Source organism: Oncorhynchus mykiss, chromosome 9 (genome assembly GCF_013265735.2).
Source record: "Oncorhynchus mykiss isolate Arlee chromosome 9, USDA_OmykA_1.1, whole genome shotgun sequence".
Taxonomy (NCBI): domain Eukaryota; kingdom Metazoa; phylum Chordata; class Actinopteri; order Salmoniformes; family Salmonidae; genus Oncorhynchus; species Oncorhynchus mykiss.
In genome coordinates, this window is record NC_048573.1 from 576,557 (window position 1) to 647,500 (window position 70,944).

The window sequence follows — 70,944 nt, forward strand, 5'->3', positions numbered from 1 at the left end:
CAGTTGGTATGGTTTACTATAAGCAGTTGATATGGTTTACTATAAGCAGTTGGTATGGTTTACTATAAGCAGTTGGTTTGGTTTACTATAAGCAGTTGGTATGGTTTACTATAAGCAGTTGATATGGTTTACTATAAGCAGTTGATATGGTTTAGTATAAGCAGTTGGTATGGTTTACTATAAGCAGTTGATATGGTTTACTATAAGCAGTTGGTATGGTTTACTATAAGCAGTTGGTATGGTTTACTATAAGCAGTTGGTATGGTTTACTATAAACAGTTGATATGGTTTACTACTATAAGCAGTTGGTATGGTTTACTATAAGCAGTTGGTATGGTTTACTATAAGCAGTTGATATGGTTTACTATAAACAGTTGATATGGTTTACTACTATAAGCAGTTGGTATGGTTTACTATAAGCAGTTGGTATGGTTTACTATAAGCAGTTGGTATGGTTTACTATAAGCAGTTGGTATGGTTTACTATAAGCAGTTGCTATGGTTTACTACTATAAGCAGTTGATATGGTTTACTACTATAAGCAGTTGATATGGTTTACTATAAGCAGTTGGTATGGTTTACTATAAGCAGTTGATATGGTTTACTATAAGCAGTTGGTATGGTTTACTACAAGCAGTTGATATGGTTTACTATAAGCAGTTGGTATGGTTTACTATAAGCAGTTGGTATGGTTTACTATAAGCAGTTGATATGGTTTACTATAAGCAGTTGATATGGTTTACTATAAGCAGTTGGTATGGTTTACTATAAGCAGTTGGTATGGTTTACTATAAGCAGTTGATATGGTTTACTATAAGCAGTTGATATGGTTTACTATAAGCAGTTGGTATGGTTTACTACTATAAGCAGTTGATATGGTTTACTACTATAAGCAGTTGATATGGTTTACTGTAAGCAGTTGGTATGGTTTACTATAAGCAGTTGATATGGTTTACTATAAGCAGTTGGTATGGTTTACTACAAGCAGTTGATATGGTTTACTATAAGCAGTTGGTATGGTTTACTATAAGCAGTTGGTATGGTTTACTATAAGCAGTTGATATGGTTTACTATAAGCAGTTGATATGGTTTACTATAAGCAGTTGGTATGGTTTACTATAAGCAGTTGATATGGTTTACTATAAGCAGTTGGTATGGTTTACTACAAGCAGTTGATATGGTTTACTATAAGCAGTTGGTATGGTTTACTATAAGCAGTTGGTATGGTTTACTATAAGCAGTTGATATGGTTTACTATAAGCAGTTGATATGGTTTACTATAAGCAGTTGGTATGGTTTACTATAAGCAGTTGGTATGGTTTACTATAAGCAGTTGGTATGGTTTACTATAAGCAGTTGATATGGTTTACTATAAGCAGTTGGTATGGTTTACTACTATAATCAGTTGGTATGGTTTACTATAAGCAGTTGATATGGTTTACTAGAAGCAGTTGGTATGGTTTACTACAAGCAGTTGATATGGTTTACTATAAGCAGTTGATATGGTTTACTATAAGCAGTTGGTATGGTTTACTAGAAGCAGTTGGTATGGTTTACTACAAGCAGTTGATATGGTTTACTACTGTAAGCAGTTGGTATGGTTTACTACAAGCAGTTGATATGGTTTACTACTGTAAGCAGTTGGTATGGTTTACTATAAGCAGTTGGTATGGTTTACTATAAGCTGTTGGTATGGTTTACTATAAGCAGTTGGTATGGTTTACTATAAGCAGTTGATATGGTTTACTATAAGCAGTTGGTATGGTTTACTATAAGCAGTTGGTATGGTTTACTATAAGCTGTTGGTATGGTTTACTATAAGCAGTTGATATGGTTTACTAGAAGCAGTTGATATGGTTTACTATAAGCAGTTGGTATGGTTTACTATAAGCAGTTGATATGGTTTACTATAAGCAGTTGGTATGGTTTACTATAAGCAGTTGGTATGGTTTACTATAAGCAGTTGATATGGTTTACTACTATAAGCAGGTAGTATGGTTTACTATAAGCAGTTGATATGGTATACTATAAGCAGTTGGTATGGTTTACTAAAAGCAGTTGATATGGTTTACTAGAAGCAGTTGATATGGTTTACTATAAGCAGTTGGTATGGTTTACTATAAGCAGTTGGTATGGTTTACTATAAGCAGTTGGTATGGTTTACTATAAGCTGTTGGTATGGTTTACTATAAGCAGTTGATATGGTTTACTAGAAGCAGTTGATATGGTTTACTATAAGCAGTTGGTATGGTTTACTATAAGCAGTTGATATGGTTTACTATAAGCAGTTGGTATGGTTTACTATAAGCAGTTGATATGGTTTACTATAAGCAGTTGGTATGGTTTACTATAAGCTGTTGGTATGGTTTACTATAAGCAGTTGGTATGGTTTACTATAAGCAGTTGGTATGGTTTACTAGAAGCAGTTGATATGGTTTACTAGAAGCAGTTGATATGGTTTACTATAAGCAGTTGGTATGGTTTACTAGAAGCAGTTGATATGGTTTACTAGAAGCAGTTGATATGGTTTACTATAAGCAGTTGGTATGGTTTACTATAAGCTGTTGGTATGGTTTACTATAAGCAGTTGGTATGGTTTACTATAAGCAGTTGGTATGGTTTACTAGAAGCAGTTGATATGGTTTACTAGAAGCAGTTGATATGGTTTACTATAAGCAGTTGGTATGGTTTACTAGAAGCAGTTGATATGGTTTACTAGAAGCAGTTGATATGGTTTACTATAAGCAGTTGGTATGGTTTACTATAAGCAGTTGGTATGGTTTACTAGAAGCAGTTGATATGGTTTACTAGAAGCAGTTGATATGGTTTACTATAAGCAGTTGGTATGGTTTACTATAAGCAGTTGATATGGTTTACTATAAGCAGTTGATATGGTTTACTATAAGCAGTTGATATGGTTTACTATAAGCAGTTGATATGGTTTACTATAAGCAGTTGGTATGGTTTACTATAAGCAGTTGGTATGGTTTACTATAAGCAGTTGGTATGGTTTACTATAAGCAGTTGATATGGTTTACTAGAAGCAGTTGATATGGTTTACTATAAGCAGTTGATATGGTTTACTATAAGCAGTTGGTATGGTTTACTATAAGCAGTTGGTATGGTTTACTATAAGCAGTTGGTATGGTTTACTATAAACGTGGTAAGTGTCCATAACGATACTTTATTTACATGAACACTAAACTACAAAATAACAACGTGAAATAACGAAACAAACAAAACAGTCCCGTGTGGCACAAACACTGACAAGGAAAAGAATCACCCATAACTCAAAAGTGAAACCAGGCTACCTAAGTATGGTTCTCAATCAGGGACAACGATTGACAGCTGCCTCTGATTGAGAACCATACCAGGCCAAACACAGAAATCCCAAATTATAGAAAAAGGAACATAGACTGTCCACCCAACTCACGCCCTGACCATACAAAAACCAAGACATAACAAAAGAACATAGACTACCCACCCAACTCACGCCCTGACCATACTAAAACAAAGACAACAAAAGAACATAGACTGTCCACCCAACTCACGCCCTGACCATACAAAAACAAAGACATAACAAAAGAACATAGACTACCCACCCAACTCACGCCCTGACCATACAAAAACAAAGACAACAAAAGAACATAGACTACCCACCCAACTCACGCCCTGACCATACTAAAACAAAGACAACAAAAGAACATAGACTACCCACCCAACTCACGCCCTGACCATACTAAAACCAAGACAACAAAAGAACATAGACTACCCATCCAACTCACGCCCTGACCATACTAAAACAAAGACATAACAAAAGAACATAGACTACCCATCCAACTCACGCCCTGACCATACTAAAACCAAGACAACAAAAGAACATAGACTACCCACCCCAACTCACGCCCTGACCATACAAAAACAAAGACATGACAAAAGAACATAGACTGTCCACCCAACTCACGCCCTGACCATACTAAAACCAAGACAACAAAAGAACATAGACTGTCCACCCAACTCACGCCCTGACCATACTAAAACCAAGACAACAAAAGAACATAGACTACCCACCCCAACTCACGCCCTGACCATACAAAAACAAAGACATGACAAAAGAACATAGACTGTCCACCCAACTCACGCCCTGACCATACTAAAACCAAGACAACAAAAGAACATAGACTGTCCACCCAACTCACGCCCTGACCATACTAAAACCAAGACAACAAAAGAACATAGACTACCCACCCAACTCACGCCCTGACCATACTAAAACAAAGACAACAAAAGAACATAGACTACCCACCCCAACTCACGCCCTGACCATACTAAAACAAAGACATAACAAAAGAACATAGACTGTCCACCCAACTCACGCCCTGACCATACTAAAACCAAGACAACAAAAGAACATAGACTACCCACCCAACTCACGCCCTGACCATACAAAAACAAAGACATAACAAAAGAACATAGACTACCCACCCAACTCACGCCCTGACCATACAAAAACAAAGACAACAAAAGAACATAGACTACCCACCCAACTCACGCCCTGACCATACTAAAACCAAGACATAACAAAAGAACATAGACTACCCACCCAACTCACGCCCTGACCATACAAAAACAAAGACAACAAAAGAACATAGACTACCCACCCAACTCACGCCCTGACCATACAAAAACAAAGACAACAAAAGAACATAGACTACCCACCCAACTCACGCCCTGACCATACTAAAACCAAGACATAACAAAAGAACATAGACTACCCACCCAACTCACGCCCTGACCATACAAAAACAAAGACAACAAAAGAACATAGACTACCCACCCAACTCACGCCCTGACCATACTAAAACCAAGACATAACAAAAGAACATAGACTACCCACCCAACTCACGCCCTGACCATACTAAAACAAAGACAACAAAAGAACATAGACTACCCACCCCAACTCACGCCCTGACCATACTAAAACCAAGACATAACAAAAGAACATAGACTGTCCACCCAACTCACGCCCTGACCATACTAAAACAAAGACAACAAAAGAACATAGACTACCCACCCAACTCACGCCCTGACCATACAAAAACAAAGACATAACAAAAGAACATAGACTACCCACCCAACTCACGCCCTGACCATACTAAAACCAAGACAACAAAAGAACATAGACTACCCACCCCAACTCACGCCCTGACCATACTAAAACCAAGACAACAAAATAACATAGACTACCCACCCAACTCACGCCCTGACCATACTAAAACAAAGACAACAAAAGAACATAGACTACCCATCCAACTCACGCCCTGACCATACTAAAACAAAGACAACAAAAGAACATAGACTGTCCATCCAACTCACGCCCTGACCATACTAAAACCAAGACAACAAAAGAACATAGACTACCCACCCAACTCACGCCCTGACCATACTAAAACCAAGACAACAAAAGAACATAGACTACCCACCCAACTCACGCCCTGACCATACTAAAACAAAGACATAACAAAAGAACATAGACTGTCCACCCAACTCACGCCCTGACCATACTAAAACCAAGACATAACAAAAGAACATAGACTACCCACCCAACTCACGCCCTGACCATACAAAAACAAAGACATAACAAAAGAACATAGACTACCCACCCAACTCACGCCCTGACCATACTAAAACAAAGACAACAAAAGAACATAGACTACCCACCCAACTCACGCCCTGACCATACAAAAACAAAGACATAACAAAAGAACATAGACTGTCCACCCAACTCACGCCCTGACCATACTAAAACCAAGACAACAAAAGAACATAGACTACCCACCCAACTCACGCCCTGACCATACTAAAACCAAGACAACAAAAGAACATAGACTACCCACCCAACTCACGCCCTGACCATACTAAAACAAAGACAACAAAAGAACATAGACTACCCATCCAACTCACGCCCTGACCATACTAAAACCAAGACAACAAAAGAACATAGACTACCCATCCAACTCACGCCCTGACCATACTAAAACCAAGACAACAAAAGAACATAGACTACCCATCCAACTCACGCCCTGACCATACTAAAACAAAGACATAACAAAATAACTAAGGTTAGAACATGACAAAGGAGGGGAGCCGACTTCGGCGGAAGTCGTGACAATAGTCTAAGAATTGAGCATATATGCTGTGATATACTTAGAATTAAATACAAATTAAATTAAAAAATGACTCTATTATTGCCTTTGAATTTATTTTTAAAATTCATTTTTAGAAACATGAGTTTGGCCACTCTGTGGCTTCAGGCTCATGCATGGTTTCTGGAGAGCCAGCCAGCAGCTGAGAATATCCTCTCCTCACTTGCAGAGGCACTGGGAAAGTTAAACACCCGTTTGGCCACTCTTGTCCTGCTGGGGAGAGATGCAGAGGCACTGGGGAAGTTAAACACCCGTTTGGCCACTCTTGTCCTGCTGGGGAGAGATGCAGAGGCACTGGGGAAGCTAAACACCCGTTTGGCAACTCTTGTCCTGCTGGGGAGAGATGCAGAGGCACTGGGTGGAAAAAAAATCTGCAAAATCTGGACTCCTACAAATCAGCAGGGCTAGACAATCTGGACTCTCTCTTTCTAAATTTATCCGCAATTGTTGCAGCCCCTATTACTAGCCTGTTCAACCTCTCTTTCATATCGTCCGAGATCCCTAAAGATTGGAAAGCTGCCGCGGTCATCCCCCTCTTCAAAGTGGGTGACACTCTAGACCCAAACTGTTACAGACCTATATCTATCCTACCCTACCTTTCTAAGGTCTTTGAAAGCCAAGTTAACAAACAGATCACTGACCATTTCGAATCCCCACCGTACTATGCAATCTAATTTCCGAGCTGGTCACGGGTGTACCTCAGCCACACTCAAGGTCCTAAACGACATCATAACCGCCATCGATAAAAGACAATACTGTGCAGCAGTATTCATCGACCTGGCCAAGGCTTTAGACTCTGTCAATCACGCATTCATATTGGCAGACTCAAATGCCTTGGTTTCTCAAATGACTGTCTCGCCTGGTTCACCAACTACTTCTCAGACAGAGTTCAGTGTGTCAAATCGGAGGGCCTCAACGCCATACAACACTCCTTCCGTGGCCTCCAACTGCTTTTAAATGCTAGTAAAACTAAGTGCATGCTCTTCAACCGATTGCTGCCCGCCCGACTAGCATCACTACTCTGGACGGTTCTGACCTAGAATATGTGGACAACTACAAATGCATCGATGTCTGGTTAGATTGTAAACTCTCCTTCCAGACTCACATTAAGCATCTCCCATCCAAAATTAAATCTAGAATAGGCTTCCTATTTTGCAAGAAAGCCTCCTTCACTCATGCTGCCAAATTGACTATCCTACCGATCCTTGACTTCGGCGATGTCATTTACACAATAGCCTCCAACACAGCAAATTGGATGCAGTCTATCACAGTGCCATCCATTTTGTCACCAAAGCCCCATACACTACCCACCACTGCGACCTCTATGCTCTCGTTGACTAGCCCTCGCTTCATATTCGTCGCCAAACCCACTGGCTCCAGGTCGTCTATAAGTCTTTACTAGGTAAAGCCCTGCCTTATCTCAGCTCACTGGTCACCATAGAAACTCCCACCCGTAGCACGTGTTCCAGCAGGTATATTTCACTGGTCATCCCCAAAGCCAATTCCAACTTTGGCCACCTTCCTTCCAGTTCTCTGCCGCCAATGACTGGAACGAATTGCAAAAATCACTGAAGCTGGAGACTCATATCTCCCTCACTAACTTTAAGCATCAGCTGTCAGAGCAGCTTACAGATCATTGCACCTATACACAGCCCGTCTGTAAATAGCCCACCCAACTACCTCATCCCCATAGTTTTTTTTCTGCTCCTTTGCACCCCAGTATGTCTACTTGCACATTCATCTTCTGCTCATCTATCACTCCAGTGTTTAATGCTAAATTGTGATTACTTCGCCACTATGGCCTATTTATTGCCTCACCTCCCTAATCTTACCTCACTTGCACACACTGTATATAGATTTTTCTATTGTATTATCGACTGTACGTTTGTTTATTCCATGTGTACCTCTGTGTTGTTGTTTGTGTCACACTGCTTTGCTTTATCTTGGCCAGGTCGCAGTTGTAAATTAAAACGTGTTCTCAACTAGAATACCTGGTTAAATAAAGGTTAAATAAAAAATAAAAATACAATTATTCACCTGCGGGGTCATCTGAGACCAGACAGCTGATGAAACTGAGGTGTATTTCTGTCTGTAATAAAGCCCTTTTTGTGGTGAAAACTAATTCTGATTGGCTGGGCCTGGCTCCCCTGTGGGTGGGCCTGGCTCCCAAGTGGGTGGGCCCATGCCCGCCCATGCCCACCTTGCTGAACCCCCAGTCATGTGAAATTCCATACATTAGGGCCTAATGAATTGACTGATTTCCTCATATAAACTGTAACTCAGTAAAATCGTTGAAATTGTTGCGTTTATATTTTTGTTAGGTATATATTTTTAAGAAATTGCCATTGCGGCCGAGGTGTAATTTAAAACTAGCCCAAACACCCTAAACCCGCGACCATTACATCTTCACCCCCGACATTGTCTTATAAGTAAACCAGAAAATCGCGAACATGGCAACCCGGCGTACGGGTCTATGCGGATACCAAAGATACGGAAGAAATAGTCGAGTTGGAGCACTTGTACGTAAGTAGCGCATCTCCTCACGTAGCTTGACAAAACAACGCAGTTTATGGAGTGCCTTTCTGAAATTATCGAACAAATTCTATCTTGATGTGTAAAATAGTAGCACAAACAGACATACTATTCTATTCTTATAGTATTTTGCTCTCCTTCCAATCATTAATTTCATACCCGGAACGAACGAGTTTTGGCAGACTTTTTATCGTCAGGCAGTAGAAGGGGCGTCTCTTTTGAGGTATTTCTGTAAGAAACAGGAAGAGAAAGGTGAACAGTTTTTGATTCTCGACTAATTCTCTTTATTAATAGTTATTTGTTAGTTATTTTCGAAGTTAGAGAATGCTAGTAACGACACAGATAGCGCAGTGTAACTAGATATCTTGAATGTTTAGCTACCTAGCCAACGTTAGCTCAATAGCAACATCACACACACTCGTTTATATTGTAGTTAGTTGCAAGGCGAATATTTAGTAAGGGAGAGTCCAAAAATAATGACAAAGATTGACGTAGTAATTCCTCGCTCTGTCTTGCAATTCATAATAGGGCTAGTTTCATGGTTAGCCATCACATGACTATAAAGGCAATATAAAGGATTCACAATGTCACCAGTTGTGGTCGAAGTGAACCCTGACCTTTAACCTCTGACCCCTGTATAGATGACGGTTCATAACCTGTACATCTTTGATCGTAACGGAAGCTGTTTGCACTATGGGGAGTGGAACCGCAAGAAACAGGCCGGCATCTCCAAGGAAGAGGTGAGACAGGAGGCATAACGTGACATACAGGCTTCATAACGCTTAATTCATGCTTCATAGTTTTTCATACCACCCACTAACCCATACATACCACCCATCTTCATAACCATCCATACTCGCTTCATAGTGTTTCGTATAGACTACATAGTGTTTCATACCACCCATACATACCACCCATCTTCATAACCTTCCATACAGGCTTCATAGTGTTTCGTATAGACTACATAGTGTTTCATACCATCCACCCACCCATACATACCACCCATCTTCATATCCACCCATACAAGTTTGTTTCATACAGACCTCATTATAACATAAGTGATACAATTGTCTAGACTGGTTTCTCTCTCCCTCATGTCTCTCTCTCTCTCCCAGGAGTTTAAGCTGATGTATGGGATGCTGTTCTCCATTAGATCCTTCTGCAGCAAGATGTCTCCCCTGGATATGTATCCTTCAGAGTGGATGGGTGGGTGGTATGTATGGGTGGTGTGGGTGGATGGCATGGATGGGTGGTGTGGGTGGTATGTATGGGTGGGTGGTATGGATGGGTGGTATGTATGGGTGGGTGGTATGGATGGGTGGGTGGTATGGATGGGTGGATGGATGGTATCGGTGGGTGGTATGGATGGGTGGATTGGTGTTGTTGGAGGTATGGGTGGGTGGTATGGATGGATGGGTGGTATGGATGGGTGGATGGATGGTATGGGTGGGTGGTATGGATGGGTGGATTGGTGTTGTTGGAGGTATGGGTGGGTGGTATGGATGGATGGGTGGTATGGGTGGGTGGGTGATATGGATGGGTGGTATGGATAGGTGGGTGGTATGGGTGGGTGGGTGGTATGGATGGGTGGGTGTTATGGATGGATGCGTGGTATGGGTGGGTGGGTGGTATGGATGGGTGGTATGTATGGGTGGGTGGTAAGGATGGATGGGTGGTATGGGTGGGTGGGTGGTATGGATGGGTGGGTGGTATGGATGGGTGGGTGTTATGGAGGGCTGGGTGGTATGGGTGGGTGGATGGATGGGTGGTATGTATGGGTGGGTGGTATGGATGGGTGGGTGGTATGGATGGGTGGGTGGTAAGGATGGGTGGGTGGGTGGTATGGATGGAAGGATGGATGGGTGGGTGGTATGGATGGGTGGGTGGTATGGATGGGTGGGTGTTATGGAGGGCTGGGTGGTATGGGTGGGTGGATGGATGGGTGGTATATATGGGTGGGTGGTATGGATGGGTGGGTGGTATGGATGGGTGGGTGGTAAGGATGGGTGGGTGGTATGGATGGGTGGGTGGTATGGATGGATGGATGGTATGGGTGGGTGGGTGGATGGGTGGTATGGGTGGGTGGTATGGATGGAAGGGTGGGTGGGTGGTATGGGTGGGTGGTATGGATGGGTGGTATGGATGGGTGGATGGGTGGTAGGGATGGGTGGTATGGATGGATGGATGGATGGATGGATGGATGGGTGGATGTATGGATGGATGGATGGGTGGGATGGGTGGGTGGTATGGATGGATGGGTGGGTGGTATGGATGGATGGGTGGGTGGTATGGATGGATGGATGGATGGCTGGGTGGGTGGTATGGGTGGATGGATGGGTGGGTGGTATGGATGGATGGGTGGGTGGTGTGGGTGGGTGGGTGGTATGGATGGGTGGGTGGTATGGATGTGTGGGTGGTATGGATGGATGGATGGATGGCTGGGTGGGTGGGTGGTATGGATGGATGGGTGGTATGGATGGGTATGGTATGTGTTAACATCAGTCTTGCGTGGTCATCCTCCTGAATCTTATATTCAACGATTGGAAGTCTTAAGATTTGCTCTGAGTAGTCGTATGAAGGTTTAGTAGCCTATGCAGCTTCCTTCACTGTTGTTTACCCTTAACCCCTCCACAGGAAGGATGGTTTCTTGACCTTTCAGACCAGCAAGTATAAACTGCACTACTATGAGACAGCTACTGGCATCAAGATCATAATGAACACAGACCTGGGAGTTCCCAACGCTAAAGATATACTGCACCAGATATACAGCACGGTAAGCATGGGGGGCGTAAGTAACCCAGTATCCCTCTCTCCCTCCCCCTCTCTTCTCTCCCTCTCTTTTCTCTCTCCCCCCTCTTCTCTCTCTCTTTCTCTCTCCCACTCTCACTGTATGTAGAGTACATAGTGAAGAATCCTCTGTGTGTTATAACCTCTGTCTGTCTCTCTCTTCCAGCTGTATGTAGTATTATAACCTCTGTATCTCTATTCCAGCTGTATGTAGTATTATAACCTCTGTCTGTGTCTCTATTCCAGCTGTATGTAGTATTATAACCTCTCTCTCTATTCCAGCTGTATGTAGTATTATAACCTCACTCGCTCTCTATTCCAGCTGTATGTAGTATTATAACCTCTGTCTCGCTCTCTATTCCAGCTGTATGTAGTATTATAACCTTGGTCTCTCTATTCCAGCTGTATGTAGTATTATAATCTCTGTCTCTATTCCAGCTGTATGTAGAGTACATAGTGAAGAATCCTTTGTGTGTTCTGGGGGAGCAGCTGTCCTCTGACCTCTTCTCTACTAGACTGGACCTCTACATCCGAGCCCTGCCCTTCTTCAGCCCCCGCGCTGCATAACACACACACACACAGTGAGGAGACAAACATGTACGCATCGCACACACACACACACACACAGAGGAGACAAACATGTACGCATCGCACACACACACACACAGAGGATACAAACATGTACGCATCGCACACACACACACAGAGGAGACAAACATGTACGCATCGCACACACACACACAGAGGAGACAAACATGTACGCATCGCACACACACACACAGAGGAGACAAACATGTACGCATCGCACACACACACACACACAGAGGAGACAAACATGTACGCATCGCACACACACACACAGAGGATACAAACATGTACGCATCGCACACACACACCGCACGCAAACCAAACGCGCACACATTTGGGGGTGGGGTTGTGAGGGGTGTAATCATGTATTTATTTGTTAGTAACAGAATGTTGGTTGTTGTATTAAATAGAACCATCTCAGTAAACCTGAACAACGTGATGACATGTTTCTGTTCTGTGAGGAGCACTTTCATCCTCCACTACGATGGACACACACACACACACACACACTAACCACACACACACACACTCTGAACACACACACACATACTAAACACACACACACCCACACTAAACACACACACACTCTGAACACACCCACACACACTCTGAACACACACACACACTAAACACACACACACACACACACACTCTGAACACTGTAAACTTTGTATTAGTTACAACCTTTTGATTACTCAGGTCAAAATCAGGTCATTGATTGGCTGATTAAGGGTGATAACACCGTCACTGTTGACCTCTGACCTTGGGGGTTCTGGGTAACAGGACGTGTTACCGTGGTGATCAGGGGGCGTATGATGGGATATCACTTTAATCCCCGGAATATATATCTGGCGGTCAGTGCCGTTTATGACGAGGGAGGACGATTTATTTATTCATAAGCATGGCCTTATTTACAACATATTTATTTATTTACAACAACACAGGACAAGATAAATATTTGAGGTGACAGTGACCCATTCAAAACCTCCTTTCACACTTGCCTGCATCTAGTTGATCTAGGGTGTAATCATTAGTCCAACAGTTGCAAACGAGTGTTTCTATTGGACAAATTCAGGCATGTTTATCCCCGTTTTGTTTCCGTTTGCTTCCGTTTAAGAAACGTAACAGAATCGTCTAAATGAATACACCCTTGATCACGTGTGAAACACAGTTCACTTTCATAGCAGCCACGTTGTATTCCTTCTCGCATCTATACGTTCTCCTCTCACCTTTTCCCTTCTCTTGTGGACTTCAATGCACAACACATCAGCCGTATGTGGCCAGGAGAAAAAATCTTTCCATGCCAAACCATGTCATAATTGCTACACACAGCCTATATAGTTGTCACCTTATTAGCCTTATTAGCTAAAGTAGCTAATAGAACTAACGCGTTAGTAAACCCGGTGGCAATAAATTAATAAAACCAAAAGCTTACCTTGACTTGGAAGGGTTCCAGTGTTGTGTTGGATAGTCATAGCCAGCTAGCTAACATAGCATCCCTCTGTTATAGTCAGCAAGCTAACATAGCATCCCTCTGTCATAGCCAGCTAGCTAACATAGCATCCCTCTGTCATAGCCAGCTAGCTAACATAGCATCCCTCTGTCATAGCCAGCTAGCTAACATAGCATCCCTCTGTCATAGCCAGCTAGCTAACATAACATCCCTCTGTCATAGCCAGCTAGCTAACATAACATCCCTCTGTTATAGCCAGCTAGCTAACATAGCATCCCTCTGTCATAGCCAGCTAGCTAACATAACATCCCTCTGTTATAGCCAGCTAGCTAACATAGCATCCCTCTGTTATAGCCAGCTAGCTAACATAACATCCCTCTGTTATAGCCAGCTAGCTAACATAGCATCCCTCTGTCATAGCCAGCTAGCTAACATAGCATCCCTCTGTCATAGCCAGCTAGCTAACATAGCATCCCTCTGTCATAGCCAGCTAGCTAACATAGCATCCCTCTGTCATAGCCAGCTAGCTAACATAACATCCCTCTGTTATAGCCAGCTAGCTAACATAGCATCCCTCTGTCATAGCCAGCTAGCTAACATAGCATCCCTCTGTTATAGCCAGCTAGCTAACATAACATCCCTCTGTTATAGCCAGCTAGCTAACATAACATCCCTCTGTCATAGCCAGCTAGCTATCATAACATCCCTCTGTTATAGCCAGCTAGCTAACATAGCATCCCTCTGTTATAGCCAGCTAGCTAACATAACATCCCTCTGAGTAGGCTAAGCTAGCTAGCTGCATGTGCTAGCTAAGTTAATGAAACTGAAAGTGGAAAAAAAATATTTTGTTCAAAACTGTTCAACTATTTAATTTCTCTGAGTCAACTATTCACCACATGTTATTCACTGCAGTACTAGCTAGCTGTAGCTGATGCTTTCAGTACTAGATTCATCATGTTATTCACTGCAGTGCTAGCTATCTGTAGCTGATGCTTTCAGTACTAGATTCATTCTCTGATCCTTTGATTGGGTGGACATGTCATGTTGCAAGAGCTCTGATAGGTTGGAGGACGTCCTCCGGAAGTTGTCATAATGACTGTGTAAGTCCATGGAAGGGGGTGAGAACCATGAGCCTCCTAGGAGCTGTCCTCCTGCTACACCATGGTGCTACCTTAGAGTGCTGTTGAGGCTACTGTAGACCTTCATTGCAAAACTGTTTTAATCAATTATTTGTTGGCATGAATATATTTAGTATAGTTTTATCTAAAAAGGATAACTTTTAATGTTTTACCATTTTTATGAAATTCACTGAGGATGGTCCTCCTCTTATTCCACATTTTGTTACGTTAGACTTATTCTAAAATTGATGAAATTACATGTTTTCCTAATCAATCGACACACAATACCCCAGAATGACAAAGCAAAAAGAGGTTTTTAGAATAATTTACATAAATATTCAGACTCTTTGATATGAGACTCGAAATTGAGCTTAGGTGCATCCTGTTTCCATTGATCATCCTTGTGATGTTTCTTCAACTTGGAGTCCACCTGTGATAAATTCAATTGATTGGACATGATTTGGAAAGGCAAACACCTGTCTGTCTATATAAGGTCCCACAGTTGACAGTGCATGTCAGAGCAAAAACCAAGCCATGAGGTCGAAGGAATTGTCCGTAGAGCTCCGAGACAGGATTGTGTCGAGTCAGATCTGGGGAAGGGTACCAAAAAAAAACGGTTGCAGCATTGAAGGTCCCCAAGAACACAGGGGGCTCCATCAATCTTAAATGGATTAAGTTTGGAACCACCAATACTCTTCCTAGAGCTGGCTGCTCGGCCAAACTCAGCAATCGGGGGAGAAGGGAGGTGGTCAGGGAGGTGACCAGGAACCCGATGGTCACTCTGACAAAGCTCCAGAGTTCATCTGGAGATGGTTGTCCTTCTGGAAGGTTCTCCCATCACCATAAAGGCCTTCCAACAGGACAACGACCCTAAGCACAAGACAACGTAATATTCTTGTATACATGCGGATGATAGTATTACGTACTATCATGGAAATTCAGTACTGAGAGAGACTTGGTCATTTCTTCAAACAATCATCTTTATTTAATATCAATTAATTATTGAAAATAATCAAATCGTCAACCCAACAGTTTTGACTGTTAGGCTGAGAACCCAATTGAAAATTAAAAACACATGTTATATAGGCCCTAAAAAATGCTTAGTCAGTCATTTCTAACCTTCCCATTAGCCACCTTGGTTATCTACACCCGGCTCAGTTTCCCAGATGCCAGGAAGATGAGACAATAAGGCATTGTTCTAAACCGTTCCAGGCTCTCTCTATCTGGGTCACACACACCACATCTTGTCTATGGAATGCCAGCTGTAGGTAATTATCACCAAGTCATTGTCAGCTCAAGCCATCTCCAGCAAAACCCATTTTTCCTTGCCCTTATGCCCAGACTAACTGCAGGAAGCTAGAGTGGAAACCTTCTCTTTACAGAAACACAGAATTAAACAGAACAGAAATGTCCTATTTGTTAAGTATTAATTATCAAACAAACCAGGTAAATATGTAATTTTTCTATCACAGCACACAGCCAAGACAATGCAAGAGTGGCTTGGGGACAAGTCTCTAAATGTCCTTGAGTGACCCAGCCAGAACCCGGACTTGAACCCGATCAAACATCTCTGGAGAGACCTGAAAATAGCTGTGCAGCGACACTCCCCTTCAACCTGACAGAGCTTGAGAGGATCTGCAGAGAAGAATGGGAGAAACTCACAAAATACAGGTGTGCCAAGCTTGTAGCGTCATACCCAAGAAGATTTGAGGCTGTAATCGCTGCCAAAGGTGCTTCAACAAAGTACTGAGTAAAGGGTCTGAATACTTATGTAAATGTGATATTTCCGTTTTCAATTTTTAATACATTAGCAAAAAATTCTAAAAAACAGTTTTTGCTTTGTCATTATGGGGTATCGTAATGTCATTATGGGGTATTGTGATGTCATTATGGGGTATTGTGATGTCATTATGGGCTATTGTGTGTAGATTGATGAGAGGGAAAAAAACAAATTTAAATCAATTTTAGAATAAGGTTGTAACGTAATAAAATGTGTAAAAAGTCAATGGGTCTGAATACTTTCTGAATGCATTGTATTTATATATACACTACCGGTCCAGCGTTTTACAACACTCTACTCATTCAAGGTTTTTTTTATTTTGACTATTTTCTACATTGTGGAGGCCAGGTCATCTGATGCAGTACTCCATCACTCAGCTTCTTGGTCAAAAAGTGCTTTTTCAATTCCTAATCAATCCACAGGGATTTAACTGTTTTTACAGTCATTTTCTTACTGGTGCTTATTGGTAACTGGAATAAGCAAGTTCATAAATGTGTCAAGTGCAGCGTCTGGTTGCTCATCATTAGACACCACAGACCAACACATATTATTTACATCAACAACATAGGAATCAATACAAAACTTATTGTATACTGTATATGCCGCCCAGCCTAGATGAAATCAAAGTGTGTTTGTCACGTGCGCTGAATACAGCAGGTGAGAACCTTACCATGAAATGTTTACTGCCCTTAACCAACAATGCAGTTCAATAAATAGTTAAGAAAATATTTACTAAATAAACTAAAGTAAAAAATCAAATAAAAAGTAACACAATAACAATACAGAGGCTAAAAACACAGGAGGTACCGGTACAGTCCTCTGACACCACCTAGTATATACAGGAGGTACCGGTACAGTCCTCTGACACCACCTAGTATATACAGGAGGTACCGGTACAGTCCTCTGACACCACCTAGTATATACAGGAGGTACCGGTACAGTCCTCTGACACCACCTAGTATATACAGGAGGTACCGGTACAGTCCTCTGACACCACCTAGTATATACAGGAGGTATCGGTACAGTCCTCTGACACCACCTAGTATATACAGGGGGTACCGGTACAGTCCTCTGACACCACCTAGTATATACAGGAGGTACCGGTACAGTCCTCTGACACCACCTAGTATATACAGGGGGTACCGGTACAGTCCTCTGACACCACCTAGTATATACAGGAGGTACCGGTACAGTCCTCTGACACCACCTAGTATATACAGGAGGTACCGGTACAGTCCTCTGACACCACCTAGTATATACAGGGGGTACCGGTACAGTCCTCTGACACCACCTAGTATATACAGGAGGTACCGGTACAGTCCTCTGACACCACCTAGTATATACAGGAGGTACCGGTACAGTCCTCTGACACCACCTAGTATATACAGGAGGTACCGGTACAGTCCTCTGACACCACCTAGTATATACAGGAGGTACCGGTACAGTCCTCTGACACCACCTAGTATATACAGGAGGTACCGGTACAGTCCTCTGACACCACCTAGTATATACAGGGGGTACCGGTACAGTCCTCTGACACCACCTAGTATATACAGGAGGTACCGGTACAGTCCTCTGACACCACCTAGTATATACAGGAGGTACCGGTACAGTCCTCTGACACCACCTAGTATATACAGGAGGTACCGGTACAGTCCTCTGACACCACCTAGTATATACAGGAGGTACCGGTACAGTCCTCTGACACCACCTAGTATATACAGGAGGTACCGGTACAGTCCTCTGACACCACCTAGTATATACAGGAGGTACCGGTACAGTCCTCTGACACCACCTAGTATATACAGGGGGTACCGGTACAGTCCTCTGACACCACCTAGTATATACAGGAGGTACCGGTACAGTCCTCTGACACCACCTAGTATATACAGGAGGTACCGGTACAGTCCTCTGACACCACCTAGTATATACAGGAGGTACCGGTACAGTCCTCTGACACCACCTAGTATATACAGGAGGTACCGGTACAGTCCTCTGACACCACCTAGTATATACAGGAGGTACCGGTACAGTCCTCTGACACCACCTAGTATATACAGGAGGTACCGGTACAGTCCTCTGACACCACCTAGTATATACAGGAGGTACCGGTACAGTCCTCTGACACCACCTAGTATATACAGGAGGTACCGGTACAGTCCTCTGACACCACCTAGTATATACAGGGGGTACCGGTACAGTCCTCTGACACCACCTAGTATATACAGGAGGTACCGGTACAGTCCTCTGACACCACCTAGTATATACAGGGGGTACCGGTACAGTCCTCTGACACCACCTAGTATATACAGGAGGTACCGGTACAGTCCTCTGACACCACCTAGTATATACAGGAGGTACCGGTACAGTCCTCTGACACCACCTAGTATATACAGGAGGTACCGGTACAGTCCTCTGACACCACCTAGTATATACAGGAGGTACCGGTACAGTCCTCTGACACCACCTAGTATATACAGGAGGTACCGGTACAGTCCTCTGACACCACCTAGTATATACAGGGGGTACCGGTACAGTCCTCTGACACCACCTAGTATATACAGGGGGTACCGGTACAGTCCTGACACCACCTAGTATATACAGGAGGTACCGGTACAGTCCTCTGACACCACCTAGTATATACAGGAGGTACCGATACAGTGGTAAGAAAAAGTATGTGAACCCTTTGGAATTACCTTGATTTCTGCATTAATTGGTCATACAATTTGATCTGATCATCTAAATCACATCAAGAGACAAACACAGTCTGCTTATACTAATAAATCACAAACAACGATACGTTTTCATGTCTTCATTGAACACACCGTGTAAACATTCACAGTGCAGGGTGGAAAAAGTATGTGGACCCTTATATTTAATAACTGGTTGACCCTCCTTTGGCAGTAATAACCTCAACCAAATGTTTTCTGTAGTTGCGGATCAGACCTGCACAATGGTCAGGAGGAATTTTGGACCAGTCCTCTTTACAAAACTGTTTCAGTTCAGCAATATTCTTGGGATGTCTGGTGTTAACTCCTCTCTCGAGGTCATGCCACAGCATCTCAATCGGGTTGGGGTCAGGACTCTAACTGGGCCACTCCAGAAGGCGTATTTTCTTCTGTTGAAGCCATTCTGTTGTCTTGTTGCATCACCCATCTTCTGTTGAGCTTCAATTGGCATACAGGTTCTCCTTACATTCTCCTGCAAAATGTCTTAATAAACTTTGGAATTTGTTTTTCAATCGATGATAGCAAGCTGTCCAGGCCTTGAGGCAGCAAAGCAGCCCTAAACCATGATGCTCCCTCCACCAGACTTTACAGTTGGGATGAGGTTTTGATGTTGCTGTGCCTTTTGTTTCTCTACAAATAGTGTTGAGTGTTCTTTGCAAACAACTCAACTCAAAATTTCTATATAATTGATATTTCTATAAGTCTTTAACTGACACTCTAGGATTCTTCTTAACCTCACTGAGCATTCTGCGCTGTGCTCTTGCAGTCATCTTTGCAGGACGGCCACTCCTAGGGAGAGTAGCAACAGTGCTGAACTTTCTCCATTTATAGACAATTTGTCTTACCGTGGACTGATGAACGTCGAGGCTTTTAGAGATACTTTGTAACCCTTTCCAGCTTTTTGTTCGAGGCATGGTTCACATCAGGAAATGCTTCTTGTGAATAGCAAATTCAAATGTGAGTGTTTTTTATTGGGCAGGGCAGCTCGAACCAACATCTCCAAACTCGTCTCATTGATTGGACTCCAGGTTAGCTGACTCTCGACTCCAATTAGCTTTTGGAGAAGTCATTAGCCTAGGGGTTCACATACTTTATCCAACCTACACTGTGAATGTTTAAATTATGTATTCAATATAGACAAGAAAAATACAATAATTTGTGTGTTATTAGTTTAAGCACACTGTGTTTGTCTGTTGTGACTTGATGAAGATCAGATACATTTTGATGACCAATTTATGCAGAAATCCAGGTAAATCCAGGTAAATCCAAAGGGTTCACATATTTTTTTCTTGCCACTGTAGTTCCTGGATGGCAGGAAGCTTGGCCCCAGTGATGTACTGGGCCGTGCGCACTACCCTCTGTAGTGCCTTATGGTCAGATGCTGAGCAGTTGTCGTACCAGGCGGTGATGCAACCGGTCTGGATGCTCTCGATGGTGCAGCTGTAGAACGTTTTGAGGATCTGGAGACCCATGGCAAATATTTTCAGTCTCCTGAAAGGAAAAAGGTTTTGTCGTGCCCTTTTTCACGACTTTCTTGATGTGTTTGGACCACGATAGCTTGTTAGTGATGTGGACACCAAGGACCTTGAAACTCTCGACCCGCTTCACTACAGCCCGTAGTGTTAATGGGGGCCTGTTCCTCCTTATCCTGTAGTCCACGATCAGCTCCTTCGTCTTTATCACTTTGATGGGGAGGTTGTTGTTCTGGCACAACACTGCCAGTTCTCTGACCTCCTCCCTGTCTCATTGTTGTCGGTGATCAGACCCACCATAGTTGTGTCGTCAACAAAGCACCCCTGAGGGGCTCTAGTATTGAGGATCAGCATGACAGTTTGGTTGTTACCTACCCTCACCACCTGAGGGCGGCCCGTCAGGAAGTCCAGGATCCAGTTGCAGAGGGAGGTGTTTAGTCCCAGGGTCCTTAGTTTAGTGATGAGCTTTGAGGGCACTATGGTGTTGAACGCTGAGCTGTATTCTCACATAGGTGTTCCTTTTGTCCAGGTGGGAAATGGCAGTGTGGAGTGCAATAGAAATGGCATCATCTGTTTAAAAAAACAAAAACATTATTTAACCAGGCAAGTCAGTTAAGAACAAATTCTTATTTACAATGATGTCCTGACTTGCCAAACCCGGTCGACACTGGGCCAATTGTGTGCCGCCCTATGGGACTCCCAATAGCGGTCAGTTGTGATACAGCCTGGATTCGAACCAGGGTCTGAGGTGGTGCCTCTAGCACCGAGATGCAGTGGCTTAGACTGCTGTGCCACTTGGGAGCCCCTGTTGGGGTGGATTTCGAATTGGAGTGGGTCTAGAGTTTTCGGGATGATGGTGTTGATGTGAGCCATGACCAGCCTTTCAAAGCACTCCATGGCTACCGACGTGAGTGCTACGGGGCGGTAATCATTTAGGCAGGTTACCTACGCTTCCTTGGGCACAGGGACTATGGTGGTCTCCTTGAAAAATGTAGGTATTACAGACTCGGTCAGGGAGAGGTTGAATATGTCAGTGAAGACACTTGCCAGTTGGTCCATGCATGCTCTTGCTTGGTAAGCTACTCTGGCTCCTCCTAGTGGATATAAACCACACAAGGCGACTTTCTATTCTGGGTGGAACGCAACAACGATGTGGACAAAAGTGAAAGCTGCCTCAATAAAACAGACTCCGCCCTTGCACATGCACGCACATCGGTTGACGGAGTGGAGCTTTTAGCCACCTATAATCTAAACAAGAATGTGGTCTGATCCTACTGCAACTTTAAGAAAGCGAGTTGGATCTGCTGGCAATTTATATCACAGAACCCAAGCACATGTGTGAAGGGAGAGACTCTTCTTCAAAAAAACTAATTAAAGGATCCATCGACCAATCGGTGTGCACCATCCATTTCCTTGGCATTGACTTTTAGCGCCACCCCAGAGATAAGCCCCTTAAAAGGTGTGCTGCTTCGAAGATCCACACGACACATTCCAATCCGATATCTTATTGAGGCGCAGAGTACGCTCCTTCCGTTTCACGGATACACAGAAAACCATAACAAGCTCACTTCCTCGTTACTCTCACCGATGCCACCGCATCCAATGCATACACGATTTTCATACACAATTCAAACGGATCTCCCAGGTAACAACATTGATTCAAAACCCTCACTCCGACCAAAATATAAACCGAATTTATATTGGATTTACTAGAGTCCACTACCACATTATTTATTTTGTGTCCTTAAATTCACCACCGAAAACCAATCCTTCTCATCTCCACTCGATACGCCATCTGTTTCAAACAGAACACCAGCTTCCGCAATCTTCCCGTCTGACTTTCTAAATCATCGGTGAAAGATGATGCTGAATTTCCCTCTTGAGAAGTATCAATAGATAGATAGCTCTACACAAATAACATATGTTCTGTTTAACTCGGGAAGTTGCGAAGTTTCCAATAGCACTTGAACGCGGCAGAACTTCAGATCCCGCCCTCTAACAAGATAAACCAATAACGTAGACTCCCAAGTCATTTCTCTAGTCCGTCGGAGTGTTTCGTCCCTGTTTACGTTTTGTACCGTGACAGCACCAAAGCCCGTCTTTTCTATCCACTGATTGGTTTGACAGGCGAGGTCTTTATCAAAGATATTCTAATGGTGCTAAGATACTCAACTGTCCCCTGTGACTCTTGTCTTGTAGTGTCCTATTTGATCATTCATTCTTGAAACAACTGGATGAAGAATAAATATTTGTTGTCGACAGATCTAATATATTTGATCTCTTAATTACATTGGAAGTTTATTTTCAACTACGAAGTTTTATTAAAACCCCAGCGTGCTCGTTCTCTGTCATCCACTTCGTCCTTCCCCATTGGTCCACCTACTTCCCCTTCGTCTGTGCGTGCGCGCCCCCGTGTGTCACCTTGCTCCATCGCTAGAGGTAAAGCGTCGACCAGAATCAGGGCCTTTACCGAGGGACTGTCGTCCGGTTTGAAAAGAGCCAAAGAGAAAATGGCGGAAGCTTCCAAACCGAAGACCTCTCCCAAGGCCATTAAGTTCCTCTTTGGGGGACTGGCAGGGTAGGTACCCGGGCTACAGGCCGCTCTCAGCGGTCACACTCACACAGCAGCCCCGCTGACAGCGGTGCTCGGTTACCGGTCAGGGGCACAGCATACTAAATTAGAGAGGGAGTTAGAAACCGAGAATAACATGTGTTTAGTAATGAATTAATGTAATCATTAAGTGATAAGCTCGTGTGTGTTTCCGGTGCATGTTGACAGCCCGGTAGATGTTACTATCCCAGCATAATGGCGTCAACCTTCGCACACACGCATTGACATTTGGGTCTGTCCACAGACGCACTGACCGCTAGTTAGGCCCAGACAACTGTATGTCGATGCCTCCGGTTACGTTCACGCTCTATGACCACCAACATAACCCCTAGCTGCGTGTTGCCGCTTTCCATGCTGTCTGTAGCTTGTGAGGTGTGGAAACACTGTTGCGTTTATGTCTTTTGTTTAGTTTCTTTTTGTGCTATTGCTCTGTCTGCGTACTACGTGTTACTAGTCTTTTGTTGCTCTGTCTGCGTACTACGTGTTACTAGTCTTATGTTGCTCTGTCTGCGTACTACGTGTTACGTGTCTTATGTTCGCTCATCCTTATAAAAATGAAGCCTACAGGGTGAGTTTATGTATCAGCCAGTTTCTGCAGAATAGTCCCAACATGAATAGGATGACTGTCTGAATGTGTCGCCTATCAGTCATGCACGTACTGTTCCAGTCTTATTAAATGTCAAGACCTCAAAGACAAAGAAATTCCCTCAGCCCCTTACCCTAATAAATACAAATACCCTCCCAGATATAGGCCTGTTAACCTACCCTGTTCTCTCAGAGAGAGAGACATGGGACCCTAGCCTGTTCTCTCAGAGAGAGAGACCTGGGACCCTAGCCTGTTCTCTCAGAGAGAGAGAGACCTGGGACCCTAGCCTGTTCTCTCAGAGAGAGAGAGAGACCTGGGACCCTAGCCTGTTCTCTCAGAGAGAGAGACCTGGGACCCTAGCCTGTTCTCTCAGAGAGAGAGACCTGGGACCCTAGCCTGTTCTCTCAGAGAGAGAGAGACATGGGACCCTAGCCTGTTCTCTCAGAGAGAGAGACCTGGGACCCTATCCTGTTCTCTCAGAGAGAGAGAGACATGGGACCCTAGCCTGTTCTCTCAGAGAGAGAGACCTGGGACCCTAGCCTGTTCTCTCAGAGAGAGAGACCTGGGACCCTAGCCTGTTCTCTCAGAGAGAGAGAGACCTGGGACCCTAGCCTGTTCTCTCAGAGAGAGAGAGACCTGGGACCCTAGCCTGTTCTCTCAGAGAGAGAGAGACCTGGGACCCTAGCCTGTTCTCTCAGAGAGAGAGAGACCTGGGACCCTAGCCTGTTCTCTCAGAGAGAGAGACCTGGGACCCTAGCCTGTCAAGTATAGCCTCTGATCTATCAAAAGGGTGTTTGAGGTAGAGTTTACACCAAGTGCGCTATCAGTGTAGAGAGGGTCATATTGGCTTTACTGCTAGTAGAGGAGGGTGCTATTCAGAATGGTCTCTTCTCAGTATAGTGGGAGTACCCGTACTGTAGTGGTGTGATGACAGTGGGTTGGCTGTATATGGTGATGTTGGTGTATTTCTGGCTGTGCTGTGGGCATAACACTGAAGGCCCTTATGTCTCCTCGCACGCATGCAGAGCTGATATCTGCTGTTCTACTCTGCTCTTCTCTGCTCTTCTTCTCTGCTTTTCTCTGCTCTTCTACTCTTAAATAGGGTTTGTTTGAAGTTGTCTTTGTTGTTGTAATATCACAAACGGATGTGGCAGTTTCACCGCAATGGATTCCAACTTGAAGACTACAGTGCCTTGCCAAAGTTTTCAGACCCCAATGCTTTCTTCACATTTTATTGTTTAACCAAGTGGATTAAATTGTAATTTTCCATCAACAATCTGCACAAAATGCTCTGTCAAAGTGGAATATTTTTTAAAGGATTGTTAAATAAAAAAATCAAGTTAAAATATAGTTGTTGTGTAAGTATTCAGCTCCATGAGTCAATACATGTTAGAATCACCTCTGGCCTCGATGACAGCTGTGAGTCTTTTTGAGTCTGAGAGCTGTGAGTCTTTTTGAGTCAGAGCTGTGAGTCTTTGAGTCAGAGCTGTGAGTCTTTTTGAGTCTGAGAGCTGTGAGTCTTTTTGAGTCTGAGAGCTGTGAGTCTTTGAGTCTGAGAGCTGTGAGTCTTTGAGTCTGAGAGCTGTGAGTCTTTTTGAGTCTGAGAGCTGTGAGTCTTTTTGAGTCTGAGAGCTGTGAGTCTTTTTGAGTCTGAGAGCTGAGTCTTTGAGTCTGAGAGCTGAGTCTTTTTGAGTCTAAGAGCTGTGAGTCTTTTTGAGTCAGAGCTGTGAGTCTTTTTGAGTCTGAGAGCTGTGAGTCTTTTTGAGTCTGAGAGCTGTGAGTCTTTTTGAGTCTGAGAGCTGTGAGTCTTTTTGAGTCAGAGCTGTGAGTCTTTTTGAGTCAGAGCTGTGAGTCTTTTTGAGTCTGAGAGCTGTGAGTCTTTTTGAGTCAGAGCTGTGAGTCTTTTTGAGTCAGAGCTGTGAGTCTTTTTGAGTCAGAGCTGTGAGTCTTTTTGAGTCAGAGCTGTGAGTCTTTTTGAGTCTGAGTGCTGTGAGTCTTCTTGAGTAAGTCTATAAGAGCTGTGAGTCTTTGAGTCTGAGAGCTATGTCTTTTTGAGTCAGTCTATAAGAGCTGTGAGTCTTTTTGAGTCAGTCTATAAGAGCTGTGAGTCTTTGAGTCAGAGCTGTGAGTCTTTTTGAGTCTGAGTGCTGTGAGCACTTCTTGAGTAATAAGTCTAAGAGCTGTGAGTCTTCTTGAGTAATAAGTCTATAAGAGCTTTTCACATCTGGATTGTACAAGACTGTATTTGATCCTTTAAAAATATATATATATATTCTTCAAGCTCTGTCAAGGTGTTGGGGATCATGGCTATACAGCAATTTTCAAATCTTTACAGATTTAAAAGCAGATTTAAGTCCAAACTGTAAGTCGGCCTCAGGAACATTTAATGTCGTCTTGGTTAGCAACTCCAGTGTATATTTGGCCTTTTGTTTTAGGTTATTGTTCAAATCCAGATAAAACGACGTCTGTCTGCAGTACCAGTCAATAGTCTGGACACACATACTCATTTATATACATACAGTGGGGCAAAAAAGTATTTAGTCAGCCACCAATTGTGCAAGTTCTCCCACTTAAAAAGATGAGAGACATGTCATTTTCATCATAGGTACACTTCAACTATGACAGAGAAAGTGAGAAAAAACATCCAGAAAATCACAGGATTTTTAATGAATTTATTTCCAAATTATGGTGGAAAATAAGTATTTGGTCAATAACAAACGTTTATCTCAATACTTTGTTATATACCCTTTGTTGGCAATGACAGAGGTCAAATGTTTTCTGTAAGTCTTCACAAGGTTTTCAGACTGTTGCTGGTATTTTGGCCCATTCCTCCATGCAGATCTCCTCTAGAGCAGTGATGTTTTGGGGCTGTTGCTGGGCATCACGGACTTTCAACTCCCTCCAAAGATTTTCTATGGGGTTGAGATCTGGAGACTGACTAGGCCACTCCAGGATCTTGAAATGCTTCTTACGAAGCCACTCCTTCGTTGCCCGGGCGGTGTGTTTGGGATCATTGTCATGCTGAAAGACCCAGCCACGTTTCATCTTCAATGCCCTTGCTGATGGAAGGAGATTTTCACTCAAAATCTCACAATACATGGCCCCATTCATTCTTTCCTTTACACGGATCAGTCGTCCTGGTCCCTTTGCAGAAAAACAGCCCCAAAGCATGATGTTTCCACCCCCATGCTTCACAGTAGGTATGGTGTTCTTTGGATGCAACTCAGCATTCTTTGTCCTCCAAACACGACGAGTAGAGTTTTTTTTTTTTACCAAAAAGTTATATTTTGGTTTCATCTGACCATATCACATTCTCCCAATCTTCTTCTGGATCATCCAAATGCTCTCTAGCAAACTTCAGACGGGCCTGAACATGTACTGGCTTAAGCAGGGGAACACGTCTGGCACTGCAGGATTTGAGTCCCTGGCGGCGTAGTGTGTTACTGATGGTAGGCTTTGTTACTTTGGTCCCAGCTCTCTGCAGGTCATTCACTAGGTCCCCCCGTGTGGTTCTGGGATTTTTGCTCACCGTTCTTGTGATAATTTTGACCCCACGGGTGAGATCTTGCGTGGAGCCCCAGATCGAGGGAGATTATCAGTGGTCTTGTATGTCTTCCATTTCCTAATAATTGCTCCCACAGTTGATTTCTTCAAACCAAGCTGCTTACCTATTGCAGATTCAGTCTTCCCAGCCTGGTGCAGGTCTACAATTTTGTTTCTGGTGTCCTTTGACAGCTCTTTGGTCTTGGCCATAGTGGAGTTTGGAGTGTGACTGTTTGAGGTTGTGGACAGGTGTCTTTTATACTGATAACAAGTTCAAACAGGTGCCATTAATACAGGTAACGAGTGGAGGACAGAGGAGCCTCTTAAAGAAGAAGTTACAGGTCTGTGAGAGCCAGACATCTTGCTTGTTTGTAGGTGACCAAATACTTATTTTCCACCATAATTTGCAAATAAATTCATAAAAAATGCTACAATGTGATTTTCTGGATTTTCTTTTCTTCATTTTGTCTGTCATAGTTGAAGTGTACCTATGATGAAAATTACAGGCCTCATCTTTTTAAGTGGGAGAACTTGCACAATTGGTGGCTGACTAAATACTTTTTTGCCCCACTATACATACATACATACATACATACAGTACCTGTCAATATACAACACATCTAGATAAAACATTGATCTATACAGCAATGGTCAGTAGTTTGGACACACCTACTCATTCAAGGGTTTTTATTTTTTGTTATTTTCTACATTGTAGAAGACATAAAAACTATGAGATAACAGATGGATTCTCTCTCTGTGTCCCTCCCCCCTTCTCCAGGATGGGAGCGACAGTGTTCGTCCAGCCTCTAGATCTAGTGAAGAACAGGATGCAGCTGAGTGGTCAGGGAGGAAAGGCCCGCGAATACAAGACCAGCTTCCATGCTCTGGCATCTATACTGAAGAATGAAGGACTAGGAGGCATCTACACTGGGTTAGTACTACTATGCTATTATATACTACTTACCATACTGTTACTATGCTATTATATTCAACTACTATACCATTACTGTACTACTAATACTACTTACCATACTGTTACTATGCTATTATATACTACTACTATACCATTACTGTACTACTAATACTACTTACCATACTGTTACTATGCTATTATATACTACTACTATACCATTACTGTACTACTAATACTACTTACCATACTGTTGCTATGCTGCTAATACTACTTAATACTTAGTATCTAGATCCTCTATGAGGCTGTGGAGGGATTCAGATTCTAAAAGTATCTAGATCCTCTATGAGGTCATGGAGGGATTCACATTCTAAAAGTATCTAGATCCTCTATGAGGTCATGGAGGGATTCACATTCTAAAAGTATGTAGATCCTCTATGAGGTCATGGAGGGATTCACATTCTAAAAGTATCTAGATCCTCTATGAGTCAGTGGAGGGATTCACATTGTGGATTTAAATGAAAACAACATGAATCATCGAGTACAATGACATCTGTTTTTAAACCCTGGATTTCTAATCCCTTGCTTATTGTTGGATCTGATTTTAATAGCTAACATTTCTGTGGTCATAATAAATAGATATGCTGATAGGGGACAACCTTGTTTTACTCCTCTTGACAGTTGAATACTTTCTGAGAAGTAGGCATTATTTACTATTTTACACCTGGGGTTTACTATACATAACTTTAACCCATTGTATAAGAGACTCTCCTAAATTGAAATATTCCAGGCATTTATATATAAATTCCAGTCATACTTGATCAAAAGCCTTTTCTAAATCAGCTATGAATACCAGGCCTGGTTTCCCAGATTTTTCATAGTGTTCTATTGTTTCCAGTACTTACTATCTCCAATAAATTATATTATCTCCAATGTATCGTCCATGTAAAAAAGCTGTCTGAATAATACCCAACAATACTTGTTTAATTCTATGCGCTATTTGTTTTACTATAATTTTTTGATCACTAGAGTGTAAAGGGCCTCCATGTTTTTTAATGATCTTTATATTTACCACTTAGATCCCGTTTCAGTAATAATGAAATCAGACCTTCTTGTTATCTGATAATTTACCATTTTTTGTTGGAGTGGTTCAAACATGCTAATAACGGTCCTCTGAGTAGATCAACAACCATTCAGCCCTGGAGATTTCCTAGTCACCCTCCCTCTCACCGTCCGTGGTCACCCTCCCTCCTTGCATCAAGAAGTTCCTTCCTCGCCTTCACCGGAGTCTTTATGTACAGCTGTTAATTTTCCATTATTGATAGAAAAAAATCCAGACAATTAGCTTCGTTTAGTGGAGATGGAGGAGACTGAAACGAAAACATATGCTTAAAGTACTTTGCTTCCTCTTTCAAAATATTGTTTAGGGAATTGTGGGTCAGTTAGGATCACCACTTTATTTTAAGAATGTGAAATGTCAGAATAATAGTAGAGAGAATGATTTATTTCAGCTTTTATTTCTTTCATCACATTCCCAGTGGGTCAGTAGTTTACATACACTCAATTCGTATTTGGTAGCATTGCCTTTTAAATTGTTTAACTTGGGTCAAACGTTTCGGGGAGCCTTCCACAAGCTTCCCACAATAAGTTGGGTGAATTTTTGCCCATTCCTCCTGACAAAGCTGGTGTAACTGAGTAAGGTTTGTTGGCCTCCTTGTTCACACATGCTTTTTCAGTTCTGCCCACACATTTTCTATAGAATTGAGGTGGCCACTCACAATACATTGATTTTGTTGTCCTTAAGCCATTTTGCCACAACTTTGGAAGTATGCTTGGGGTCATTATCCATTTGGAAGACCCATTTGCGACCAAGCTTTAAATTTCTGGCTGATGTCTTGAGATGTTGCTTCAATATATCCACATACATTTCCTTTCCTCATGATGCCATCTATTTTGTGAAGTGCACCAGTCCCTCCTGCAGCAAAGCACCCCCACAACATGATGCTGCCACCCCTGTGCTTCACGGTTGGAGTGGTGTTCTTCGTCTTGCAAGCATCCCCCTTTTTCCTCCAAACATGACGATGGTCATTATGGCCAAACAGTTCTAATTTTGTTTCATCAGACGAGAACATTTCTCCAAAAAGTATGATCTTTGTCTCCATGTGCAGTTGCAAACCGTAGTCTGGCTTTTTTATGGTGGTTTTGGAGCAGGTGCATCTTCCTTGCTGAGCGGCCTTTCAGCTTATGTCGATATAGGACTTAGTTTTACTGTGGATATAGATATTTTTGTACCTGTTTCCTCCAGCATCTTCACAAGGTTCTTTGCTGTTGTCCTGGGATTGATTTGCACTTTTCACATCAAAGTACATTCATCTCTAGGAGACAGAACACATCTCCTTCCTGAGCGGTATGAGGGCTGCGTAGTCCCATGGTGTTTATACTTGCCTACTATTGTTTGTACAGATGAACGTGGTACCATCAGGCGTTTGGCTGATTTCTTTTGATTTTCCCATGATGTCAAGCAAAGAGGCACTGAGTTTGAAGGTAGGCCTTGAAATACATCCACAGGTACACCTCCAATTGACTCAAATTATGTTAATTAGCCTAACAGAATCTTCTAAAGCCCTGACATTTTCTGGAATTTTCCAAGCTGTTTAAAGCCATAGTCAACTTAGTGTATGTAAACTTCTGACCCACTGGAATTGGGATAAAGTGAAATAATCTGTCTGTAAACAGTTTTTGGAAAAATTACTTGTCATGCACAAAGTAGGTGTCCTAACCGACTTGCCAAAACTATAGTTTGTTAACTTCACTAGGGTAGGGGACAGCATCTACTGGCCACTGATTGAAAGTTCTGTATCTCCCACATTTTTCAGAGTAAAAGCCTGAAACAATGTCTAAAGACTGTTGACATCTAGTGGAAGCCATATGGAATGCAATCTGGGTCATATCCCTTTATATGGTGGATAGACTTTCAATGGAAAAACATAATGGCACTTCCTGGATGGATTTCCCTCAGGTTTTTGCCTGCCATATCGGTTCTGTTATATTCACAGACGTTATTTGAACAGTTTTGGAAACTTTAGAGTTTTCTATCCAAACCTACTAATAATATGCATATCCTAGCTTCTGGGCCTGAGTAACAGGCAGTTTACTTTGGGCACGATTTTCATCCAGACGTCAAAATACTGCCTCCTAGCCCAAAGAGGTTTTAACAAGAATTTTGTGGAGTGGTTGAAAAACAAGTTTTAATGATTCCAACCTAAGTGTATGTAAACTACAGACTTCAAATGTATGTGTACTCTTCGTCCTTCATTTTCCTTTGTTTACATGGACACCTAATGGTGTTTTAGAGATGAGTATTGAATTTCATGGCTTCTAAAGGCACATTTTAAAAGTATCCCATACAATCAGGGGATCTCCTTTACCCAAATTATGTCTGGAAAAAGTCTGTTATAAATTCCTCTGTCCTAGTTCAAAACAAGTTATCATCCAATATTTCTATACTGTTACAATTCTACTAATAATTTTATGATAACACTACTCTACTATTATACTAATTCAGTCCACCAGGCTACCAACATGGTGTGGGTTAGGTATCTACATCATGTTGTTGTTTCCAGTCTGTCAGCAGGTCTGTTCCACCAGACTACCAACATGGTGTGGGTTAGGTATCTACATCATGTTGTTGTTTCCAGTCTGTCAGCAGGTCTGTTCCACCAGACTACCAACATGGTGTGGGTTAGGTATCTACATCATGTTGTTGTTTCCAGTCTGTCAGCAGGTCTGTTCCACCAGACTACCAACATGGTGTGGGTTAGGTATCTACATCATGTTGTTGTTTCCAGTCTGTCAGCAGGTCTGTTCCACCAGACTACCAACATGGTGTGGGTTAGCTATCTACATCATGTTGTTGTTTCCAGTCTGTCAGCAGGTCTGTTCCACCAGACTACCAACATGGTGTGGGTTAGGTATCTACATCATGTTGTTGTTTCCAGTCTGTCAGCAGGTCTGTTCCACCAGACTACCAACATGGTGTGGGTTAGGTATCTACATCATGTTGTTGTTTCCAGTCTGTCAGCAGGTCTGTTCCACCAGACTACCAACATGGTGTGGGTTAGCTATCTACATCATGTTGTTGTTTCCAGTCTGTCAGCAGGTCTGTTCCACCAGACTACCAACATGGTGTGGGTTAGGTATCTACATCATGTTGTTGTTTCCAGTCTGTCAGCAGGTCTGTTCCACCAGACTACCAACATGGTGTGGGTTAGGTATCTACATCATGTTGTTGTTTCCAGTCTGTCAGCAGGTCTGTTCCACCAGACTACCAACATGGTGTGGGTTAGCTATCTACATCATGTTGTTGTTTCCAGTCTGTCAGCAGGTCTGTTCCACCAGACTACCAACATGGTGTGGGTTAGCTATCTACATCATGTTGTTGTTTCCAGTCTGTCAGCAGGTCTGTTCCACCAGACTACCAACATGGTGTGGGTTAGGTATCTACATCATGTTGTTGTTTCCAGTCTGTCAGCAGGTCTGTTCCACCAGACTACCAACATGGTGTGGGTTAGGTATCTACATCATGTTGTTGTTTCCAGTCTGTCAGCAGGTCTACTCCGCCAGGCTACCTACACCACAACGAGGTTAGGTATCTACACAGTGTTGTTTGAGAAGATGACGGGACAGGACGGGACCCCGCCCAACTTCCTCATGAAGGCTCTGATTGGTATGACGGCTGGAGCAACCGGAGCCTTCGTAGGAACACCTGCTGAAGTCGCCTTGATCAGGATGACTGCTGACGGACGGTGAGAGGGTGGGAGGGAGGGTGACCGCTGATGGACGGTGAGAGGGAGGGTGGGAGGGAGGTTGACCGCTGATGGACGGTGAGAGGGAGGGTGACCGCTGATGGACGGTGAGAGGGAGGGTGGGAGGGAGGGTGACCACGGACGGTGAGACGGAGGGTGGGAGGGAGGGTGACCACGGACGGTGAGAGGGAGGGAGGGAGAGGGTGACCACGGACGGTGAGAGGGAGGGAGGGAGAGAGGGAGGGTGACCGCTGACGGACGGTGAGAGGGAGAGAGGGAGGGTGAACGCTGACGGACGGTGAGAGGGAGGGTGACCGCTGACGGATGGTGAGAGGGAGAGAGGGAGGGTGACCGCTGACGGACGGTGAGAGGGAGTGTGACCGCTGACGGACGGTGAGAGGGAGGGAGGGAGGGTGACCGCTGACGGACGGGGGGAGGGTGTGAGACAGAAGATGAACAGTGGTAACAGGAGTTAAATTATGTTTAATTGTGTAATTTCCCTCCCTCGCTCTCTTTCTCTCTCTCCCTCCCTCCCTCGCTCCCTCCCTCCCTCCCTCCCTCGCTCCCTCGCTCTCTCTCTCTCTCCCTCGCTCTCTCTCTCTCCCTCCCTCCCTCGCTCGCTCTCCCTCGCTCTCTCCCTCGCTCTCTCCCTCGCTCTCTCCCTCGCTCTCTCCCTCGCTCTCTCCCTCGCTCTCTCCCTCCCTCTCTCCCTCCCTCCCTCCCTCCCTCCCTCCCTCCCTCCCTCCCTCCCTCCCTCGCTCTCTCTCTCTCCCTCGCTCTCTCTCCCTCCCTCCCTCGCTCTCTCTCTCTCTCTCCCTCCCTCCCTCGCTCTCTCTCCCTCCCTCCCTCGCTCTCTCTCTCTCCCTCCCTCGCTCGCTCGCTCTCTCTCCCTCCCTCCCTCGCTCTCTCTCCCTCCCTCCCTCGCTCTCTTTCTCTCCCTCCCTCCCTCGCTCTCTTTCTCTCCCTCCCTCCCTCGCTCTCTTTCTCTCCCTCCCTCCCTCGCTCTCTTTCTCTCCCTCCCTCCCTCGCTCTCTTTCTCTCCCTCCCTCCCTCTCTCTCCCTCCCTCCCTCCCTCGCTCTCTTTCTCTCCCCCAGTCTCCCTGCAGACCAGAAGAGAGGGTATTCTAATGTGTTCAATGCTCTGGCCAGAATCACTAAAGAAGAGGGGGTCACCACACTATGGAGGGTAAGATACTATTACTACTATATAACTACTACTACTCTACTACTACTACTATAGAACTACTATACACCTACTACTATACTACAGCATCACTAAAGAGGGGGTCACCACACTATGGAGGGTAAGATACTATTACTACTATATTACTACTACTACTCTACTACTACTACTATAGAACTACTATACACCTACTACTATACTACAGCATCACTAAAGAGGGGGTCACCACACTATGGGGGGTAAGATACTATTACTACTATATTACTACTCTACTACTACTACTATAGAACTACTATACACCTACTACTATACTACAGCATCACTAAAGAGGGGGTCACCACACTATGGGGGGTAAGATACTATTACTACTATATTACTACTCTACTACTACTACTATAGAACTACTATACACCTACTACTATACTACAGCATCACTAAAGAGGGGGTCACCACACTATGGAGGGTAAGATACTATTACTACTATATTACTACTACTACTCTACTACTACTACTATAGAACTACTATACACCTACTACTATACTACAGCATCACTAAAGAGGGGGTCACCACACTATGGGGGGTAAGATACTATTACTACTATATTACTACTACTACTCTACTACTACTACTATAGAACTACTATACACCTACTACTATACTACAGCATCACTAAAGAGGGGGTCACTGCACTATGGGGGGTAAGATACTATTACTACTATATTACTACTACTACTCTACTACTACTACTATAGAACTACTATACACCTACACACCTACTATACTACAGCATCACTAAAGAGGGGGTCACCACACTATTTAAATTGTTTTATTTATTTCACCTTTATTTAACCAGGTAGGCTAGTTGAGAACAAGTTCTCATTTGCAACTGCGACCTGGCCAAGATAAGGCATAGCAGTGTGAACAGACAACACAGAGTTACACATGGAGTAAACAATTAACAAGTCAATAACACAGTAGAAAAAAGGGGAGTCTATATATACATTGTGTGCAAAAGGCATGAGAAGGTAGGCAAATAATTACAATTATGCAGATTAACACTGGAGTGATAAATGATCAGATGGTTATGTACAGGTAGAGATATTGGTGTGCAAAAGAGCAGAAAAATAAATAAATAAAAACAGTATGGGGATGAGGTAGGTGAAAATGGGTGGGCTATTTACCAATAGACTATGTACAGCTGCAGCGATCGGTTAGCTGCTCAGATAGCAGATGTTTGAAGTTGGTGAGGGAGATAAAAGTCTCCAACTTCAGCGATTTTTGCAATTCGTTCCAGTCACAGGCAGCAGAGAACTGGAACGAAAGGCGGCCAAATGAGGTGTTGGCTTTAGGGATGATCAGTGAGATACACCTGCTGGAGCGCGTGCTACCGATGGGTGTTGCCATCGTAACCAGTGAACTGAGATAAGGCGGAGCTTTACCTAGCATGGACTTGTAGATGACCTGGAGCCAGTGGGTCTGGCGACGAATATGTAGCGAGGGCCAGCCGACTAGAGCATACAAGTCGCAGTGGTGGGTGGTATAAGGTGCTTTAGTGACAAAACGGATGGCACTGTGATAAACTGCATCCAGTTTGCTGAGTAGAGTGTTGGAAGCAATTTTGTAGATGACATCGCCGAAGTCGAGGATCGGTAGGATAGTCAGTTTTACTAGGGTAAGTTTGGCGGCGTGAGTGAAGGAGGCTTTGTTGCGGAATAGAAAGCCGACTCTTGATTTGATTTTCGATTGGAGATGTTTGATATGGGTCTGGAAGGAGAGTTTAGAGTCTAGCCAGACACCTAGGTACTTATAGATGTCCACATATTCAAGGTCGGAACCATCCAGGGTGGTGATGCTGGTCAGGCGTGCGGGTGCAGGCAGCGAACGGTTGAAAAGCATGCATTTGGTTTTACTAGCGTTTAAGAGCAGTTGGAGGCCACGGAAGGAGTGCTGTATGGCATTGAAGCTCGTTTGGAGGTTAGATAGCACAGTGTCCAAGGACGGGCCGGAAGTATATAGAATGGTGTCGTCTGCGTAGAGGTGGATCAGGGAATCGCCCGCAGCATGAGAAACATCATTGATATATACAGAGAAAAGAGTCGGCCCGAGAATTGAACCCTGTGGCACCCCCATAGAGACTGCCAGAGGACCGGACAGCATGCCCTCCGATTTGACACACTGAACTCTGTCTGCAAAGTAATTGGTGAACCAGGCAAGGCAGTCATCCGAAAAACCGAGGCTACTGAGTCTGCCGATAAGAATACGGTGATTGACAGAGTCGAAAGCCTTGGCAAGGTCTATGAAGACGGCTGCACAGTACTGTCTTTTATCGATGGCGGTTATGATATCGTTTAGTACCTTGAGCGTGGCTGAGGTACACTCGTGACCGGCTCGGAAACCAGATTGCACAGCGGAGAAGGTACGGTGGGATTCAAGATGGTCAGTGACCTGTTTGTTGACTTGGCTTTCGAAGACCTTAGATAGGCAGGGCAGGATGGATATAGGTCTGTAACAGTTTGGGTCCAGGGTGTTGCCCCCTTTGAAGAGGGGGATGACTGCGGCAGCTTTCCAATCCTTGGGGATCTCAGACGATATGAAAGAGAGGTTGAACAGGCTGGTAATAGGGGTTGCGACAATGGCGGCGGATAGTTTCAGGAATAGAGGGTCCAGATTGTCAAGCCCAGCTGATTTGTACGGGTCCAGGTTTTGCAGCTCTTTCAGAACATCTGCTATCTGGATTTGGGTAAAGGAGAACCTGGAGAGGCTTGGGCGAGTAGCTGCGGGGGGGGGGGGGGAGCTGTTGGCCGAGGTTGGAGTAGCCAGGCGGAAGGCATGGCCAGCCGTTGAGAAATGCTTGTTGAAGTTTTCGATAATCATGGATTTATCGGTGGTGACCGTGTTACCTAGCCTCAGTGCAGTGGGCAGCTGGGAGGAGGTGCTCTTGTTCTCCATGGACTTCACAGTGTCCCAGAACTTTTTGGAGTTGGAGCAACAGGATGCAAACTTCTGCCTGAAGAAGTTGGCTTTAGCTTTCCTGACTGACTGTGTGTATTGGTTCCTGACTTCCCTGAACAGTTGCATATCGCAGGGACTATTCGATGTTAGTGCAGTCCGCCACAGGATGTTTTTGTGCTGGTCGAGGGCAGTCAGGTCTGGAGTGAACCCAGGACTGTATCTGTTCTTAGTTCTGCATTTTTTGAACGGAGCATGCTTATCTAAAATGGTGAGGAAGTTACTTTTAAAGAAAGACCAGGCATCCTCAACTGACGGGATGAGGTCAATGTCCTTCCAGGATACCCGGGCCAGGTCGATTAGAAAGGCCTGCTCACAGAAGTGTTTTAGGGAGCGTTGGGGGGGTATGGGGGGTAAGATACTATTACTACTATATTACTACTACTACTACTACACAACTACTCTACTACTACTGCTACGTCTACTACTATACTATAGCATCACTAAAGAGGGGGTCACTGCACTATGGAGGGTAAGATACTATTACTACTATATTACTACTACTACTCTACTACTACTATTATAGAACTACTATACACCTACTACTATACTACAGCATCACTAAAGAGGGGGTCACCACACTATGAAGGGTAAGATACTATTACTACTATATTACTACTACTACTACTACTATAGAACTACTATACACCTACTACTATACTACAGCATGACTAAAGAGGGGGTCACCACACTATGGAGGGTAAGATACTATTACTACTATATTACTACTACTACTCTACTACTACTACTATAGAACTACTATACACCTACTACTATACTACAGCATCACTAAAGAGGGGGTCACCACACTATGGGGGGTAAGATACTATTACTACTATATTACTACTACTACTCTACTACTACTACTATAGAACTACTATACACCTACTACTATACTACAGCATCACTAAAGAGGGGGTCACCACACTATGGGGGTAAGATACTATTACTACTATATTACTACTACTACTCTACTACTACTACTATAGAACTACTATACACCTACTACTATACTACAGCATCACTAAATAGGGGGTCACCACACTATGGGGGGTAAGATACTATTACTACTATATTACTACTACTACACAACTACTCTACTACTACTGCTACGTCTACTACTATACTACAGCATCACTAAAGAGGGGGTCACTGCACTATGGAGGGTAAGATACTATTACTACTATATTACTACTACTACTCTACTACTACTACTATAGAACTACTATACACCTACTACTATACTACAGCATCACTAAAGAGGGGGTCACCACACTATGGAGGGTAAGATACTATTACTACTATATTACTACTACTACTATAGAACTACTATACACCTACTACTATACTACAGCATCACTAAAGAGGGGGTCACCACACTATGGGGGGTAAGATACTATTACTACTATATTACTACTCTACTACTACTACTATACACCTACTACTATACTACAGCATCACTAAAGAGGGGGTCACTGCACTATGGAGGGTAAGATACTATTACAACACTACTACTATACTATTTCTACACTACTACTATACTATTTCTACACTACTAATCTACTATTTCTACACTACTACTATACTATTTCTACACTACTACTATACTATTTCTACACTACTACTAATATACCATTTCTATAAACTAATATACTATTTCTACACTACTACTATACTATTTCTACACTACTAATCTACTATTTCTACACTACTACTATACTATTTCTACACTACTACTATACTATTTCTACACTACTACTATACTATTTCTACACTACTACTATACTATTTCTACACTACTAATCTACTATTTCTACACTACTACTATACTATTTCTACACTACTACTATACTATTTCTACACTACTAATCTACTATTTCTACACTACTAATCTACTATTTCTACACTACTACTATACTATTTCTACACTACTAATCTACTATTTCTACACTACTACTATACTATTTCTATACTACTAATATACTATTTCTACACTACTACTATACTATTTCTACATGACTACTATACTATTTCTACATGACTACTATACTATTTCTATACTACTAATATACTATTTCTACACTACTACTATACTATTTCTACATGACTACTATACTATTTCTATACTACTAATATACTATTTCTACACTACTACTATACTATTTCTACACTACTACTATACTATTTCTACACTACTACTATACTATTTCTACACTACTACTATACTATTTCTACACTACTAATCTACTATTTCTACACTACTACTATACTATTTCTATACTACTAATATACTATTTCTACACTACTACTATACTATTTCTATACTACTAATATACTATTTCTACACTACTACTATACTATTTCTACATGACTACTATACTATTTCTACATGACTACTATACTATTTCTATACTACTAATATACTATTTCTACACTACTACTATACTATTTCTACACTACTACTATACTATTTCTACATGACTACTATACTATTTCTATACTACTAATATACTATTTCTACACTACTACTATACTATTTCTACATGACTACTATACTATTTCTATACTACTAATATACTATTTCTACACTACTACTATACTATTTCTACACTACTAATCTACTATTTCTACACTACTACTATACTATTTCTACACTACTACTATACTATTTCTATACTACTAATCTACTATTTCTACACTACTATACTATTTCTATACTACTAATGCATATACTACACTACTAATGAATACACTCTACTATTACTTTACTATTAATACATATACTATATTACTAATAAATATACTATTACTATACTACAAATGAATATACTCTCCGCCACTGCTACTATACTACCACCATACCACTGTTACTATACTACCACCATACCGCTGTCACTATACTACCACTGCTACTATACTACCACTATACCGCTGCTACTATACTACCACTATACCACTGTTACTATACTACCACTGCTACTATACTACTGCTATACCACTGCTACTATACTACAACTGCTACTATACTACAACTGCTACTATGCTACCACTGCTACTATGCTACCAATATACCACTGCCACTATACTACCACGGTTACTATTCTACCACTGCTACTATACTACCACTATGCCACTGTTACTATACTACCACTGTTACTATACTACCACTGTTACTATACTACCACTGTTACTATACTGCCACTGCTACTATACTACCGCTGTCACTATACTACCACTATACCACTGCTACTATACTACCGCTATACCACTGTTACTATACTGCCACTATGCCACTGTTACTATACTACCACTGCTACTATACTGCCACTATGCCACTGCTACTATACTACCACCACACCACTGTTACTGTACTACCACTGGTACAATACTACCACTATGCCACCACTATACCACTGCTACTCTACTACCACTGCTACTATACTACCACTATGCCACTGTTACTATACTACCACTGCTACTATACTATACTACCACTGCTACTGTACTACCACTATGCCACTGCTACTATACTACCACTATGCCACTGCTACTATACTACCACTATGCCACTGTTACTATACTACCACTGCTACTATACTACCGCTATACCACCGCCACTATACTACCACTGGTACAATACTACCACTATGCCACCACTATACCACTGCTACTCTACTACCACTGCTACTATACTACCACTAAGCCACTGTTACTATGCCACTGCTACTATACTACCACTATGCCACTGCTACTATACTACCACCATACCACTGCCACTATACTACCACTGCCACTATACTACCACTGGTACTATACTACCACTATGCCACTGCTACTATACTACCACGATGCCACTGCTACTATACTACCACTATACCACTGCTACTATACTACCACTATGCCACTGTTACTATACTACCACTGCTACTATACTACCACTATGCCGCTGTTACTATACTACCACTGCTAGTATACTGCCACCATACCACTGCTACTATACTACCACTGCTACTATACTACCACTGCTACTATACTACCACTATACCATTGCTACTATACTACCACTATACCACTGCTACTATACTACCACCATACCACTGCTACTATACTACCACTATACCACTGCTACGATACTACCACCATACCACTGCTACTATACTGCTACTATACTGCCACTGCTACTATACTACCACCATACCACTGCTACTATACTACCACCATACCACTGCTACTATACTGCCACTGCTACTATACTACCACTGCTACTATACTACCACTATACCATTGCTACTATACTACCACCATACCATTGCTACTATACTACCACCATACCACTGCTACTATACTACAACCATACCACTGCTACTATACTACCACTATACCACTGCTACTATACTACCACCATACCACTGCTACTATACTACCACCATACCATTGCTACTATACTACCACTATACCACTGCTACTATACTACCACTATACCACTGCTACTATACTACAACCATACCACTGCTACTATACTACCACTATACCACTGCTACTATACTACCACCATACCACTGCTACTATACTACCACCATACCACTGCTACTATACTACAACCATACCACTGCTACTATACTACCACCATACCATTGCTACTATACTACCACTATACCACTGCTACTATACTACAACCATACCACTGCTACTATACTACAACCATACCACTGCTACTATACTACCACCATACCACTGCTACTATACTACAACCATACCACTGCTACTATACTACCACCATACCACTGCTACTATACTACCACCATACCACTGCTACTATACTACCACTATACCACTGCTACTATACTACCACCATACCACTGCTACTATACTACCACCATACCACTGCTACTATACTACCACCATACCACTGCTACTATACTACCACCATACCACTGCTACTATACTACCACCATACCACTGCTACTATACTACCACCATACCACTGCTACTATACTACCACCATACCACTGCTACTATACTACCACTATACCACTGCTACTATACTACAACCATACCACTGCTACTATACTACCACTATACCACTGCTACTATACTACCACTATACCACTGCTACTATACTACCACCATACCACTGCTACTATACTACAACCATACCACTGCTACTATACTACCACTATACCACTGCTACTATACTACCACCATACCACTGCTACTATACTACAACCATACCACTGCTACTATACTACCACTATACCACTGCTACTATACTACCACTATACCACTGCTACTATACTACCACTATACCACTGCTACTATACTACAACCATACCACTGCTACTATACTACCACTATACCACTGCTACTATACTACCACTATACCACTGCTACTATACTACCACCATACCACTGCTACTATACTACAACCATACCACTGCTACTATACTACCACTATACCACTGCTACTATACTACCACCATACCACTGCTACTATACTACCACCATACCACTGCTACTATACTACCACCATACCACTGCTACTATACTACCACCATACCACTGCTACTATACTACCACCATACCACTGCTACTATACTACCACTATACCACTGCTACTATACTACCACTATACCACTGCTACTATACTACAACCATACCACTGCTACTATACTACCACTATACCACTGCTACTATACTACCACCATACCACTGCTACTATACTACCACCATACCACTGCTACTATACTACCACCATACCACTGCTACTATACTACCACCATACCACTGCTACTATACTACCACCATACCACTGCTACTATACTACCACTATACCACTGCTACTATACTACCACTATACCACTGCTACTATACTACCACCATACCACTGCTACTATACTACCACTATACCACTGCTACTATACTACCACCATACCACTGCTACTATACTACCACTATACCACTGCTATTATTTTCCAGTACAGACCTCTGAGAGACTGCTGAGCTTAACAAAAACAATAACCGTGTGTGTGTTCCTCCAGGGGTGTATTCCCACCATGGCCCGCGCTGTAGTGGTCAACGCTGCCCAGCTGGCCTCCTACTCTCAGAGCAAACAGGCTCTTATAGAGACAGGTAACCCCTAACCTCTAATTCTAACCCTCTTCCGAGTCCCCAACAACCGATGGTTTAGTTATATAGCAGGTTAGGAGAACTCCTTTCTCTTCTAAAATATGGATTAGGGTGTGTTCCCCTAGATGGGTTAAGGTGTGTTTCTCCTAGATGGGTTAGGGTGTGTTTCTCCTAGATGGGTTAGGGTGTGTTTCTCCTAGATGGGTTAGGGTGTGTTTCTCCTAGATGGGTTAGGGTGTGGTTCCCCTAGATGGGTTAGGGTGTGTTTCTCCTAGGTGGGTTAGGGTGTGTTTCTCCTAGGTGGGTTAGGGTGTGGTTTCTCCTAGGTGGGTTAGGGTGTGGTTCCCCTAGATGGGTTAGGGTGTAGTTCCCCTAGATGGGTTAGGGTGTGGTTCTCCTAGATGGGTTAGGGTGTGGTTCTCCTAGATGGGTTAGGGTGTGGTTCTCCTAGATGGGTTAGGGTGTGGTTCTCCTAGATGGGTTAGGGTGTGGTTCCCCTAGATGGGTTAGGGTGTGGTTCCCCTAGATGGGTTAGGGTGTGGTTCCTACAGCAATCCATTCATTTTGAATAACTTCTCTTCCCCCCCAGGGTATTTTGTGGACGGTATCTTCCTCCATTTCTGTGCCAGTATGATCAGTGGCCTGGTAACCACGGCAGCGTCCATGCCCGTCGACATCGTCAAGACCAGGATTCAGAACATGAGAATGATAGATGGAAAACCAGAGTTTAAGAATGGCCTGGTAAGTTATAACTACACTGAGTAAACATTAATTAAGAACAGCTGCTCTTTCCATGACAGACTGACCAGGTGAATCCAGGTGAAATCTATGATCCCTTATTGAGGCCACTTTTTTAAATCCACTTCAGTCAGTGTAGATGAAGGGGAGGAGACGGGGTTAAAGAAGGATTTTTATGGACATTAGATTGTGTGTGTGCCATTCAAAGGGTGAATGGGCAAGACAAAATATTTAACTGCCTTTGAACGGGGTATGGTAGTAGGTTCCAGGTTTGTGTCAAGAACTGCAGCGCTGCTGGGTTTTTCACGCTCAACAGTTTCCTGTCTGTATCAACAACGGTCCACCACCCAAAGGACATCCAGACAACTTGACACAACTGTGAGAAGCGTTGGAGTCAACGATGGGCCAGAACAAAAAGCCTGAACGACTTGGGTCACGTCTCTGGCCACCGACCCAATAGAACGAAAGACCAACTGGATGAAATAGTATGAATAAATTATTCAAAATAACGTTTCCAATGAAAACGTCCATTATTTGAATATGTTGGTAATATGTTGGTAACACACTGTAGAAAAGTGAAGCGGACTTTGTCTCGGGGCTAACAACATTGGCAATATATCCTCCAAACACCAACTTCTCGGGCATTATCACTTCATATATAAGATAATATATATTATTCATATTCAGCACCAGTCAAAAGTTTTGACACCTACTCATTCCATGGTTTTTATTTTGACTACTAGAATAATAGTGAAGACATAAAAACTATGAAATAACACACATGGAATCATGGTGTAACCAAAAAAGTATTAAACAAATCAAAATATATTTGAGATTCTTCAAAGTAGCCACCCTTTGCCTTGATGACAGCTTTGCACACACTTGGCATTCTCTCAACCAGCTTCACCTGGAATGCTTTTCCAACAGTCTTGAAGGAGTTCCCACATATGCTGAGCACTTGTTGGCTGCTTTTCCTTCACTCTGCAGTCCAACTCATTCCAAAGCATCTCAATTGGGTTGAGGTCGGGTGATTGTGGAGGCCAGGTCATCTGATGCAGCACTCCATCACTCTCCTTCTTGGTCATAAATCCCTTACACAGCTTGGAGGTGAGTTGGGTCATTGTCCTGTTGAAAAACAAATGATAGTCCCACTAAGAGCAAACCAGATGGGATGGTGTATCGCTACAGAATGCTGTGGTAGTCATGCAGGTTAAGTGTGCCTTGAATTCTAAATAAATCAATGTCACCAGCAAAGCACTATCACACCACCTCCTCCATGCTTCACAGTGGGAACCACACATGCGGAGATCATCTGTTCACCTACTCTGCATCGGAACCAAACATCTCAAATTTGGAATCATCAGACCAAAGGACAGATTTCCACCGGTCTAATGTCCATTGCTCGTGGTTCTTGGCCCAAGCAAGTCTCATCTTGGTGTCCTTTAGTAGTGGTTTCTTTGCAGCAAAACCATGAAGGCCTGATTCATGCAGTCTCCTCTGAACAGTTGATGGTGTCTGTTACTTGAACTCTGTGAAGCATTTGGGCTGCAACTTGAGGTGCAGTTAACTGTAATGAACTTATCCTCTGCAGCAGAGGTAACTCTGGGTCTTCCTTTCCTGTGGCGGTCCTCATGAGAGCCAGTTTACTCTAATGAACTTATCCTCTGCAGCAGAGGTAACTCTTGGTCTTCCTTTCCTGTGGCGGTCCTCATGAGAGACAGTTAACTCTAATGAACTTATCCTCTGCAGCAGAGGTAACTCTGGGTCTTCCTTTCCTGTGGCGGTCCTCATGAGAGCCAGTTAACTCTAATGAACTTATCCTCTGCAGCAGAGGTAACTCTGGGTCTTCCTTTCCTGTGGCGGTCCTCATGAGAGACAGTTTACTCTAATGAACTTATCCTCTGCAGCAGAGGTAACTCTGGGTCTTCCTTTCCTGTGGCGGTCCTCATGAGAGACAGTTTACTCTAATGAACTTATCCTCTGCAGCAGAGGTAACTCTGGGTCTTCCTTTCCTGTGGCGGTCCTCATGAGAGACAGTTTACTCTAATGAACTTATCCTCTGCAGCAGAGGTAACTCTGGGTCTTCCTTTCCTGTGGCGGTCCTCATGAGAGCCAGTTAACTCTAATGAACTTATTCTCTGCAGCAGAGGTAACTCTGGGTCTTCCTTTCCTGTGGCGGTCCTCATGAGAGCCAGTTAACTCTAATGAACTTATCCTCTGCAGTAGAGGTAACTCTGGGTCTTCCTTTCCTGTGGCGGTCCTCATGAGAGCCAGTTAACTCTAATGAACTTATCCTCTGCAGCAGAGGTAACTCTTGGTCTTCCTTTCCTGTGGCGGTCCTCATGAGAGCCAGTTTACTCTAATGAACTTATCCTCTGCAGCAGAGGTAACTCTGGGTCTTCCTTTCCTGTGGCGGTCCTCATGAGAGACAGTTTACTCTAATGAACTTATCCTCTGCAGCAGAGGTAACTCTGGGTCTTCCTTTCCTGTGGCGGTCCTCATGAGAGACAGTTTACTCTAATGAACTTATCCTCTGTAGCAGAGGTAACTCTGGGTCTTCCTTTCCTGTGGCGGTCCTCATGAGAGCCAGTTAACTCTAATGAACTTATCCTCTGTAGCAGAGGTAACTCTGGGTCTTCCTTTCCTGTGGCGGTCCTCATGAGAGCCAGTTAACTCTAATGAACTTATCCTCTGCAGCAGAGGTAACTCTGGGTCTTCCTTTCCTGTGGCGGTCCTCATGAGAGCCAGGTAACTCTAATGAACTTATCCTCTGCAGCAGAGGTAACTCTGGGTCTTCCTTTCCTGTGGTGGTCCTCATGAGAGACAGTTTCATTATAGAACTTTTTGTGACTGCACTTGACATTTTCCGGATTAACTGACCTTCATGTCTTAAAGTAATGATGGACTGACCTTCATGTCTTAAAGTAATGATGGACTGACCTTCATGTCTTAAAGTAATGATGGACTGACCTTCATGTCTTAAAGTAATGATGGACTGACCTTCATGTCTTAAAGTAATGATGGACTGACCTTCATGTCTTAAAGTAATGATTGACTGACCTTCATGTCTTAAAGTAATGATTGACTGACCTTCATGTCTTAAAGTAATGATGGACTGACCTTCATGTCTTAAAGTAATGATGGACTGACCTTCATGTCTTAAAGTAATGATGGACTGACCTTCATGTCTTAAAGTAATGATGGACTGACCTTCATGTCTTAAAGTAATGATGGACTGACCTTCATGTCTTAAAGTAATGTTGGACTGTCGTTTCTCTTTGCTTATTTGAGCTGTTCTTGCCATAATATGGACTTAGTATTTGGTAAAAGACCATCTTCTGTATACCTACCTTGTCACAACACAACTGATTGGCTCAAACGCATTCAGAAGGAAAGAAATTCCACAAATTAACTTTTAAGAAGGCACACCTGTTAATTGAAATGCATTCTAGGTGACTACCTCAAGAATCTGGAGTGTTGAAAGCTGTCATCAAGGTAAAGAGTGGCTACTTTTGAAGAATCTCAAATATAAAATTTGGATTGGTTTAACGCTTTTTGGTTACTACATGACTCCATATTCTATTTCATAGTTTTGACGTCTTCACTATTATTCCAGAATATTTAAAATGGTACAAATGTAGAAACTCTTGAATGAGTAGGCGTGTCCAAACGACTGGTACTGTATATAATGACGGCCTGGTGAGTACTGAGTCCCTAAACGCACCAATCCTGGGAAGGTCCGGTGGACGAACGTGTCAAACATGGCCTTAATCCCGGCCCAATAGAACGGGCCTTAATCCCGGCCCAATAGAACGGGCCTTAATCCCGGCCCAATAGAACGGGCCTTAATCCCGGCCCAATAGGACGGGCCTTAATCCCGGCCCAATAGGACGGGCCTTAATCCCGGCCCAATAGGACGGGCCTTAATCCCGGCCCAATAGGACGGGCCTTAATCCCGGCCCAATAGGACGGGCCTTAATCCCGGCCCAATAGGACGGGCCTTAATCCCGGCCCAATAGGACGGGCCTTAATCCCGGCCCAATAGGACGGGCCTTAATCCCGGCCCAATAGGACGGGCCTTAATCCCGGCCCAATAGGACGGGCCTTAATCCCGGCCCAATAGGACGGGCCTTAATCCCGGCCCAATAGGACGGGCCTTAATCCCGGCCCAATAGGACGGGCCTTAATCCCGGCCCAATAGGACGGGCCTTAATCCCGGCCCAATAGGACGGGCCTTAATCCCGGCCCAATAGGACGGGCCTTAATCCCGGCCCAATAGGACGGGCCTTAATCCCGGCCCAATAGGACGGGCCTTAATCCCGGCCCAATAGGACGGGCCTTAATCCCGGCCCAATAGGACGGGCCTTAATCCCGGCCCAATAGGACGGGCCTTAATCCCGGCCCAATAGGACGGGCCTTAATCCCGGCCCAATAGGACGGGCCTTAATCCCGGCCCAATAGGACGGGCCTTAATCCCGGCCCAATAGGACGGGCCTTTAGCACCTGTCAATTTGGATCTTTCCCTTCAAGCTGAATCCTTATTGGTCAAACTGTCACGTCTGTTTGGGATATTACAACAAAAGTTACTGTAAACAACCACCTCTGACACCCCTGCCGGATCTCCCTCTGACACCCCTGCCGGGTCTCCCTCTCTCTGACACCCCTGCCGGGTCTCCCTCTGACACCCCTGCCGGGTCTCCCTCTGACACCCCTGTCGGGTCTCCCTCTATTGAACAGCAGAATATGGCCTTTTGTTTTGATGACGCGTGACGCTCCCCAGATCAGCTTCATCACCAAAATAAAAGCCATAACAACGGCCGTGGGGCGGACGGTGTCGCTGTTTCCCCTACTGCAGGTTCCATCTTTAAGCTGAGAAATCGATGCAGGACAAACTGATTTACTGTCTCCTCTCTCCCCCTACAGGACGTTCTGACCAGGGTGATCCTTAATGAAGGGTTTCTGTCTTGTCTCCCCCTACAGGACGTCCTGACCAGGGTGATCCTTAATGAAGGGTTTCTCTCTGTCTCCCCCTACAGGACGTCCTGACCAGGGTGATCCTTAATGAAGGGTTTCTCTCTGTCTCCCCCTACAGGACGTCCTGACCAGGGTGATCCTTAATGAAGGGTTCTTCTCTCTGTTTCCCCCTACAGGACGTCCTGACCAGGGTGATCCTTAATGAAGGGTTCTTCTCTCTGTCTCCCCCTACAGGACGTCCTGACCAGGGTGATCCTTAATGAAGGGTTTCTCTCTGTCTCCCCCTACAGGACGTCCTGACCAGGGTGATCCTTAATGAAGGGTTTCTCTCTGTCTCCCCCTACAGGACGTCCTGACCAGGGTGATCCTTAATGAAGGGTTTCTCTCTGTCTCCCCCTACAGGACGTCCTGACCAGGGTGATCCTTAATGAAGGGTTCTTCTCTCTGTCTCCCCCTACAGGACGTCCTGACCAGGGTGATCCTTAATGAAGGGTTTCTCTCTGTCTCCCCCTACAGGACGTGTTGGCGAGGGTGATCCGTAATGAAGGGTTCTTCTCACTGTGGAAGGGTTTCACTCCATACTACGCCAGACTGGGACCTCACACCGTCCTCACATTCATCTTCCTGGAACAGATGAACAAGGCTTATAAAGTCTACTTCCTGGATTAGAGACAGGAGATGTAAGGATTGGGAGGAAGGGAAGCTGATCTTAGTTCTGCACCTACGGGAAACTTCACCCCGGAGCAACACACACACACACACACTGAAGCAGGTGCACACTATACACACGGACAGACACTCCCTCGTGTGTCATGTGAGTGACCTTTAACCCCTGTCATGTGACCTGACCCCATTGTGTATGTTCTGTTATTTTTACTGAAGGACTCAGAACCTCAGAATGTACCATCTCAGCCCCCCCCCCCCTGCACAGGGCATATTGACACTTAGTACAGTCGTCCCCTCCCCCCACTATGGAACAGATGGCTGGCTGGAAAACCTTGATGATGACAAACAGATTAAAAACTGATTTCTTTCTGAAAAACAAGGTTTTGTTTTTTGTTTATTTCACCTGCTGTTGATAACAATTTTCAGAATCTCCTATATCAGCTTTTCCCGCGCTCTGTCCTCAGGTTTGGGTTTTGCCTAAACACCACACAGCTGATTTCAAATGATCAAAGCTTGAGTAGTTGAATCAGCTGTGTAGTGCGAGGGTAAAAACCAAAACGTGCACCTCTTGGGGTCCTGAGGACCAAGGTTGGGAATAGCTGATCTAGGAAATTGGTGGATGGATTCATCAGTGATTTTAACACCAGATAATTGTTGGAAAGACTAGAACCAGCTCACACCTGCTTTTACTCTGATTTCTTAAAAATGATTAAAAAAGGAGTAGTTCTTTAATAAACCGACTCTGAACAAAAATATCAACGAGACATAAAACAATTTCAAAGAATTTACTGAGTTAGTTCATAAGGATGTCATGATATAGGATGTCATGATATAGGTCTAGATAGTGTTTTACATAGGATCTCATGATGTACGATGTCATGATATAGGATCTCATGATATAGGATGTCATGATATATGTCTAGATAGTTTTTTACATAGGATCTCATGATATAGGCCTAGATAGGGTTTTACATAGGATCTCATGATATAGGTCTAGATAGTGTTTTACATAGGATCTCATGATATAGGTCTAGATAGTGTTTTACATAGGATCTCATGATATAGGATCTCATGATATAGGTCTAGATAGTGTTTTACATAGGATCTCATGATATAGGATCTCATGATATAGGTCTAGATAGTGTTTTACATAGGATCTCATGATATAGGATCTCATGATATAGGATCTCATGATATAGGTCTAGATAGTGTTTTACATAGGATCTCATGATATAGGTCTAGATAGTGTTTTACATAGGATCTCATGATATAGGATCTCATGATATAGGTCTAGATAGTGTTTTACATAGGATCTCATGATATAGGTCTAGATAGTGTTTTACATAGGATCTCATGATATGGGATCTCATGATATAGGTCTAGATAGTGTTTTACATAGGATCTCATGATATAGGATCTCATGATATAGGTCTAGATAGTGTTTTACATAGGATCTCATGATATAGGTCTAGATAGTGTTTTACATAGGATCTCATGATATGGGATCTCATGATATAGGTCTAGATAGTGTTTTACATAGGATCTCATGATATAGGATCTCATGATATAGGTCTAGATAGTGTTTTACATAGGATCTCATGATATAGGATCTCATGATATACTGTGGAAATCTACATGTTTCCATTTGGTATGGATTATGGTTTCCATCAATGTAATTGTCTCCATCATTTCCAATCCTCATATATTTTCTGGGGGTAAATATATGTATATAATATTTCCCCTAACCGTACAACCACTCCCCTAATTGGAGTAAACTAATGAACAACAATTTAGGCCTCTACTTCCAGTTTATACAGACTACACTGCTCAAAAAAATAAAGGGAACACTTAAACAACACAATGTAACTCCAAGTCAATCACACTTCTGTGAAATCAAACTGTCCACTTATAGGAAGCAACACTGATTGACAATACATTTCACATGCTGTTGTGCAAATGGAATAGACAACAGGTGGAAATTATAGGCAATTAGCAAGACACCCCCAATAAAGGAGTGGTTCTGCAGGTGGGGACCACAGACCACTTCTCAGTTCCTATGCTTCCTGGCTGATGTTTTGGTCACTTTTGAATGCTGGCGGTGCTTTCACTCTAGTGGTAGCATGAGACGGAGTCTACAACCCACACAAGTGGCTCAGGTAGTGCAGCTCATCCAGGATGGCACATCAATGCGAACTGTGGCAAGAAGGTTTGCTGTGTCTGTCAGCGTAGTGTCCAGAGCATGGAGGCGCTACCAGGAGACAGGCCAGTACATCAGGAGACATGGAGGAGGCCGTAGGAAGGCAACAACCCAGCAGCAGGACCGCTACCTCCGCCTTTGTGCAAGGAGGAGCACTACCAGAGCCCTGCAAAATGACCTCCAGCAGGCCACAAATGTGCATGTGTCTGCTCAAACAGTCTGAAAACAGATACCATGAGGGCCCGACGTCCACAGGTGGGGGTTGTGCTTACAGCCCAACACCGTGCAGGACGTTTTTCATTTGCCAGAGAACACCAAGATTGGCAAATTCGCCACTGGCGCCCTGTGCTCTTCACAGATGAAAGCAGGATCACACTGAGCACGTGACAGAGTCTGGAGACGCCGTGGAGAACGTTCTGCTGCCTGCAACATCCTCCAGCATGACCGGTTTGGCGGTGGGTCAGTCATGGTGTGGGGTGGTATTTCTTTGGGGGGCCGCACAGCCCTCCATGTGCTCGCCAGAGGTAGCCTGACTGTCATTAGGTACCGAGATGAGATCCTCAGACCCCTTGTGAGACCATATGCTGGTGCGGTTGGCCCTGGGTTCCTCCTTATGCAAGACAATGCTAGACCTCATGTATCTGGAGTGTGTCAGCAGTTCCTGCAAGAGGAAGGCATTGATGCTATGGACTGGCCCGCCCGTTCCCCAGACCTGAATCCAATTGAGCACATCTGGGACATCATGTCTCGCTCCATCCACCAACGCCACATTGCACCACAGACTGTCCAGGAGTTGGCGGATGCTTTAGTCCAGGTTTGGGAGGAGATCCCTCAGGAGACCATCCGCCACCTCATCAGGAGCATGCCCAGGCGTTGTAGGGAAGTCATACAGGCACGTGGAGGCCACACACACACTACTGAGCCCCATTTCGACTTGTTTTAAGGACATTACATCAAAGTTGGATCAGCCTGTAGTGTGGTTTTCCACTTTAATTTTGAGTGTGACTCCAAATCCAGATGTCCATGGGTTGATAAATTTGATTTCCATTGCTCATTTTTGTGTGATTTTGTTGTCAGCACATTCAACTATGTAAAGAAAAAAGTATTTAATAAGAATATTTCATTCATTCAGATCTAGGATGTGTTATTTTAGTGTTCCCTTTATTTTTTGGAGCAGTGTGTATATACATTTAACAGACAAGTCCATTTTACAATAGTTAGATTTAGTTTGTTTTTAGTCCTTCAGCTCCATTCAACCCCTCCCAAGACCATCCAGGTTTGATTTCTATTTGCCATATATATTTCAACTGTGCTCTGAAGCTTTCTATTCTCATAGTTTCTACAGATTGTAAATTAATTTTTTTTTGCTAAAAGTATTATTATATTATTGAACGATTGACTATCAAATCAAATGTATTTATAAAGCCCTTTGTACATCAGCTGATATTGTAGTGGCAAATCGGTTCAAATATGACACAACCAAGAACTTTGTGAAAATCAATATAGACTTTTAATACAACAGTATCATAAGCCGGAGCGGTCCGCGGAACACACACACTTTTTCAGAGCCCTCGCTCTGAGTTATACACCTACCATATAAGTCCCTCCCATATGCAAATTAAGTTACATCCCAATCCATGCTTCCTGCTTGTTCAGCCCAATAACGCCCCCATCTGCTTTCCATTAGATCCTAATGGTGACAAGACCCTTGCTTTGACCCTTCACTCAGCTTAATGCGTTCTCCTGTTTGTGTGTTATCTAGGGTCAGCAGACTATGTGTCTCTTCTGTTTTTAGCATGCTCAGCTATACTAAAAATACTATACATTCCCCTTTCCTGTGGCCTGTGTTCATACCCTGTAATTAACTCCATGTGTCCCTTTTGGTGTCTTTCATCTCCTTTAGCTTTATGGTGCCTAGCTGTTCTGGTCGCCTTCTTTTCATATGGTTGTCTAAGATCAAACAGACTTGTCTCCTGTGATGTGATTGATGTCTGTAATCCATCAATTGGTCCTTTGGCTGACCCCCTCCTTAGATAACCTCTGACCTTTGTATGTCCAGCTGCCCTAGGTGTTGCCCTCTCCCATGGCCCCACTCTGGCTTCCTGTCCTATACAATAGACAATGTACCTTACCAGAATGGCAAATGCATCCCTCTTTTATATAGGACAGTATATTTATCCATATATGTACCTAATTTCTCCCACATAACCCCCCTCTGGTGCTTTAATAAGCACCAAAAACTTAAAAAGGACATATATGGAACATAATATCAACAGTCGATTATCAAAAAAAAATATTTTTAAATAAAAAATAAAAAATAATTAAAAAATAAAACTTCCTAATCACCTACACCAAACATCTCTAGTTTTTCATAAGAGTAAAATATCTAGTTTGGTATAGAAACAAAAAATAATACATTATCTTTTGTTAAAGCATGAGCATGTAAATACATAACCTTGTCTGAGGTTCTCAGCTACGCGAAAAAGAAAAATATATATAATAAAGCAATGAGTCAAATAATAAATTGAATGAGAAAACACTAGGCCTCCATGCAGTTACAAAATAAAATTGACACATCATTCTACATTTAAGCTTTCCACATGATTCTCCCTCTCAGACACCTCTCCAACAACCGTGATACCATCAATACCAACTTCTGTTAGAAGATTAAGGACATGGTCCGTAGACACTTGTAACTGGGATATCCCACTGTTACCTACATGTTTTTAAATATAACCTAGCATTTTAGAAGGCAAAACTAACTTTTAATTAAAAGAAACCAGATATATTCATTGATATACCTATAAAAACATTTGATAAAACATACTAAAACACAAGGCCGTGAGCAAAAGTAGACCTTACATAACACCTCTTGTACTTACTACGGAAATGACCCTTTTTGTGGATATGCATCAGTTGACTTTCTTATGAATTTGGAATGACAGCATAACTGTCCATTTTCATCAGTATAGTGGCCTGGCCTACCCGGCACAGGATCAACTATCACCGGAGTGTCAGCTCTACTTACAAACATCTGTTTAACCGTTGTCTGGATCACAAGTGATTTCACCCAGGGTAAAACACAACAAAATACAATACCCAGAGCCAATAACCTTCCAGCATAAAGGCCGTCCTAGCAAACATGGCTCCCTATTTCCCCAATGCTACGTCCAACCAATCCCAAACATGGCTCCCTATTTCCCCAATGCTAAGTCCAAACAATCCCAAACATGGCTCCCTATTTCCCCAATGCTAAGTCCAAACAATCCCAAACATGGCTCCCTATTTCCCCAATGCTAAGTCCAAACAATCCCAAACATGGCTCCCTATTTCCCCAATGCTAAGTCCAAACAATCCCAAACATGGCTCCCTATTTCCCCAATGCTAAGTCCAAACAATCCCAAACATGGCTCCCCATTTCCCCAATGCTAAGTCCAAACAATCCCAAACATGGCTCCCCATTTCCCCAATGCTAAGTCCAAACAATCCCAAACATGGCTCCCCATTTCCCCAATGCTAAGTCCAAACAATCCCAAACATGGCTCCCCATTTCCCCAATGCTAAGTCCAAACAATCCCAAACATGGCTCCCCATTTCCCCAATGCTAAGTCCAACCAATCCCAAACATGGCTCCCCATTTCCCCAATGCTAAGTCCAACCAATCCCAAACATGGCTCCCCATTTCCCCAATGCTAAGTCCAAACAATCCCAAACATGGCTCCCCATTTCCCCAATGCTAAGTCCAACCAATCCCAAACATGGCTCCCCATTTCCCCAATGCTAAGTCCAAACAATCCCAAACATGGCTCCCCATTTCCCCAATGCTAAGTCCAACCAATCCCAAACATGGCTCCCCATTTCCCCAATGCTAAGTCCAAACAATCCCAAACATGGCTCCCCATTTCCCCAATGCTAAGTCCAACCAATCCCAAACATGGCTCCCCATTTCCCCAATGCTAAGTCCAACCAATCCCAAACATGAGAGTCCACCCCAGCATTTTTCTTAACCTCTTTTCTTAACCCTTTAAGTTTAGCCATAGCGATTGCAAGGGATCCATTAGGCACAGTGTTATTGGGAATAAAGGTGCAACAATCATCCCCGAACATAACAAACTCCACCCTTCTCTGCAAAAAGCCAATTGAGAGCCTGTCTATTTTGGCAAGACATTTTACTGGTATCCTGTACCTGTTCCCCCAACGCCGTTAAAGCCGAGTCAGTATAGTTAATGAATCTCTGTTGGTTATAGTATATGTAATTAATCCACTCTAAGTTCTTATTTGATGTTATCCACAAAAATTAAGATTCAAATCCAGATTTAACTTCATCTCTTGCCTTGAACTCCCAACCCAGTCTAATTTAATATGGTTCTGCCTCTAGTGCTCCCTCGAGCAATCCTACATTCTATGTCACACAAGGGAATGTAGTATTTTCTCTGAATATTGAACATTTTACATTTAACGCATTCTTCAAATGATGCAGGTTCAGGTACTATCAAAAGATCAGACAAAGGTGATTTTCTACACAAAATACAATTGTCCCTCCTATGTTTATTTCTGCTGTATACTTAGCCTAATCGTACCACTCATTCTTCACTATTCATTTCATGTGGTGTCCTTGAGTGGTTCAGAGTCTGGTATGTCTGTGTCTGTCATCTTTGCAATGTTCTTATCTTGAGGTAGGTCATTAAAGTTAGTCAAAAAGTTCAAAATGTCAGTAAAGAACCCTCCTGGTTCTGATGCTTTCTAGCTACCGCAGGCTCTTCCTGTTTAGGTATTGGCGTAAGACCAATTCTGAATGACTGAGGAACTACTCCCTTCAGCCAATCTTGTTCTCATTATTTCACCTATTAATTCTTCACCTTCAACTGGTTCAATCTGATTCATGGTGAGCACCCACTCGTCTACTTCTTTGGTTAACGTCAGGTCACATCCTTTTGAGTCCCAAATGACTTCTCTCTTCGTTCGATGATATGTCCATCCACCAAATGCAATCTCCGGTAAGGGTTTGATCCTTTTGTCTTCTCTTCTTCTGTTTCAGTTATATGTTGAGGTGGGACAGAGATTCTAACCTTGTCAGTCTTTTTAGATTGTTTGACTGGTTCCTCTCTTCTCTTCCTGTTTCCACCCTACATCTTGATTGTGCGTGAGTCTGTTGTTGCTATACTAGCGTTCACTGTTACTTCTGTTATGTCAATATCATTGTTCTTCTGTGGCTCTAACTTCAAGTGTCTGTTAAGGAGACAATTCAAGAGCTGAAAAGTCAATTTTGGGGAAATCCCCATTTTCTTCAGCTTGCTGGACTTTTCCTCCTCTTTGCGGGGTCTCTCCTTCTGTTCCTGTGAGGCCTCTCCTCCTCTGTCTTCCCCTGAGGCTCCCTCCTCAGGCCGGACTGTGCTTCCATCTGGAAGGTGACCATTTCAGGGAAGAGATGTTCACATTCTTTAGGCGATACCTCGGGGTCCCACTGTAGAAGGCTTCCGTCAACAGAGTCTGCCCCAACAAGTATATCATCAGGAGTGGCAGACATGTTACCCCCTCCCACTTCTGGGCTTTCTGGCCATACTGGAGGAAACTTTGGTTGTTTGTCTCTTTTCTTTTCAGGCTCTTTTTCCCTGGTTCGTTCTTCTGAGTATGTTAGCCGATGCACTCGTTGTATCTGGTCTGCCATTTTCTTGATTCCTCCCCGGCGCTTTGATCGATTCCGCTGCTCCTGCTCCCTCCGGGGTCCCTTCTGGTGAATCAGCATCCTCTGTGTCCTCATCTCTGTATGGTTGTGTCCTTCTCTCCGTCGGGACTCGGGTGCAGTGGTTTAGATGATACCACGTCTTGCTTCCTTTCACTTGGACGGCCGTGTTTGTGGCTGTTGCCACCTCGTAGGGTCCTTCCCTCCTCGGCTGATCCCACTTCCTTCGGAACACTCAAACGTAGACTCGATCTCCTGGTATCACTGGGAGAGATCCTTCTGGTCCCCTTGGATCATCAGATGTGGAACCTCTCATCCTGGTTCAGATTTCTGCCTTCTTTCTATGGGGCATTCATACTTAGAGACTTATGGCCTCTGTTCTATGATTACACCATACATTCTCTTACTTCCATCACTCATCACACAAACTGACATTCCAGCTGAAGCTGGAGAACCCTTCTCCATCTGGTTTCCTAAACATAAGACTTGGAAAACAGAGGACAAAACATAACAGTATTGACAATGTTATATGTTATGCATGACTGTATTCATGAATACTGAAATCTGAGACCATGACAATTCCCACTCTCTCTTCACCTGACTCTATGCCTCCAGGATACTTTTCTGCTGGACTCCACAAAAATGGAGGACCTAATTGGCTTCCTCATGCTTTCATCCAGTCTTCCCCTTTCGGCCGCAGGTTCTGAGAGGTGTTCCCAAACCATGTCATTTTTTACTTAGTTCCCCATCTGCTCTGTTTCAACTGATAAACATGTGCATAACCTTAATCAACATTATTCCTTCTTAAAGTAATTCAACACGGAATGAGCTTCCACATTGAGCCTTCAACATGTGGTTTAGAGTACAACTACCCTAACATATATCCTTATTCACATGATACATTATCAAATAAAACAAATAACCCCCAAACTCAACCCAGTATGTCTACAGTAGAATCTAGTCTCTCTCTCTCTCTTTTGTTTTGTTTCACGTCCTCTGTCATGGTGTTTTCAAGCTCACCCATTATTCAGCTGGACCTTACTTCTTGTGAAACTTATGCACCCATCATAGAGAGACATGACAATCTTTACCACTGCAGGTGCTGTAAGAAGTATATCCCCAGCCCGGTGTATCTTGATGTACACTCAGTTTCCAGAATTCAGCCCATGCCCTTCCATCTGGCGTCTTTTCCTGGGAACATACATACTAACTCATGGGTTATTTCCTGACAAAAGACTTTCTTCTTAGAGCAAGATCACTAAATCTTAATTTTTAAATAACAGCCCTATGTAAACATTCTGTCTTAAATACCTGGCCTCTTGCCACAAAAATATTCATAATGATAGCCAAATTATGGTCCCTACCGTAACTGCTGCAAGAATAACATGTAATCAGTCAAGTGTCTTCCAGTTGAAAGAATATCCAATCCTAACAAAACTAAATCCTAAGCTTCTTAAACTTTTGCTCTAGTGTTCAAAATGCCACTACTTATCACTTTTACCATAATCTAGGTATGTGTAATGTTCTATTTACTTTTAGAATTGTCCCTATATTTTTACAAAACCAACTGTCCTTCCTTTTCTGTGAATTATCTTGTCTATCAATATACACTGTTTCTAGAAATAACACCCCCCTCTTGTTACCATAACCTTCATATATGAGCCCCCAATGTAGTTACAGTTTTTCTAACCCATAACACATAAGTCACTACTCCTAATTTCCTTCCATAGTTTGATACATACTTAAACATTCTCAAATCATTTTTAGTCAATATATATCAGTCCCTCCTCAGGAAAAATATACACTCTTATTTTCCTCAAAACAAAAATAAATTGACCAAACAAGAAAAATGGTAAAGTAAATTATAATAACTGCATATTTGCAATAAATTACCACTATTTGTAATGTCTTCTTGTAATGTCTTCTTCATCCTTGGGTGTTATCACACAAGACTATACTTTTTATTCAATTACTTATGTCATTCCAATGTATCACTCCAATTACTATGATATTGTAAAATAAAAGAAACAAAAACCTTTAATTTAATATTCTGTAAATTCTGTCAATCACCCTGTCTCAGGATTAGTTTCCAGAGCTTCCCTAGGCCTAATAAATTTAAACAGTCCTATAACCAAAACATAACTAAATGTTGTTTATAAATTTCACACCCACTTGGTGTTATGATAGTCTCTCCCAAGCATGAATGCATTCTGACATTACATTTCCATGATAACTCCCTTATTCTACTGGCGATCTCTCAGATGAGTTACAGATTATGTAGTTATCATCATAACCCTTGCAGAAACCCCCACTCCAATAACCTATTTGGAGTAACTGTTATCCCTTGTTTACATATATTTCCATTTTATATGTAGAATGAACAAAGCACATTTTGTATTTACCCAAAGACCATAACCCCAGGGAACTGATATGTTCTCCTATAACCCCATGTTAAATATAAATAAACTATTTGAATAACTAGTCAATTCAAGATTACAACTCTTCATCTTTTTCCCAAGGAAATAATGGAATTTCAAAATGATAGTACACTTTGAATAGAGACTGGTGTTTCTCAATCATTTTATAATTAAATCCCACCTATTCCAAAAATTTCTAGTGAAGTTGATCAGTCTTCACGGGAAATTCTTAGAGTTCAGGGCATTCGACACCATTATAATGTTTTCACTCTTTTTTCTTTAGAAACATCTTAACCACACTTTCAAAAGCACTTCCATCCTTCTGCATACCCAATTTGAAACCGAACTGAAAAACCCATTGAAAATGTAACCCCTTTTTTCTGGAAAAGAAATGTACATTTCGTTAACATTCACCATGCCACCCTCTAAATCAGCAAGCCAACAGTAACACACATACTAAAATCCCCTCACTTATCCCGAGCATGCGATAAAAGCTCCAGCCATGCACAGAACGCACAATTCCCCCCTGCTCGGCCATCTGTATCCTACCCTTAGAAATTGAATACACCCATACTCTACAATTTGCTTTTCTTCTAACTATTTTTACCACGCTTGTGATTTTTCATATACGTTTATTTTCCGTATTTTGACGCTAATAACAACTTCTCCACGCATTTTATCACCACTGAAACCGCCATTTTAATGCAAAACGACTCCGAGTGGGGCTATTTGTAAATTACATCGGTACCTTACTATAAGTTAGGTAAAACGTGATCTAGTACGTATTTCATCACATAAACTGTACTCTCTATGAACCACTTTTTGATCAATCAGAGACTATACACCGCTTGGTGAAAACTTCATTCGTACTAACCTTAGAACGATCAGTTGTTGTTCTTTTAAAACGGGTGTAAATTCCTGTATTTCTGCATTCTCTGCTATCGCATTCCAGTGTCATCTTACACTAATTTTCCCCCACACTAGTTAGCCCTGCTCTACAACTTCTTACACTTCCCCCATCGTAATGTATTTCTGATGATATAATGTTAATTAACATTAAAACGCTGGTAAGTTAAGCTTCTTGTTATGGTTTTATGTGATCGTTCCAATTCATTATTTTATTTATCCTGTTTACCGGGTAATGTTGCCCTACATTGTAGCAAACCGCTCCTTCATATTCAAATAAAATTGGTAGAATTAACGTGCGCTTCTTTCAGCGACTCTATGGCTTTATTAAATTTCTCTATATTCCCGGGAGAAACAGTCCATTTGTTTCCATGCCACTATTTATTTTTCCTAAACTCTCCCATCGCATTATATACTTTATTTACTATTTTCCAAGGTAGATCTACCCTACTTTCTCAAATAATAATTTATTAGTCACATCACTTAATACCTCCTATTAAAACCTACTCTATAATGTCTACAACTGTATTACTGAATACTACAGAAGCCTTAATGTCTTATTCTAGTACAGCACCTCAAATATCACTGTGTTTTTATCTTTGCTTATACTATTACTTTAACTTTATTCAATGTATTAAATCCTATTTCATATAATTTTCCTTCTAATTCAGCTTATTTATAATGTCTGCACTTTCTTATCTCTTTATTTATCCGCTTGCTATATTCTCTCTTAGCCTATTTTACTGTTTAATTCCTGAGGCTATTTTTAAATTGCAGCCTCCTATTTCGTTTACAGGGCTCGTGATATTTTTAATGTGTTCTAGACTTCTATTTTCATGCAATTCTCACTTTTGCCTAGATTTATTTTAACCAGTATATTTTAGTTTATCTGTATATTTTTAAGTTATTTCTTCCTACTTCGCATCCGTTTTATACTATCCATGCCTTGTTTAATACCTCTTTTTAACACCTATTGTAATTTTTACAATGGTCTTTTAACTCATTATCCAGTCAATGTTTTATGCTTATGTATAACTTATCTTGCCCAATATTTATCGATTTCGTTCCTCTTCCCAGTGAGAGTTAAATGCGCTCTCTTTCTCAAATTACACTTAGTTAACTGTCAGAGAGGCCTGCGCATTCCCAGTTGGTCACAGACACACAGCCTGTTCTTCCTCTTCTTTCTAATCTGCTCATTCATCACAAATAATTATATTACAGCATTCATTCAATCCTTTTGTCTTTACCTAAAAACAAAACAGTTTATTACCTAACTTAATTCACTTCCTCTACATAAGCTGGTATTATCCTATAGGATTTTTCACGCATACTCTTCGTTACCTAAAAACGACCTATAGTTTATCCCCTAGTTTAATACACTTCCTCTACATAAACTGGTATAATCCAATAGGATTTTTACGACATGACGAGACTACTGTCTAATCGGATCAGCTTGTCTTCATATCCTATTCATCCACCCCGTATTGATCTTTATTCTACGTTAGAGCAATATCGTGGCGCGACCTACTGATTTATAAACCCCCGTTTAGCTAGACGGAGCGTTTTATATTCGCAGGATTTCCTTTTTCAGTTGAACGTCGCACAATCAGGCCAGCGTTCTTTCTGTGTTTTAAATATTCACCCGTACAGACCTTCATTTCAAAGCGGTAGCCATGTGTATTTATTTTCTAAATACTCATCCGTACAGACCTTTTCCTTGAAGCGGTAGCCATGAATGTTTATCTATCTACTTATCAATAAAGTAGCCTACCCATTCAGTCCTTCAGCTAAATATTTTGAAGCGGTATCGCAGGACTTCTATAACTACTTATTTTATTCAAACCTTATAAGCAGATAGCTGTAACCCTGTGCCCAATCCCAGCCCCAACATGCCAGAATAACACACCCGACACCAGCGAAGTTCACAGCCCCCACCTACTTACTCACTAGACATGCATGCACATTCATTATACAATTTCCAAGCTTACACACATGCATGCAAATTCATTGAATTTCAAAAAGTTCTTTCGTTTCTATAGTTTTTAGGAAATTTGAGAGAGAGAGACCTACTTTACGCTCCTCTTGCTGAGGCAGGATCTCTGAAGCGATCTACGCAAACATTTCACTGTTGTCTTACCTTAGCTGGGTGGCCACCCTTGTTTGCCCAGATCGTCCAAAGATCCCGCTGCCAGCCAAGAACGTTATTCAGTCCCTAATTCTCCTGGCTAGCTCGCCAATTATGTAGTGGCAAATCGGTTCAAATATGACACAACCAAGAACTTTGTGAAAATCAATATAGACTTTTAATACAACAGTATCATAAGCCGGAGCGGTCCGCGGAACACACACACTTTTTCAGAGCCCTCGCTCTGAGTTATACACCTACCATATAAGTCCCTCCCATATGCAAATTAAGTTACATCCCAATCCATGCTTCCTGCTTGTTCAGCCCAATAACGCCCCCATCTGCTTTCCATTAGATCCTAATGGTGACAAGACCCTTGCTTTGACCCTTCACTCAGCTTAATGCGTTCTCCTGTTTGTGTGTTATCTAGGGTCAGCAGACTATGTGTCTCTTCTGTTTTTAGCATGCTCAGCTATACTAAAAATACTATACATTCCCCTTTCCTGTGGCCTGTGTTCATACCCTGTAATTAACTCCATGTGTCCCTTTTGGTGTCTTTCATCTCCTTTAGCTTTATGGTGCCTAGCTGTTCTGGTCGCCTTCTTTTCATATGGTTGTCTAAGATCAAACAGACTTGTCTCCTGTGATGTGATTGATGTCTGTAATCCATCAATTGGTCCTTTGGCTGACCCCCTCCTTAGATAACCTCTGACCTTTGTATGTCCAGCTGCCCTAGGTGTTGCCCTCTCCCATGGCCCCACTCTGGCTTCCTGTCCTATACAATAGACAATGTACCTTACCAGAATGGCAAATGCATCCCTCTTTTATATAGGACAGTATATTTATCCATATATGTACCTAATTTCTCCCACAATATCTCAAAGTGCTGTACAGAAACCCAGCCTAAAACCCCAAACAGCAAGCAATGCAGATGTAGAAGCACGGTGGCTAAGAAAACCTCCCTAGAGCCAAAACCTAGGAAGAAACCTAGAGAGGAACAAGGCTATTGTGTGGTGGCCAGTCCTCTTCTGGCTGTGCCGGGTGGAGATTATAACAGAACATGGCCAAGATGTTCAAATGTTCATAAATGACCAGCATGGTTGAATAATAATAAGGCAGAACAGTTGAAACTGGAGCAGCAGCATGGCCAGGTGGACTGGGGACAGCAAGGAGTCATCATGTCAGGTAGTCCTGAGGCATGGTCCTAGGGCTCAGGTCCTCCGAGAGAGAGAAAGAAAGAGAGAATTAGAGAGAGGACACTTAAATTCACACAGAACACCGAATAGGACAGGAGAAATACTCCAGATATAACAAACTGACCCTAGACCCCCGACACAAACTACTGCAGCATAAATACTGGAGGCTGAGACAGGAGGGGTCAGGAGACACTGTGGCCCCATCCGAGGACACCCCCGGACAGGGCCAAACAGGAAGGATATAACCCCACCCACTTTGCCAAAGCACAGCCCCCACACCACTAGAGGGATATCTTCAACCACCAACTTACCATCCTGAGACAAGGCTGAGTATAGCCCACAAAGACCTCTGCCACGGCACAACCCAAGGGGGGGGGGGCGCCAACCCAGACAGGATGACCACATCAGTGAATCAACCCACTCAGGTGACGCACCCCCTCCAGGGACGGCATGAGAGAGCCCCAGTAAGCCAGTGACTCAGCCCCTGTAATAGGGTTAGAGGCAGAGAATCCCAGTGGAAAGAGGGGAACCGGCCAGGCAGAGACAGCAAGGGCGGTTCGTTGCTCCAGAGCCTTTCCGTTCACCTTCCCACTCCATTATATAATGGAACACAGTCAACTGGTTATATTATTTAATGGAACACAGTCAACTGTTTATATTATATAATGGAACACAGTCAACTGGTTATATTATATAATGGAACACAGTCAACTGGTTATATTATATAATGGAACACAGTCTAATATCAACTGGTTATATTATATAATGGAACACAGTCAACTGGTTATATTATATAATGGAACACAGTCTAATATCAACTGGTTATATTATATAATGGAACACAGTCTAATATCAACTAATATCAATCAATTCTCTGCCTGTTCTTCACAAAGAGGGCAACAGATGCTACTGAGCCAGATGTCTATGTGTCAGGGGAGAAGCTCCAGGTGGTATCTGATTTTAAGTACCTTGGCATCATACTTGATTCCAACCTCTCTTTTAAAAAGCATGTGAACAAGGTAATTCAAATAACCAAATTCAACCTAGATAATTTCCGATTTGTACGAAATTGTTTGACTACAGAGGTAGCAAAACTGTACTTCAAATCTATGATACTCCCCCACTTAACATACTGCTTGACTAGTTGGGCCCAAGCTTGCTGTACAACATTAAAACCCATTCAGTCTGTCTACAAACAGGCTCTCAAAGTGCTTGATAGGAAGCCCAATAGCCATCATCATTGTCACATTCTTAGAAAGCATGAGCTCCTGAGTTGGGAAAATCTTGTGCAATACACCGACGCATGTCTTGTATTCAAGATCCTAAATGGCCTGGCTCCCCCTCCACTCAATATTTTTGTTAAACAGAAAACCCAGACATATGGCAGCAGATCCACAAGGTCTGCCATGAGAGGTGACTGTATAGTTCCCTTAAGGAAAAGCACCTTTAGTAAATCTGCATTCTCTGTGAGAGCTTCCCATGTCTGGAATACACTGCCATCAGACACACATAACTGCACCACATATCACACTTTCACAAAATGCTTGAAGACATGGCTAAAGGTCAATCAGATTTGTGAACATGGTCCCTAGCTGTGTGTTGCCGCTTTCCATGTTGTCTGTTGTCTGTAGCTTGTGAGGTGTGGAAACACTTTGTTGCTTTTATGAATTTTGTCTTGCTGCTTTTTGTTTTATGTTGCTCTGTCTGTATGCTACGTCTCGCTTGTTCTATGTTGCTCTGTCTGTATGCTACGTCTTGCTTGTCCTATGTTGCTCTGTCTGTATGCTACGTCTTGCTTGTTCTATGTTGCTCTGTCTGTATGCTACGTCTTGCTTGTCCTATGTTGCTCTGTCTGTATGCTACGTCTTGCTTGTCCTATGTTGCTCTGTCTGTATGCTACGTCTTGCTTGTCCTATGTTGCTCTGTCTGTATGCTACGTCTTGCTTGTCCTATGTTGCTCTGTCTGTATGCTACGTCTTGCTTGTCCTATGTTGCTCTGTCTGTATGCTACGTCTTGCTTGTCCTATGTTGCTCTGTCTGTATGCTACGTCTTGCTTGTCCTATGTTGCTCTGTCTGTATGCTACGTCTTGCTTGTCCTATGTTGCTCTGTCTGTATGCTACGTCTTGCTTGTCCTATGTTGCTCTGTATGCTACGTCTTGCTTGTTCTATGTTGCTCTGTCTGTATGCTATGTCTTGCTTGTCCTATGTTGCTATGTCTTGCTTGTTCTATGCTGCTATTGTCTATATTGTAATTGTTTTTAATAACCTGCCCAGGGACTGCGGTTGAAAATTAGCCGGCTGGCTAAAACCGTCACTTTTACTGAAACGTTGATTAATGTGCACTGTCCCTGTAAAAATAACAAATAAAAAAAAAAAAAAAAAAAAAAAAAAACTGGTTATATTATATAATGGAACACAGTCTAATATCAACAGGTTATATTATATAATGGAACACAGTCTAATATCAACTGGTTATATTATATAATGGAACACAGTCTAATATCAACAGGTTATATTATATAATGGAACACAGTCTAATATCAACAGGTTATATTATATAATGGAACACAGTCTAATATCAACTGGTTATATTATATAATGGAACACAGTCAACTGGTTATATTATATAATGGAACACGGTCTAATATCAACTGGTTATATTATATAATGGAACACAGTCAACTGGTTATATTATATAATGGAACACAGTCTAATATCAACTGGTCATATTATATAATGCAACACAGTCAACTGGTTATATTATATAATGGAACACGGTCTAATATCAACTGGTTATATTATATAATGGAACACAGTCAACTGGTTATATTATATAATGGAACACAGTCTAATATCAACTGGTCATATTATATAATGCAACACAGTCAACTGGTTATATTATATAATGGAACACGGTCTAATATCAACTGGTTATATTATATAATGGAACACAGTCAACTGGTTATATTATATAATGGAACACAGTCTAATATCAACTGGTTATATAATGGAACACAGTCTAATATCAACAGGTTATATTATATAATGGAACACAGTCTAATATCAACAGGTTATATTATATAATGGAACACAGTCTAATATCAACTGGTTATATTATATAATGGAACACAGTCAACTGGTTATATTATATAATGGAACACGGTCTAATATCAACTGGTTATATTATATAATGGAACACAGTCAACTGGTTATATTATATAATGGAACACAGTCTAATATCAACTGGTTATATTATATAATGGAACACAGTCAACTGGTTATATTATATAATGGAACACAGTCTAATATCAACAGGTTATATTATATAATGGAACACAGTCTAATATCAACAGGTTATATTATATAATGGAACACAGTCTAATATCAACAGGTTATATTATATAATGGAACACAGTCTAATATCAACTGGTTATATTATATAATGGAACACAGTCTAATATCAACTGATTATATTATATAATGGAACACAGTCTAATATCAACTGGTTATATTATATAATGGAACACAGTCAACTGGTTATGTAATGGAACAGTCTTCAGGAAGGTAGTCACCTCAGAAGTGGTTCTTCCCCTGCGGCTGTTCAATGGCCTTGTTTTGTTAATTTACCAGACAAGACACTTACTTCCCGAGCCCTCATCACCTTTTTTATAAAACAAAAATGTAATACAGTGGAACAGAATAGTGATGCACATCTGGAACGGTTATTCTCAAAGTGTGATCATTTGAAACAGGGCTCAATTTAGAGAGAGTGGAAAGACATTTTTCAAGGTTACGCAGGCCAATATATTGACCTCTAGGTCACCTCCTAGAGAGAGTAGGTTTACCCTCATGCCAGGGTAAACCTACACGAAACACAGCCCTTATTTTAAGTGTTTCTAAAATCCCCTATGGGGAAAAATGAATGGAGGAAAATCTATAGGAACAATTTCCTTGTTTGACCGCTAGGTTTTATGGGTATTAGCATAGTGTGTTACTCTATAAAACACAAATGGACATGAAAGATGACTACCTCTGTAACCCTAAGCCTTCTGTATTCACAATCTGTCACAAGACGATGAGTTAGAGAAGTCTCTCTCACTCTGGGGCAATCTGCCTACTGTTTGCTCAATCCTTCATGTGCAGAGAAATAGTGCTGTAGTCACCTCAATATAACCAGTTGACTGTGTTCCATTATATAATATAACCAGTTGAATGTGTTCCATTATATAATATAACCAGTTGACTGTGTTCCATTATATAATATAGCCAGTTGACTGTGTTCCATTAAATAATATAACCAGTTGACTGTGTTCCATTATATAATATAACCAGTTGACTGTGTTCCATTAAATAATATAACCAGTTGACTGTGTTCCATTATATAATATAACCAGTTGACTGTGTTCCATTATATAATATAACCAGTTGACTGTGTTCCATTATATAATATAACCAGTTGACTGTGTTCCATTATATAATATAACCAGTTGACTGTGTTCCATTAAATAATATAACCAGTTGACTGTGTTCCATTATATAATATAACCAGTTGACTGTGTTCCATTAAATAATATAACCAGTTGACTGTGTTCCATTATAGAATATAACCAGTTGACTGTGTTCCATTATATAATATAACCAGTTGACTGTGTTCCATTATATAATATAACCAGTTGACTGTGTTCCATTATATAATTTAACCAGTTGATATTAGACTGTGTTCCATTATATTATATAACCAGTTGATATTAGACTGTGTTCCATTATATAATATAACCTGTTGATATTAGACCGTGTTCCATTATATAATATAACCAGTTGATATTAGACCGTGTTCCATTATATAATATAACCAGTTGACTGTGTTGCATTATATAATATGACCAGTTGATATTAGACTGTGTTCCATTATATAATATAACCAGTTGACTGTGTTCCATTAAATAATATAACCAGTTGACTGTGTTCCATTATATAATATAACCAGTTGACTGTGTTCCATTATATAATATAACCAGTTGACTGTGTTCCATTATATAATATAACCAGTTGACTGTGTTCCATTATATAATATAACCAGTTGACTGTGTTCCATTATATAATATAACCAGTTGACTGTGTTCCATTATATAATATAACCAGTTGACTGTGTTCCATTATATAATATAACCAGTTGACTGTGTTCCATTAAATAATATAACCAGTTGACTGTGTTCCATTATATAATATAACCAGTTGACTGTGTTCCATTAAATAATATAACCAGTTGACTGTGTTCCATTATAGAATATAACCAGTTGACTGTGTTCCATTATATAATATAACCAGTTGACTGTGTTCCATTATATAATATAACCAGTTGACTGTGTTCCATTATATAATTTAACCAGTTGATATTAGACTGTGTTCCATTATATAATATAACCAGTTGATATTAGACTGTGTTCCATTATATAATATAACCTGTTGATATTAGACCGTGTTCCATTATATAATATAACCAGTTGATATTAGACCGTGTTCCATTATATAATATAACCAGTTGACTGTGTTGCATTATATAATATGACCAGTTGATATTAGACTGTGTTCCATTATATAATATAACCAGTTGACTGTGTTCTATTATATAATATAACCAGTTGATATTAGACCTTGTTCCAGTCTAGGTGAGTTAACTGTGTAGTGTTAGGTTTGGGTTGAGTTAGTCTAGGTGAGTTAACTGTGTAGTGTTAGGTTTGGGTTGAGTTAGTCTAGGTGAGTTAACTGTGTAGTGTTAGGTTTGGGTTGAGTTAGTCTAGGTGAGTTAACTGTGTAGTGTTAGGTTAGGGTGGGTTAGTCTAGGTGAGTTAACTGTGTAGTGTTAGGTTTGGGTTGAGTTAGTCTAGGTGAGTTAACTGTGTAGTGTTAGGTTAGGCTGGGTTAGTCTATGTGACTTAACTGTGTAGTGTTAGGGTTGAGTTAGTCTAGGTGAGTTAACTGTGTCAGGTTAGGTTAGGGTGGGTTAGTCTAGGTGAGTTAACTGTGTAGTGTTAGGTTAGGGTTGAGTTAGTCTAGGTGAGTTAACTGTGTCAGGTTAGGTTAGGGTGGGTTAGTCTAGGTGAGTTAACTGTGTAGTGTTAGGTTAGGGTGGGTTAGTCTAGGTGAGTTAACTTTGTCAGGTTAGGTTAGGGTGGGTTAGTCTAGGTGAGTTAACTGTGTAGTGTTAGGGGTGGGTTAGTCTAGGTGAGTTAACTGTGTAGTGTTAGGTTAGGGTGGGTTAGTCTAGGTGAGTTAACTGTGTAGTGTTAGGTTAGGGTGGGTTAGTCTAGGTGAGTTAACTATGTCAGGTTAGGTTAGGGTGGGTTAGTCTAGGTGAGTTAACTGTGTAGTGTTAGGGGTGGGTTAGTCTAGGTGAGTTAACTGTGTCAGGTTAGGGTTGAGTTAGTCTAGGTGTGTTAACTGTGTCAGGTTATGTTACGGTGGGTTAGTCTAGGTGAGTTAACTGTGTCAGGTTAGGTTAGGGTGGGTTAGTCTAGGTGAGTTAACTGTGTAGTGTTAGGGTGGGTTAGTCTAGGTGAGTTAACTGTGTAGTGTTAGGGTGGGTTAGTCTAGGTGAGTTA

The 70,944-nt window shown here is 42.3% G+C and overlaps 2 protein-coding genes across 2 annotated transcripts; both read left to right on the forward strand.

Annotated features, from left to right (window-relative positions):
- Positions 1-8,691: 8,691 nt before the first annotated feature.
- Positions 8,692-12,158, forward strand: trappc1 (trafficking protein particle complex 1). Its single transcript, XM_036986997.1, has 5 exons — positions 8,692-8,989; positions 9,379-9,477; positions 9,853-9,923; positions 11,372-11,510; positions 11,963-12,158. Exons 2-5 carry the CDS (start codon positions 9,379-9,381, stop codon positions 12,089-12,091), a joined length of 438 nt encoding a protein of 145 aa, XP_036842892.1. The 5' UTR covers positions 8,692-8,989; the 3' UTR covers positions 12,092-12,158.
- A 10,770-nt stretch (positions 12,159-22,928) lies between these two features.
- slc25a11 (solute carrier family 25 member 11) lies at positions 22,929-50,186 on the forward strand. Its single transcript, XM_036986998.1, has 7 exons — positions 22,929-23,242; positions 28,183-28,335; positions 32,913-33,119; positions 34,215-34,305; positions 43,351-43,441; positions 44,028-44,179; positions 49,667-50,186. The coding sequence occupies exons 1-7, from the start codon at positions 23,175-23,177 to the stop codon at positions 49,817-49,819; spliced, it is 915 nt and encodes a 304-aa protein (XP_036842893.1). The 5' UTR covers positions 22,929-23,174; the 3' UTR covers positions 49,820-50,186.
- The last annotated feature ends 20,758 nt before the right edge of the window (positions 50,187-70,944 follow it).

Coding starts and splice junctions, on each gene's coding strand:
- slc25a11 (XM_036986998.1), top strand. CDS start 23,175: ATGGCGGAAGCTTCCAAACCGAAGACCTCTCCCAAGGCCATTAAGTTC. Junction 43,442..44,027: donor ACAGGCTCTTATAGAGACAG/GTAACCCCTAAC, acceptor CTTCCCCCCCAG/GGTATTTTGTGGACGGTATC. Junction 44,180..49,666: donor CAGAGTTTAAGAATGGCCTG/GTAAGTTATAAC, acceptor CTCCCCCTACAG/GACGTGTTGGCGAGGGTGAT.
- trappc1 (XM_036986997.1), top strand. CDS start 9,379: ATGACGGTTCATAACCTGTACATCTTTGATCGTAACGGAAGCTGTTTG. Junction 9,478..9,852: donor CCGGCATCTCCAAGGAAGAG/GTGAGACAGGAG, acceptor TCTCTCTCCCAG/GAGTTTAAGCTGATGTATGG. Junction 9,924..11,371: donor AAGATGTCTCCCCTGGATAT/GTATCCTTCAGA, acceptor ACCCCTCCACAG/GAAGGATGGTTTCTTGACCT.